This window comes from Lissotriton vulgaris, chromosome 1_1 (genome assembly GCF_964263255.1).
Source record: "Lissotriton vulgaris chromosome 1_1, aLisVul1.2, whole genome shotgun sequence".
Classification (NCBI taxonomy): domain Eukaryota; kingdom Metazoa; phylum Chordata; class Amphibia; order Caudata; family Salamandridae; genus Lissotriton; species Lissotriton vulgaris.
Window position 1 is genome coordinate 986,271,093 of NC_141685.1, and position 72,089 is coordinate 986,343,181.

Consider the following 72,089-nt stretch of genomic DNA (forward strand, 5'->3'; position numbering starts at 1 on the left):
GTTGCACCAAAAGTTGAATACTGACTATGTGGGGGCCTTTTGGATTAGTGTTCGATTCTGCTATTTCACAAAGAAGTTTCATCAACACTTGAAGGATAAATAGAATGATGCATGTTTCAAGATCTCATATGAATGATTTCGAAAATGTAAAAAAGAAATAGCACCAAGTACTGCCAGCGCTCAGAAATGGGTTTGACGATCAGAAAGGAAAAGTGCAAAAATGTGGAGGAAGTAACTTACTAAGGGCACACAGTGTCCAAGGATGGTGCCAGGAAAAACAAGCATTGGCCGCGCGGCCGGAAAAGTAATGGCCGTGCGGCCATGAAAGCAAAAGTGATTGCGATCTCGATCAAAGCGAAAGATGTGAGGACAGATGGCGGCTGCGTGCGTGCACGTTCGCGTAAACGCAAGCGCTAGGCCAGCCAGTCGCACTTTGAAAATGCACCTACTCAAGTCTCTCCGAGCAGCGCATGCGCTGGCTCAGCGAGACCTTAAAAGGAAGCAGGAACACATATGTCTTTGGTACTGCTCTTAAAAGAGGATATCAATGATTCTCATGTAATTCTCTTACTGAATGATCCCAGTAGGGGTGTCCCTTGAGTAAAGAAGTGAGTTATGCCTGTCGGGATGAACATGTATGAGTATATTACCTGCTGAACTCAATGTACACGATTGAGGGTGATTGATTGGGCATCTCTCAATTCTAACAATACAATATCTAGAGCATGTTTTAAGTCTGGTTTAGAACCTCAGGTATTCAAAACTAATCATACAAATAATACACACATACTTATACATACAGAGGGGCTTCAGTCAACCCTCTCCATGTACTGGTGTATTTGTCATTCATGTTTTGCTTCCACCCATGACAAACGAAGACACATGCAATTTGTCAGCCCACTTCAGTTTTTGGCTCTGTTTCACTGTGAGTGAAGGTATGTTGTTTGTGTACATTTGCACATCCACCTACAAATGAGCGTGCTCCAGTGCCAGAGCTGGTGGTCCACTCTTTTCCTTTTAGCCTTCCTGTCAGATTTTTCTTTCTCCATTCTAGGCATGGAGACTGATTTAGCACTTGGTGGTCTTTACTCTGCCAATCAGGGTGGCAGAGGACATTACGTCCTCCAACCTGAGGGACAGAAGATGTGCTGGGCCAGCAGTGATCTATGTGAATGCACTGAAAGCTTGCTGTGTGGCTGCCGTCTTTTAGGTGCCAGTGCATCAAACCTTTTGTTTTTCCAAATTTGTCAAAGCAGAAGTTTGTGTATAAAAAACAGCAAACTAATGGCCCCCACAACCTTTTCTGTGTGTTTATTTGGCAGTGTCGACCAGAAAAGAAATTGACATAAGACTGTCCGCAGGCGGTCTAATGTCCTTACTCTGATGGCCCCCTACTCCGACAGTAGACTCTGCGGGACACTATCAGAAAACTGATGGTCTGCCCAACTCAAAATTGAGTGGGTGGTCTAAGGGTTTGGAAGACAGGGTCTCTGTCATGTTCGTCACAAAGTAACCAGTCAGACAAACTCTAAATCATACCCTTAGTTCTTAGGTCTCACCTGAGACAGCAAATGCGCTGTTGCTTATGAGGAATTTGTTAGCTTAAAGTGGGCTTAGAGACAGCCCATTGATTATCATTGGTTGGCTTCATCGTCAATTTTATTTCCATGCTTTTGTTTGGTTAGCACATGCTGGTTTTATTTTCTCTCTGTGTGTTGGTCCCTCCTATGGAGCATGCTTAAGTACTGCTTTTTTTTTTTTTTTTTTAGAGGAAGTACGCCATAATACTGCATCCTGCTGCAAACACTTCACTGTGACAGCAAGTGTATTGTGTTCATTATATTTTTCTTAATTTTATTGTTTTTGTTGTATAAGAGACATCTCATTTTGTGTTGACTTTGCACCCTCCCTCTGACCCTCCATGGCTGTGGCGTTTGCCACTATTTCCGCTACCATACCATACCATAATATATTATACAATGACAGGCAATATGATACCATACTATGCAATGCACATCAGCCCGTACTGTACAACATGGCTGACAAAGTTAATCGATCTCACATGGTGAGATCAATTGGATTTGTCAATTCTTGTTTTTTATTTTTTTATTTTTAGAGTGATAGTCGCTTACTTTTCAGAGCGGCCTCTAGCTCCCAGTGCTGCTGGACCACTGATTTCCTTCTGTTCAGAAGAAACACGGTGACCCGCCTGGGACAGTAAAACAAAGAAATATTATAAACAATAACTTTCAAGAGAGCGGACTGGTGATACAGTTCTAGCAGTCCGTGCCTGTTTTTTTTTTTTTTAAACTTTCTGTGTGTTCAATTTTAGGTTTCACCTCAACAGTGCGCACACACTGTGAGCAAAATCTATTGTTAATAAAACAAGCTTTAAAACGGGCTTAGAGTCCACCTATTATTTACCAATACTTACCATTTGTTGGTTTCCATGTCACTCTTGTTTCCTTGCTTCTCATTGGTTATGCATCCTGCTTCCTTTCCGACTGCTAGTCCCCTTCTTCCTACTTCCCAGGGGTTCTGTCCATAATGTGGAGCATTGGTCTATCATAGCTTCGTGTTTGCGGCCAGAGGCCTTCCACTAGCTACGCGTTGGTCCAGGTACTTTAAAAAAAAAAAGTTTTGGCATACTCTCTAAAGGAGTGAATGGCCCTGTACAATATCCCTCTCCATACCCTTACCTCATGCCCTCCTCCCATTGTCCTTTGTTGCCTCTCTCATCCTCCCCCACCGCTCCCCTGTATTGTTTACACCCTCACACCCTCCTCGCGCTGATGGATGCTGTTTGCTCCCTCCTCCAACGCACCTCTCTGTTGTTGCTTTAACCCCTCGCTTGTTGACGTTGTTTCTGTTCCCTCCCTGCCCACACCCAGCCAGCACTTTTTAGGGCGAGCCTAGCGCATATGCGAGGCTTCTTGTGACGGCTCAAAACTTCTCCATGTGGGTCGGACTCCTCCCACACATCTGATTGGCCTTTGCGTGTGTCTTTCAATAGTGAAAGCACGCAAATGGCCAAAAGTGGGTGCATGTCCCACCTCTTCTTCAAATGTTCACTCCCATAGTGTTTTGCTCTCTTGAACGAGCAGCGGCGCGCAGGCTGGCAGATGCATTCCTCCCTCGTCGTGGATCAGGTTACTAGTTAGCAGCCTGCGCTCCATGTTTGTCCCCTCCCACTCTTCTTTGTTTGTTCTTTGTAGCGCGGTCCGGTTTCAATTTAGGAACCGCGGACCGCGCTTGCTGAAAGTTACAATGTATTCCGACAGTGTGACCTTTACTTTCAGTTCATAAATGGCAAGGAGAGTAAAGACAGAAAAGCAACTTCCCCATACCGGTCCACTTTTTTACCCGTTGCAACATCTATACTGTCTATAAACACCAATTTCATCACATCTCTCAAAGTGGCACACGTTTTGGGGTAAACAAGGCTTTGGCATGTTTACATCGTTTTCAACCCATCATGTGGTTTATCCATCTTTTAATGATTCCTCATATAGTTGTGAGATCTCTTCTAGTTGTGTTTCTTTCATTGTACCTCCCACTGTGGATCCTTATTAAGGTTCTCTTGAAATATGGATGGATGTCTGCCAACAGGGGCGGTTGTTACCACTCTCTTGCTTATCCTACTAGTTTGCGTTCATGCGTTCATACTTGCTTCCTCTTCTTCATTGTTTTGCCTGTTGTTGGTTCCCTCAGTCATTCGTGTTATACTTGTCTTTGTATGCTCTATATTCCTTGTGGACTACCCGTGTCTAAAAGTACCTTGGCTTTTCCACTGTATATGACAAGACAACATTGCTTCCCAGGTGTAGTGGTATTTGTTTCTTCTTCGTTTTTTGAGCAATATCACTGGTTTGCCTGGGGCTAGTTACAATGAGACTCCAGTAAGTTATGATTATTAAGTTATGCTCCATATATCTTGTTTGTGACACTGCGCCGTTCTGTGACCCAGAGAGTCCAGCCCAAGTCTTTCACTCTCTCACTGTCTCTCTCTCTCTCACTGACTCTCTCACTCTCTCACTGACTGACCCTCTGACTCTCACTGACTCTCTCACTGACTGTCTCTCTCTCTCTCTCTCTCTCGTTGACTGTCTCTCTCTCTCTCTCTCTCACTGACTGACTCTCTCTCCCTCTGTCTCACTGACTAACTGACTGATTGACTCTCTCACTGACTGATTGACTCTCACTGACTGACTGACTCACTCACTCTTTCAATCTCACTCTCACTGACTGACTGACTCTCACTCTGCGACTGACTGACTCTCTCACTGACTGACTGATTGACTCTCTCACCGACTGACTGACTGACTGTCTCTCTCACTGACTGACTCTCTCTCTCACTGACTGACTGACTCTCTCTATCGCTAACTGACTGTCTGACTCTCTCTCTCCCACTGACTGACTCACTTACTCTCTCTCACTGACTAACTTTCTCACTCTGTCTCACTGACTGACTAACTCTCTCACTGACTGACTGACTCTCTCTCTCACTGACTGACTGTCTGGCTCTCTCTCTCACTGACTCTCTCTCTCTCTCTCTCTCTCTCTCTCACTGACTGACTCTCTCTCCCTCAGTCTCACTGACTAACTGACTGATTGACTCTCTCACTGACTGATTGACTCTCACTGACTGACTGACTCACTCACTCTTTCAATCTCACTCTCACTGACTCACTCTCCCACTGACTGACTGACTCTCACTCTCCGACTGACTGACTCTCGCAGTGGCTGACGGGTTGTTGACTCTCACACCGACTGACTGAATGTCTCTCTCACTGACTGACTCTCTCTCTCACTGACTGACTGACTCTCTCTATCACTGACTGACTGTCTGACTCTCTCTCTCCCACTGACTGACTCACTAACTCTCTCTCACTGACTTTCTCACTCTGTCTCACTGACTGACTTTCTCACTGACTGACTAACTCTCTCACTGACTGACTCTCTCTCTCACTGACTGACTGACTCTCTCTCTCACTGACTCTCTCTCTCACTGACTGACTCTCTCTCTCTCACTGACTATCTCACTCTGTCTCACTGACTGACTGACTCTCACTCTCTTCCTCACTGACTAACTGACTGACTCTCAATCTCTCTCACTGACTGACTGACTCTTTTACTCTCGCTTATACTACTAGTTTGCATTCATACTTGCTTCCTCTACTTCATTGTTTTGCCTGTTGTCGGTTCCCTCAATTGTTTGTGTTATACTTGTCTCTGACTATGCTCTGTATTCCTTGTGGACTACCCGTGTCTAAATGTACCTTGGCTTTCCCACTGTATATCATGGCCGGACTGGGAACACAAACCGGCCCTGACAAAGTGCTTGGCCGGACCCCAAGGGGGGGTCGGCCAAGCTGTTTGCCACAGCCGGTTTTGTTACAGCGGTCGATATAGGAGCTATGCTGCAAAAACGGCCCTGTAACAAAATCGGCTCCCATGGGCCCAAAACCGACCCCTGACCCTGGCAGCCCACCGGGGAAATGTCCGGTGCCCGATACAGCCAGTCCAGCCATGCTGTAAATGACAGCACATGTAACGGAAACAACGGTTCCAGCGGATAGTTAAGCTAGTCTATAATTATAATAATATGCACAATCACAAAACGGGTTATGGTGGTGTTAGAAAGAAAGAGGGCCTTGCAGACGTTGTATTAACATTAATTCTTTTTATCAGAATTGCAAAACAGCCGCGGGACCAATCGTGCCACGGGAAATGTATTACTCTGTGGAGTAATGCCAAAGGTTAATGATAGCCCAACTCCTTCCCATAGTGATAATTAGGATGCAGTGGCGGCGTGTTAATTACGGTGACAGAGGGGGATTGCAGCGCTATAACTGATACAATGGGTTTGGGCATGGCATTAACTACCTTTACAACCCGTAGTCATGGAACTATAAATGGCTGGGGATGTGGACCGCCACAAGTCTATAATGTGGCAATAATATGGGTGACAAGGCGCGTGCTGGCAGCGGGGGCCGCCATGCAGGAAGGGCGCTCACCTTTGGAATGAATCAGCGAAGTTCTCTCAAATCGATCTGCATTGATATAACGATAAAAGTGCACTATCTGTGATATGCCTTATATATTTTATTCATACAACCTGGGCCACATTTCTAACAATACTTAACTATAGGGAAAAACTTATCTCCTATACATTTCCAAAAAGCACAATTTAGGGAAAAGAAAATTAAAAAGATAAATTGTGCCGGTATTTACAAGAAGATTTATAGAGACAGTAATAGAGTGGGGTTATTATGTAGGTGGGCTACATCGAAGTTAAATCAGTTGTGGGGGGACATTAACAGCCATACCGTGCACCTAGGGCAAATCTTCGAGGGTGTACTGAGACCAATGTGCTATGTTTCCTCTGAGCAGTGTCGCTGGAGAATCATAGTTTGCATCAACCCTGTGAAATTACAAATCCCCGCCATTCTTCGGCGAAATTCAATCCATGAATAATGGAGTTGGTTCTTTCTATCCAACGGCATTCCAAACATTGTAGGATTTGTGTCATAGCCCCACCTCTTAAAGGGATGTTGGCTTTCTCAATGACTTGCCATTTAATCTCATCAGGTGTGTAGTTGGCCTCAGAGAAATGTGAAACCAATGGTGCATTTAAGACTGTACACCGTATCCGGCTTCTGTGTTGCCCGATACGTGCTTTGAAAGGCTGTTGCGTCCGTCCTATATATGGCAGGCTGCACGGGCACCATATACAGTAGACCACATTTCTTGTGTTACAGTTACAAAACGATTGGAGGGTATGTTTTACATTACTGTGTTAAAAAAATCGTATTAGATGTAAAGGGACATGCAACCCAGTTGGCACAGAAAAAATGGCCCTTTATTTCAGGCAGGTTCCACGCTGATTGCAACATATTTGTTTGTTGTGTCATCTTTTCTGTAGAGGAGTGGATAAGGTGGTCTTTAAAATTTTTACCTCTTTTGAACGCAAAGAGAGGTGCTTCAATGGAAGAGTCAATACTTTTTATTATGTGCCAGTTTTTCATGATCAAACTACGGACCTTATTGGAGTGTACTCCAAAGGTTGTCACACCTATAAGTTTGTCCATAGACTTTTTTCTTTGGTCTTTAGCAATTCTTCTCTGGGACAGAATCACGCTCTTTTTAATGATCGTCGGACTATCCTATTGGGGTATCCTCTTGCCACCAATTTGGAATTGAGTATTTCTGCCTCTGCCATGTAATCTTTTTTATATCTACAATTTCTGCATAAACGCAAAAATTGACCGAACGGTAAGCCATCTCGCAGTGCTCTTGGATGCTGGCTTTAGTAAGATAGGAGGGTGTTTCTCTCCGTTGGTTTTCTATGCAAGGACGTAAATAGGGAGCCATTCTCATATTGTATCTTAAGGTCTAAGAAGGCAATACATGTTCTGTGAATGGTGGAGGTGAAAGTCAAATGTGTCTGAATGGTGTTCAAATACCTCACAAATTCGTAAATGTTTGTAGGGGTCCCAGACCAAATGAATTTTTTTTATCAATATATCTTTTCTAACATCTAATGTTGGATAGGTAGGTGTTGTTAGCAGTCAAAAACAAATTTGTTTTCCACATCGTTCATGTAGATATTTGCCAGGTTCAGCGCAAAACAGACCTCATACTAGTGCCAGAACATTGCTGGTAATAGACACAGCTAGATACAAAAAAGTTGAATTGCAAGGCGATACTTAGTAGCGAGATGATAAAAGAAGTGGGTACCTGCAGTAGCCTTGGCCTTGTTTCTAAGAAATCCTCTATTAACTTGATGCTTTCGTTTTGAGGGATGTTGGTATATAGTGAGGAGATATCTAATGTGGCCAGCCAGTCTGAATCTGTGTTGTAAGGTAAGCCATCTACTAAGTTCATCATAAACATAGTGTCTCTAACATATGTTTCTTGTATGGGCACAAACTCTTTTATGAAAAAGTCTATGTACTTGCTGATTGGTTCCAGGACGTACCCGCATCCTGATAGTATCGGTCGCCCTGGGGGATTAGTAGTGCTCTTATGGATTTTAGGTAGAGTATACGATACTGGGGTTCTGGTATTTTCTGCATTTAAAAATTCTAATTCTTTCTGGCTGATATAGCCCTCACCTTTGCCTTCCGTGGTAATTTTCAAGATTTTTGTTTTGATATCAGGTAATGGATTTGTGGTCATTTTTTGTAATGTTTTTCTTCATTAATTTGTTTGTTGATGTCTGTATCGTAATCTTTCCTATCTTGAACCACTATTCCACCCCCTTTATCGGCAGGCTTTAGAGTTATTGAATTGTCGTTTTTTAAGGACTGTAAGGCATATCTCGCTTGAATGGTTATGTTATATGGTACAAAAGAATGGCTGGTTTTAAGACTGTCTAGTTCTCCCAGTATGATTTTCTTAAATGTCAACAGTTCATGTGGCATCATGGTGTTGATGGGGTAAAAAGTGGATGATTCATGTGTCATTGGCTCCTTATTCTTAAAGAGTAGTTTAAGACGTATTTTACGAAAAAACTGAAAAAGTTCAGTTTTTAGATCAAAGAAATGTGTAAGCTCAGTTATGACAAAGGTTACTCAATAATGATATTTCAGGTGATGACAATACATTTTGCAACAAGTTGAAGATAGGAATGGCCGTAGATGTCTCTATGTCCTGACTTAGCATGGTTGAGGGCCCCACTGATAATGTTTCCACCTGGTTTGTCGCTCTCCTGCATATTGGTACCATACTTTCCCTTTGGTTTTCCCACTGCGGTCTAAAAAAGGCTGTCCAAAATGGCATTCTGAGTGTCTGGGACCGGGTTGAGCGTCTGAGTCGTCAAAGCCACCAGATGATTCAGAAAAGGTGATGGGCTGGTTTCGTCTGAATCTGCCTCTGGTGTTCTGTTTATTTTGGGGTCCTGCTGTTGTGTAGTAGTCTTCCCTCAGGTAGGGGTAAGCTCTCTCCTTATTAAAGTTCTTGATATCTTTTGTCACCTTGTCTGCTTTCTTTTTCAGTTCAAATGTATTGAAGTCTTCTATTGTCTTGTGTAGTTTGTCCAGTAGTGTCTTAGCCTCTGCTACACCGTCCCCACCCAGTAACTCTTTTTCTAGATCTGCAATTTCCTGTATTTCTGCTTTTGCGTGTTCTAGGGCCGTTTCCACCCATAACACCATCCAATGGCGTGACCAGGTGTTTGAAATGTGGCTGAAATTACAGCACAACATGCTTCCCAGGTGTAGTGGTATATGTTTCTTTTTCGGTTCTTAAGCAATATTAATGGTTTGCTTGGGGCTAGTTACAATGAGACTCCAAGTCGCACAGAGATTATTAAGTTATGCTCCATATATCTTGTTTTGAACACTGCGCCGTTCTGTGACCCAGAGAGTCCAGCCCAGGTCTTCCACTCTCTCACTGACTGACTCTCTCACCGACTGACTCTCTCTCTCTCACTGACTCTCTCTCACTGACTGACTCTCTCACTCTGTCTCACTGACTGACTGACTGACAGACTCTCTCATTGACTGACTGACTCTCTCTCACTGACTCACTCTCTCAATCTCTCTCTCTCAATGACTGACTCGCTCTCTTACTGACTGACTCTCTCAATCTCTGACTGACTCTCTCAATCTCCGACTAACTGACTCTCTCACTGACTGACTGGCTGACTGACTCTCTCACTGACTGACTGAACTAATCACTGACTGACTCTCTCTCTCACTGACTGTCTGACTCTCTCTCTCTCACTGACTGACTCTCTCACTAACTCTCTTTCTCTCTCACTGACTGACTCTCTCACTCTGTCTCACTGACTGACTGACTCTCTCTCTCACTGACTGACTGACTCTCTGACTGACTAACTCTCTCGCTGACTGACTGACTCTATCACTATCTCTCTCACTGACTGTCTGACTCTCTCTCACTGATTTACTCCCTCTCTCACTGACTGACTCTCTCACTGACTGACTGTCATTCTCATTGACTAACTGAATGACTCTCAATCTCTCTCACTGACTGACTGTTTTACTCTCTGACTGACTTTCACTGACTTTCCCACTGACTGATTGACTCTCTCACTGACTGTCTCAATCTCTCTCTCACTGACTGACTCTCTGACTGACTCTCTCACTCTCACTGACTGGTTGACTCTCTCACTGACTGACTGACTCACTCACTCACACTCTCTCTCACGGACTGACTCTCTCACTCTCTCTCTCACTGACTGACTGAGTCTCTCAATCTTTCTCTCACTGGCTCTCTCTCTCACTAACTGACTGACTCTCTCACTGACTGACTCTCTTACTGCCTGACTGATTCTCTCACTAACTGACTGACTAACTCTCTCTCGCTGACTGACTGACTCTCTCACTGACAGACACTCTCACTCTCTGACTCTCTCTCACACTGACTGACTCTCTAACTGACTGACTCTTTCACTTTCTTTCTCTCACTGACTGACACTCTCTCTCTCCCTGACTGACTCTCTCTCACTGACTGACTGATTATCTCACTCTCTCTATCACTGACTGACTCTCTTGCTCTCTCTCTCTCACTGACTGACTGACTCTCTGACTGACTGACTAACTAACTAACTGACTCTCTCACTGACTGTTATACCAGTACTATTTCCCAACCTTCACCCTCCTGTTATGTATGCCCCCCATAACAAAAAAAAATAACAAGCAGACATTGGGACAGGCAGATAGAAGTTGCCAGCATTGAAAGGAAAAAAAAAACTCAAGACATTATTTATTGTTAATACTTTTTTAATATGGTCATTCAGTTGAACGTAATGCTTTCTTGGTCATATATAAGGTAACAAAAATGCTTCTGACACTTCTTTATTATAACTTTTCAGCATGCTGCAGACTTCTGTACAGCACAGCTTAAAGACATAGGCAAAGTCAATATCTCTGGCTAAACACTTATAAGGTCCCAAAGGCAAGACCTATTTGCTATGCCATTGCTTGTTTAGACATATTGCACAGCAAGTAGGCTGCTGTGCAATATGGCTTAAAGAACAAAATCCACTTTGACAGGGTCCACGCTGGCGGCATCATAGTGCTTTTTAGGTCTCGGCTAGTGTAGGCTACGCACATGCACAATCTCGCTGGCAAGATTTTATGTTTCTTAGTAGTGAGGGTAAACCCTGCTCCTCTTCTCCATTGGCTGGCTCCATAAACGGCGGCCAGCCATTGGAGAACAGGTCCCAGTGACGATCTAAGCCCCGTCTTTTTCGGATTGGGGTCCTGTTTTTTCGTTTCTTTCTCTCAGTGACGTCCCCAGTGAAAAACAGGCCCCCCAGCCTGAAAAGGACGGGGCTTATAGAGTTTACTGCCACCGCATCGCACCACACTTATATCCGCAGCTGCTGCCACCATTTTGCTTGTTCTAATAAGACCTCAAGATCGCTGTCCAGTTCCGGCACAGAATCCTCCCAGGGCCTTCTCAGCTCCTTCTTCGCGTGACCCAGTGACCTCATTATTCCCAGGTGTCTCCCTAAAGCGCCCCGGCAATTTTCTTTCCCTGCGTCTCCCTGCCATAGCTCAGATGCTTGTTTTGCCTTTCCTCTAGTGGGCGAGGCTTCTGCTCGGCTTTGTGCTCTGGCTCCGCTTCATGGCTTCCTCTCGCTGTGCTGTGTGACTTGCTCTGCTAGACAAAAAAACTCCTGAAGCTCCTCTGCCACATGGTACAGCTGCTTAGATGGACTCTCTTGTATCTTCCCGCCTGAATCCCGTTCAGTAGTCGGCGATCGCAACTCCCCACTTTAGCTGGATCCTGCCGGTAACGCGCTTTTGCTCGCCTTCGTCGAGCGGCTGAGCCGGATCACATCCTTTAGAAGTAACCGATGCGGTAAGCCTGGGCCGCGCATGTCCTGCATTCGTGCAAGCCGCGACGGGGTCTGGTGCACACTGTCCCCAATCACAGTTTGCCGACGACTATACTCGAACCTGCGCCCCCAGTTCAAAGGCGGAAGATCTTGCAGGATCTCCATGTCCTCAAGCAGGTCGCTTCGCACTCGTTGCCTGGTTGCCACAGGAAAACTAGTCACAGCTTTGCACGACGTCCAGTCTGTCGGTGACCGCCACTGGCTCCCTCAAGGTCGAGGACCGGTTCCTGCGGGTTCAGAGCTATTTCCTTCTCCGTCCACCACTGTGCTGCCTGGGCTGGTTCGCTTCCTCACCGCCCAGAAGTCCTGCTGTTCGCTTGGCGCCGTACTCCCTCCTTCCCGATGCTCCTTCTGGGTTCTCTATGAGCAGGGTGCAGCGACTCCAATGCGATTCTGGCAGCAACGAGGTGATTCCAATAAGATGAGGGGTCTATGTCCCAACAGGGACCTAACATCCCTTTTTGAACCCCCTGCCACTTGCCTCTCTGTTCTGATTGGGCGGCTAGCTGCTTGTTTGGGGCACCCAATCCGGAGCACCCCCCATCCACTTTTTGTGGGCTTGTGGGGTTCCGCTCCTTGGGAGGCGTTTGACACAGGACTCTATAGGGTCCGGCTTCACATCCCCGGCCAGTGTTTCCATGAGGCACTTCTAATATGGTGTCCAAAATTAACATGTAAAAAGTCTGAACAAGTCAGCAGACACTGCTGATTGCTATTTAAAGCAGTGCCGGACTACGAAAGACGTTTTCTAGGGGTTCTGAGGCAGTCATTTGTTACCATGCGTGCAGGAACTTCTGTCCGTGGTACTGTCTCTTCATGGTGTCCCACAGTACTGGCGCTCTCAGGTGCGTAGCTGAGTGACTCACCTTTAGCATTTCATTTACTCATGCGTCCAGAGCAGTAGTAAGAGTGTCATCAGATGGGACATGTTTTGGATTTGGTATTTGGTGACGCTGGCCAGGTAAAGGTTAGCAATATCCTTCCGCAGTGCTGGACGGACCACGCCCTAGTCCTCTTTTCGGTGGCTCTACCGACGGGCTGCTCTAAAACTAGTAACACAGGAATGGCCAGGACGGGGAGACAATGGTCCAGGCTTCTGAGAGGCGCAAGCCTTCCAAATCTGCTTGCTGAAGTTTTTCAGCTGGCAGACAATGCGGATGAAAGCTATAATGCGCTCACCCAGCAAATTAAGACCACCTTGGATAGGCTGGCTCCGCTAAGAAAAACGCGAGACAGAACAAAAACTGCCATGCCATGGTTTTCGAGGGAACTTCTTCAACTTAAACAGCAGTGCAAACAGACGTAGCGGAGATGGAGGAGACATTATCTGGCATCGGATAAGATTCTCTTCAAACAGGAACTGGCAGCCTACAAAGCACAGATTAAGTGTGCAAAAGCGAGGTTTCTGGAGGAGACTTTACTGTCAGCCTCAAACAAAGCACAAGCTTTGTTTAAAATTGTCAACGAGCTGTCACGACCGGCCTGTGCTACCACCGCCATCCCAGCCTCTCAGCTAATATGCGATTTATTGGCCAAGGCCTTTGAAGTCAAGATCGCGACCATCCTGAGCAACCTAAATCCCACGACACCTGGGGCTGCTCACCCTCCTATATTGGAGTTGGAGGCTGGGAAAGCCAGGATGGAAAGTTTCCCTCTCCCGTCTTTTGCAGAGTTTGGTGTCCTAGCGGATAGTGTATCCTCTGGGTCCCCTCTTGATGTACTTCCGCACAAACTCTGGAAAGTCTTACGAGAAGAGTTGTACCCTCCTTTCCACGCAATTTGTTGCCCAGGGAAATTATCACGCTACAAAAATACCTGGAAGCAAAGATGGTGCCCAGGGGTCTGATAATTTTATTGATGCCTAATAACAATGATGCATCTAATGAACTGTTAGAAGAGTGGGGTGAGCACATACTGCAATCATCATTGGGATTAATTGCTATCCTAATTAAACATATTGACATAGCTTTGGAGAAGCTAAAGGAAGAACTGCAGGAAGTGGAAAAAGACCTAACCGCGCTAAAACTAACATCAGAAATGACGAAATTCAAGGAGAATCTTGAAACAGAAATAGAAAAACATGAGGAAACGGTAATGGACAGGAAACACTCTAAATTCATTAGAGACACGAATGATTATGCGGAAGGCCGCATCTTCTCATTTGCTAGGAAATTTGATGGTTTAAAAGAACAAATGGCTTGGTCAAGTATGTCCAGTTTAGCGTCCTCCACAGTATCCAATGAAAAATTATCCAGAGATGAAAATGAGAACGCCAAAAGGATGCCTTTTTTAGGGGACATGCGCCTCATATTACAACAACGATATTGGGAGCGGAACCGCCCTACTCCACAATTCCAGTCACGGCGAGGAAGGGGAAGAGGAAGACAATGGCCTGGAAAAAATGCCACAGAAGAGGAAAAAGGAGCAAGTGGCGGAACAGAGAGGACAGGAGTGGAGACGCGAACGATGAGGCAGAGACGGAAATAATGGATGAATTACAAGTAATCAACTTATCAGAAAGAGAACTTACAACAACTGAAACATCCTTACTAAAGAGGGGGATACATTTTTGTCCCAAAAGCCATATGAACCTGGCGCAGGTGAGAATTGACTTATACCTGTATATAAGGAAAATCAAATTAGCAAAAGCATTCAGAGAAAAAACGTTGAAAGAGAGAAACACCATACAATCAAAAACAATCGAGGGAAATTTACAACTTAAAGATGCAGAAGGCTTTCTGACTTTAATGAATATAACCCAAGACCCAATGCAAGAAGTGACCATGTCACAGGCTATAACACAATGTGGAGCAGGACTGAGTGGAAAGAAACCGAAATCAAAGTTCTATCCACAACTGACCCCCGGAAACAAGGTGGATCTGTTTCAAGAAGCAGTCATACAGGACTTGTACAAACTGAAATTGAATTATGGTCAAGATAATCTAACGAAAGAGGAACGACTGGCACTAAAACACCTATCGGAAGATGACAAAATAGAAATAAAAGTTGCCGATAAAGGCGGCAACGTGATAATCCAGGATCGTAGTGCATATGCAAAGGAAGCTAATCGACAACTAAGAAATCAGATGCACTACGAAAAATTGAAACACAATCCAACCATGGAGTTAAAGAACACAATTGATGACAAACTGAATTCTTGGAAAACAAAAGGATTGATTGATGATATGCAACAAAAATTCCTTACTGTGACTCACCCTATATTGGCAACTATCTACTTCTTGCCAAAGATTCACAAGGATCAAAAAAACCCACCTGGAAGACCAATAATATCCGCAAAGGGCTCATTGTTGGAGCCAATGGCGGAATATTTCGATCATTTCCTTAAACCCTTTGTATCAAAACTAAACTCCTACATACAGGACACGAGTGATCTACTACGAAGCCTATTAGACACACCGTGGCAGGAATCCTATTGGCTGGTTTCAATGGATGTGATTGGTTTATACACCAACATTGATAATGATATGGGTGTCAAAGCATGCAACTTCTTCCTAAAGGAGAGAAATTTGGAATTTAACAACCACAATCAGATGCTACTAGAAATGCTCACAATCTGTCTAGAACAAAATATTTTCACATTCGGAGGCGAAATCTTCAAACAACGGAGTGGGACGGCTATTGGTTTTTCCTTTAGTCCATCTTATGCGTGTCTTACGATGGGATGGTGGGAGCAGGAAATAGCGTGGAACTCAACATATGAAACATCTGTAAACAAAGTTGTGAGTTGGAAGAGATTCATCGATGATTTATTGATAATCTGGGATGGAACAGAATCAGAATTCCAGGAATACTTTCAAATAATGAACAACAGTGTGAAAAATCTTAAATCCACCTATAATATGAGCAAGGAAAGAATCATATTCCTGGACACAGAAATTTATGTCAAAAATCAGCAGATACATACAACTCTCCACCGCAAATCAACATCAACGAATGCCACACTTGAAGCCACCAGCTTCCACCAGAAAACATTACTCAACAGCATTCCGTACGGAGAATTCTTGAGAATCCGTCGGATATGCAGTGAAGAAGATGAGTGGAACAAGAATAGCAGAAAGACAATGGAAAGATTCATAAAAAGGAAATACCCACAACAAACAGTCAGAAACAGTCTCATAAAAACCAATACAAAAACAAGAGAGGAATGTTTGAAGAGGAAAAACAAAGAGGATGACACGGAGACGGACAAAATCCGCCTAATCATGGACTTTTCACAAGAAAGTGAAAAAATAGGTAAAATCCTCCGAAAGAATTGGAAATTGTTACAACTGGACAACACTGTCAAGGAGTTCATGGGAACGCACCCTACAATAACATATAGGCGTGCAAAAAACTTGAAGGATCACCTAATACACAGCCATTTCCAGAAAAAACGACAGGATGATTGGCTGAAAACCAAGGGATTCATGAAATGTCATGGCTGCAGAATGTGCCAGATAGCCAAACAAACAAAGGAAATCACGCTGGCTAACAAAAAGAAATGGCAAATCAGACAATGCATAACGTGCAAAACACCATTTACTGTATACGTAGTGGAATGCCCGTGCCCCATGCAATACGTGGGAAGTACAACTGTGGAACTAAAAAATCGCATTTTACAGCACATGAGGGCCACAATTCATAAGGACCGCTCAAATGCCATAGCCAAACATATGGAACTATCACACCAGGGTGATTGGCAAAAACTGAGATTTTATGGCATACAAACAATAACCAAAGGTGAGCGGGGAGGTGATCGAGCGAAAAAATTGAGGCAAGCTGAATCTAGATTTATTATTAACCTGAGGACCCTGCACCCGAATGGGTTGAACCAATCGGAGGAATTATATGTGCACCTTTGAAAAGACAATTGAATCAGAACTGTATGCACAATGTATAGTGACAATTACCAGTATTAGTCAGCCTATTGGAAGGCAGTACAAAGATTCAGATATAAGCCTATTGAAAGGCGCATGAGTTAATGCACCGAACATTTACTTATATATTTTAAATTGTTGATTGGTTTGCACTTTCATTAATAACTTTTTGTTAAAACAATCGGTAAAACTACAAGGACCAGAATCCTTAGTAGAACATGTGACAGGAAATACCCATTTTTGAAAAAAATGTGAAGAAAAAAATGTGTTTAAATGTAGGAGGGTGGGGCAAACCCGGTGATCGTGAGCAAGGTGGAGTGACACCGAAACGCGTAGATCAATGCGCCTGTTGCCCTTTGAAAAGAAAGAAATAAAAAGGATTGCTGTTTAAATCCAAGTTGGCTGTGCGACCCGTTGTTTTCCCTGTCGGGAAAAAAGTTGTTGTGATAATTAGCGGCTTGGTTCTGCCGCAGGATACCGCACATGCGAGAGCGCTGCAAAAACTCCCGCGAAGGAACCGCTCTGGAGGTGATATATATATATATATTTATATATATATACAGCTTCACTGTCAATAAATGACCGGACCAGCGCTCGCGTTAGGTTAAATCTATTATAGATTTATTGCGCAAAAGTAAACAGACGCATTTCAGCCTTCGCTTTCGTCAGTACATACACATATATATATATTCCTCGAAATGCTCTGATAGGAGCCAGACCACAGATAACTTATCGACGGCCTAGATCCTTAAGAGATAGGTTGGTCCCTAGCTATCCTAGAGAAGACACACAAACACAGTGGTTATGAATGCCAAATGGCTTTACCACTTGTGGTATGTGTAAAGCAGACCGGAATGGTAGGAACTGTAAGGAATATACTACAGGCACCAAACAGAAACGACCAATAAGACACATTATCAACTGCAATAGCGATTTTACTGTCTACGTGCTGGAGTGCCCTTGTGGCCTCCAGTACGTAGGCAGTACCAAACTCCCACTTAAGCTAAGGATACTGCAACATATGCGTGCCATCGCAAATTGCGATCATAACTATCCGATGGCATGCCATTACACAGAATGTCACAACAGCATCTTACAGTTTTTGGTGTGGATAGAATACCAAAACATATAAGGGGTGGGGACCGAGAGAAGCAACTCAGGATCCTTGAATCCAGGTTTATCCTGGATCTGGATTGTAAAGTACTGAAAGGACTTAACAGTGGGGAAGAACGTGCTAGGCATATAGGCCTATAAAGAACTGCGGTACTCGCTCTAGTCAATAAACAGTATTGGGAATCTCCTGAACAGAAGTATGTTAGGATTTTTCTCTCTCACCTTGCCAAATTGAATGTGGATCTCGCTTTCCTGCAAAAGGCTCATTTATCTGAAGCGGAATCTGTTAGGCTTAAAAGAGGTTGGGTGGGGGAGGTATGTTTTGCTCCTGGAGATGGAAAACGTAATGGTGTCGTTATTCTTATCCGTAAATCTCTTACTTACTCCTTGTTGGCTACTGAATCGGATTCTGATGCTAAGTGGCTGTATGTAAAGCTTTCCTTGAGGGGTGTTCCACTCTCCCTTCTTAATGTTTAAGCCCCCACAAGCGGTGACCCAATTTGTTGACGCGAGATGGCTACTCGCATCACTAATTTCGTTGATGATAATTTCATTATGGCAGGGGACTGTAGCCAGCCTCTTGATCCATTTTTGGATTGAAACTCCAAAGCTTCCTTCGTCCCAAACAAGCCTCATAAACTCTTTACCCATGCAGTGTCACAGCATAAACTTATTGATGCTTGGCGTCTGTGTAATCCAACGGCCAAAGAGTTCACCTTTTATTCTCCCTCTCACCATTCCCAATCACGCATTGATTACATTTTTGTATCCCATCAACTGGAGCATCTGCACCACCACCACCACCACCACCACCACCACCACCACCAAGAGGACCACCACAACACCACCAGTGGTGGAGATGAAGAAGAGGAGGAGGAGGAGGAGGGGAGTAGGACATTCCTACCAAAAGACAATACCCCATATAGGCCAAAGTAGCACATTGTATGGGAGTTTTTTTCCATCCCGGAGGGCAAGAAGAAAGTGAATGCGCCAAAGGTGACTTGCCAAATCTGTGGCATTGAACTTTCAAGGGGGAACCCTAATAAAAAATACTCATTTTGCAATAACACCATGATTCGGCACATGCAGCGCAGGCATCCCAACAACTATGCTGCGGCAGAGGTGAGAGAACTGGCCAGCAACCCTCCCCAATCTTCACCCAGCACCTCCAAACGAAAGCAACCCACTCCTTCGGGACCAGAGACAAGGGAGATGGTCCCAAACATACAACCACAGTTTGGGGAATACAAGATCTCTTGTATATTTTGTGGTAAGACCATCACCTATGGTGAGCAAAGCATAAAGCTCATCAACCGTGCTGGTGACAACCACAATTGCCCCAAATTATTATTTTTTTTTTTTGCTCCCGTTGAGCCGTTTACACTTCCTTGTTTTTTTGTTTCTCCCCATAAAAATAACAAAAAAATATAAAACAGTTCATAAAAGACCAAAAAAGTACAAAATGTTCAAAAAAACATAAAAAAAATATAAAACAACAAAAAGAAGAAAAAAAAACAGTTATTTTTAGAACTACCTCCAATTTATAAAAAAAGGCTACATTTTTTAAAAACTCTGTCATTCTTTTTTCCCCAAGGTACGCTCCCCGGTCCGCTCCCCGGTGCGCCTACCGGGCGCTCCCCCCGCGCAAATCCCGCGGGGCCCTTTTATAGCCCCCACATCAAACCTGGGGGTCAGGGGGGTCTACTCTGCCCCCTTATGGTCATTTCCCCCTTTGTTTTTGCCACCTCTTGTGTCTCGATCCTACCGAGACACAAGATGGAGTCCGCTCCGGACTGTTTGGAATGTTGAAAGACACCCGAGAGCCAATCAGCTTTCCGCGCGCGAACTCGCGTAGCGCGCTGGTTAGCGCCCCGGTGCGCGCTTATATATATATATATTTTTTTACCCTAAATTACTCAAAATCCACTGGAGGAGATATCTTGAGACATAGCAAAGGCACATCGGGCTACCAGTCCCTATAATTTTGCCAAGTTTCTTGGAAATCCATTCAGCCGTTCGGGCTAAAAGTGAGGTCGACCGCCCTATGGAAATTAACATGGGGAAAACACGTTTTGGGACCCCCTTTTTTCTCGGCCCCCGCTTGACAAATCCCCCCCCAAACTTTCAGGGAAGGACCGGAGCGCCGCAAGGCAAATTTGAGGAAATTTTCAGGCAGATTCCTCAACCGGCGCCAAAGTTATTCACAATAGAATGTTGCGATTTCCCTATTGAAAATAATCCTAACTATACCTACCTACTGGCGACCGCCAGTAGGTAATATATATATGTATAAATATATATATATATTCCAACACAAGACCCAGTTGTTCAGAAATAATTCACTGGTGCCGTGGCCACAATTTTTCAAACGGTGTTTATTTAGGCATACGGGCAAACCCGACGCGTTTCGCAGTTAACCTCACTGCTTTGTCACTGGTAATCAAATAAAGTGCAATTCACATTTTTAAAGGTACAGGGTCCAATTGACGTCAATTTCATAAACATAGTAAAAATACTCTCGTTTTTACTTCCATGCTTTTTGTTGAACTTTCCAAAATCACCTTATATTGTACATCATATTGAATTTGTAAAACACCCAGTTACAAGTGAAAAACCAAAGGCATCAAAGGCATCAATAATAACAATCTTGCCCAAGTGGGCTATTCATCCTTAAGTCTCTATCTAGAAGTGGCTTGGCTTTGCCGAAAAACCTATGTCGTGATATATATATATATATATATATATTACCTACTGGCGGTCGCCAGTAGGTATATATAGTTAGGATTTTTTTCCTATGGGATTTCTGAAAATTCTATGTCGAATAACTTTGGCGTTTGTCGACGGAATTGGCTGAAATTTCCAGGAAAATGGCACATTGTGTTTCTGAGCAGCCCCTGAAAATTTGGAGGGGTTTCGTCAAGGGGGGGCCGAGAAAAAAGGGGGGTCCCAAAACGCGTTTTTCCCATTCATTTTTCCATAGGGCGGTTGGAATCACTTTTAGCTCGAACGGCTGAATGCATTTACACGAAACTTGGCAAAATTGTAGATATGGTTTGCCCGACGTGCCTTTGCTATGTCTCAATATATGTGCTCCAGTGGATTTTGAGAAATTAACGTTTTAAAAAACAGATATATCTGTGACAGCGCTCCGGTTAGCGCCCCGGTTCGCGTACCTGACGCATAACGGAACTTCGCAAAGCGAAGCAGATTGGCTGTCTGGTGTCTGTCAACATTCTAAACAGTCCGGAACGGCCGCCATCTTGTCTTTCGGTAGGATCGAGAGACAAGAGGTGAAGAAAAACGAAGGGGCAAATTAATGAAAGGGGGCAAGACCCCTCCTGACCCCCTAGGATTGATGAGGGGGCTAATAAAGGGTCTAGCAGGGCAAAAAAATAAATAAAACATTTTTTGCGATTTTTCGCGGTAGAGGCGCGACCCGGTGCGCGAACCAGGTAGCTAACCGGTAGCGTAACGGGAGTCCGCCATCTTGTGTTATGGTCGAATTTAATCACAAGATGGAGGAAAAACAATGTGGGAAAAGAGTGTAAGGGGGCACGGGAGACGTATCCTGACTCCCTAGGTTTTCTGAGGGTGGTTGAGGAGGCCCATATATGCGAAAGAAATTTTTTTTTTTAACATTTTCGGGTGGTTAGCGTCCGGTTCGCGTACCGGGAAGCGAACCGGGAAGCTCACCAAAGAGAAAAAAGAATGACAAAGTTTAAAAAACTTATGGAAATTTTTATAAATGGGAGGTAGTTCTGAAAAGAACTGTTTTTTTATTTTTGTAGTTTTATATGTTTTTTTAATTTTCTGAACGTTTTTTGATTTTTTTGTTTTTTGTGTTAAAAAAAGGCAACAAACTTAAAACAGAGAATTATAAATGGCTCAACAGGAGCAAAAAAAAAGAAATTAATTATTGTTTTTTCTTACTGCAATTATGTTTCTCTATTCTATTGTTGATTGTGGTGATATTTTTTTCACCAAAACAAAGTATTGCCCCACAAAAAATACAAATTAATTTCAAATCTCCAAAATGTTCTTGTATGTTGAGGACCATGTTGTCTCCTTCAGGTCTGGATTGAGTAGCTTGTCCAGTGGAGGTGCTGGGTAAAGGATTTGAAAGGTTTTGGGCAAGTTCAGTATTTTGAGCCTGTGCCAAGCAGGTCACTTCCTCCTCCTCCTCCTCTTCCTCATTCTCCTCTTCTTGACCACAAAAGTACTGTGGTGGTGGTCCTTGCTGTGGTGGAGGTGGTGGTGGTGGTGGTGCACCAGCTGAAGGAACAACACTAGCCATTGTTCAAGTCCAAAATGGCTCTTCCTCTCTCTTCTCCAAAATAGGTCTTCCTCTCTCAAAGTAGAAAGTAAGAATGAGGAAAAAAGGAGGGTACTTTCATCATTTGGAAAAAAAAAATTTCTGAACCAATGAAAAGTGTTATTTTCAGGTCACATGTCTCGTCGCGCTTACTTTAGGCTCTCCGGGTCGTGCCTCGGAACTCTTCCTGGTACGCGAACGCAGTGCGTCATAGGATGCATCACGCTACTTCGCGATACGTCACTCTTGCGCGACGCGTCACGATGTTGTGTTCGATCGCGGCAGTTGCGCTAACGGAACGTTTCCCGGTGCGCCGACCGGGTCGCAGTACCAAATTGAGCTAACGGGAAGCTACCCGGTGCGCTGACCGGTAGCGAAACAAAAAAAAATTATTAAAAAGAAATTATATTAAAAACATATAAAATATTTTTTTCCCTTAAAATAAGAATACATTTTACAGCTTACATCATTCATGACATGGTCAGTGACATCACTGATGACATTACTGATGACATCATCCAGTGACTGTATGTTTCTGTAAAGTTAAAATATGTCTTAATATTGAAGAATGAGTGGATGTATAAGTGTCTGGATGAAGGATTTAGTAGGTGCATGACTGACTGTATGAGAGAGTGATTAAATGTGTCTCACTGAGTGCATGGGTTAGTGACTAAACTGTTTTAATTTGTGCATCATTATATCTGTTGTTCTGTAAACTGCTGCATGTGTTGATCAGTAGCTATATGAGTAACTATATGGGTTATTGATTGGTTGCCCAAGTATTTGTATGGGAGAGTGAGTGTGTGTGTATGGGTGGCTGGGAGGTGTGTGACTCTGTGCATAGATGTGTGAACAGTTGATTCACTAGATGTATGGGTTCAAAACTGCATGTGGAAACAGCTGTATGGGTGGTTGACTGTGTGCATGAGTGTATTGGTGAGTGAATGAATATCTCAGTGCTACATGTCAAAGTACGTACATATGTAAAACACAGTACATGTGAGAGTTGACATATATAAATTACTGTGTATAAGAGCCAGTGAATGTGTAAGTGGCTGCATGGATCATTGAAAACGTGTATCAGCGATTGTATAAGAGAGTAAATATGTGTTAGAATATGTTTGAATAAGTAAGGTGTGTATAACTGTATAGTTGAGGAAATGGAGGTGTGATTGATTTTTTGCATGACTGACTAGGTGTGTGAGTAACTCCATGGATGAGTGACAATCTGTGAGTGTCTGTTTACACTGAGTGTATCTAAGGTTATATTAGTGTCTGAAGAGGTTCATCATATTATCACTGGAATTATGTCATCAGTGATGTTGTCAGTGATGTCATTTGAGTTGTCAACAGTGATGTCATCAGTGATGTCACTGACCATGTCATGAATGATGTAATATGTGACATCATCAGCAGTGGATTGCGGGTGCGCGATATATAGTTAGTGCAACTAACTATATATGCGAATTTCAATGGTTTTGTGAGAGTAAAATAAGGTTTTGTAAATGCTAATCCCTAACTATATATGGTCTATAACCTATGGTTTTTTCAGTGAATATATATATATATAGATATATATATATATATATATATATATATATATATACATATATATATATATATATATGTATATATATATGTATATATATATATATATTTTCAAAGGAGAAAGGCGCAGGCGATTGCTCGTGCGAGTGGAGTGGCGCGATATATATATATATATATATATATATATATATATATATATATATATATATATATATATATATATATATATATGAACCGGAACTCGTAATATTCTCCAGCTTAGACGCGGAATGACGGGTGTAGACCAACTTTTGTGCCAGCATTATTTATTTCTGCATGAAGTCAAGACGCGTTTAGGCCGTATATATATTGAGAGCAAGTTTCATTTGGATGTTTAGTGGCCCGCTCTGGGCACGAAGCTGTCCACCTGCTGACGCTTTATGTCCAGTTGTTCTACTAAACAGAACAACACTTGGGAACAAAGTCACCTTGTTCATTTGGGCATGAGAAAAGCAGCAGAAGCGGCGTGACCTGTAATGTGCATTATTCACCTAGGAAAGCACAGAGACAGCTGCGAGCAAGCCCCCAACTACATTTACCAGAATGCTTGATGCCACACGCCCTTTTGGGCGGTACTGTGAACATTGAAAATGAATGTGGGATACAAGGCAGTTGTACCTTTCCTTCTGCGCCTGCCATTGAAGAAGAGAGAAATGTCTCCGAAACGCGTCTGGCGAAAGGCTGTAAGAGACTTACCAAATTCAGTGCGCTGTGCCTCTGCTGTTGCCGATTTGAATAAAAGAAGGTTTAATCTGAACTTCGTGTGCGGCGCTACACCTTCAGAGCAAGTTTCATTTGGATGTTTAGTGGCCTGCTCCGGCCACGAAGCTGCCCCCCTGCTGACAGTTCAGGACTGGTTGTTCTACTAAACAGAACAACACTTGGGAACGAAGTTACCTTGTTCATTTGGGCATGAGAAAAGCAGCAGAAGCGGCATAACCTGTAATGTGCATTATTCACCTAGGAAAGCACAGAGACAGCTGCGAGCAAGCCCCCAACTACATTTACCAGAATGCTTGACGCCACACGCCCTGTTGGGCGGTACTGTGAACATTTAAAATTAATGTGGGATACAAGGTAGCTGTACCTTTCCTTCTGCGCCTGCCAGTGAAGAAGGGAGAAATGTCCCCGGAAACGCGTCTGGCGAAAGGCTGTAAGAGACTTACCAAATTCAGTGCGCTGTGCCTCTGCTATTGCCGATTTGAATAAAAGAAGGTTTAATCTGAACTTCGTGTGCGGCGCTTCACCTTGAGAGCAAGTTTCATTTGGATATATATTTATATATATATATGTGTCTCTGCAAATCCTGACCGCCAGTCGAACCGCGGAATGCGCCAGGACCTCTGCACCCAATCCAAAATCCTCAATGAAGTGTCAAAGCCACATTAGCGAACAGTTCCATCCGTTTATTACCCAGGTGAAAATGCCGGACCAGTGTCCTCCATATATATATATATATATATATATATATATATATATATATATATATATATATATATATATATATATATATATATAATATCAAAGTTCCAATTTTAAATGGGCCATCACTCGCTGGAGAGTTTAATCCTCTTTTAGATTTCTTTTTGACAATCGATTTTTTAAAGTTTATTACAACAAGATACATTCATTGGTTGCAGTTCAATTGAGGTCCGAAAAAGAAAATAACAGTACACACAGTTGACACGAAGCAAAACTGTCCTTCAGGGTGAGAATGGCAGAGCATAGACATAGCAGAATTGCACATAAAGGAGGGTGAAATAAAGATACGATGAACAGGTAAATAGGCAGATCCTCCAGGGGGAAGTATATTAAACCATTTACCCCATACTTTATTAAACAAATCCGGGCACCCCGAGCTTCGAACAAGGCTTCCTCCTGGATCCCGCACCAGTCCACTCCCCTCCTCCACTCCTTTAGCGTGGGCGCCTTGGCCTGGGACCAGTGTGCCGCAATGTCTCTCTTGGCCACTGCCACAGCTGTCCCCAGTAGGCGCTTATCTGCCCCAGAACCATCCAGGCCATCAAACACCCCAAGCAACAAACATATGGGGTCGTGAGGAACCTCCCAGCCCAATGCGGTTGTGAGCTCTCTTTCCACCCCCTCCCAGAATGGCGCCAAGGCCGGACAGCACCATATCATGTGATATAAGTCAGCTGTGGCAGATGTACATTGTGTGTATGCCGGGGAGGGCTTCAGCCGGGCCTGGAATAGCCGTGTCGGGGTGAGATAAGCCGTGTGTAAAAAATAGACCTGGACCAGACGAAGCTTGGAGGATGTGGTCAGGGTTTTATGTGCCATAAGGGCATCCCTCCAGTCCGCCTCCTCTAGGGGGCCCACCCAACTCTCCCATCGACCCCTGAGCTGGTCTAGAGAAGCAGGGCCATTATTCACTAAGGATCGGTAGATACGGGACACTCCTCCCCTCCCGAGATTTCCCATCATCACTTGGGCTTCTAACGGGCTGAACTCTGGAAGAGAGACAGAGGGTCAATCAATCAATCAATCAAAGACATTTATAGAGCGCACTACATACCTGTAGGGTCTCAAGGCGCTGGGGGTAGGGGGGTGCCGCTACTGCTCGAACAGCCAGGTCTTCAGCTTCTTCCTGAAGGAGAGGTGGTCTTGGGTCAGGCGCAGGTCGGTCGGGAGGGAGTTCCAGGTCTTGGCGGCTAGGTAGGAGAAGGACCTTCCTCCTGTCGTCGCTCTTCGGATGCGGGGGACGGCGGCGAGGGCGTGGTTGGCTGATCGGAGGTGGCGTTTGGGAGCGTAGAAGTTGATTCGGTTGTTGAGGTAGCTCGGGCCTTGGTCGTGTACGGCTTTGTGTGCGTGGGTGAGGAGGCGGAAGGTGATTCTTTTGTTGACGGGGAGCCATTGTAGGTCTCTCAGATGTCCGGAGATGTGGCTGGTTCGTGGGATGTCGAGGATGAGTCTGGCAGAGGCGTTCTGGATCCGCTGGAGTCTCTTCTGGAGCTTGGCGGTGGTACCGGCGTAGAGGGCGTTGCCGTAGTCCAGTCGGCTGGTGACGAGGGCCTGGGTGATGGTCTTCCTGGTCTTGGTGGGGATCCACCAGAAGATCTTCCGTAGCATGCGTAGGATGTTGAAGCACGCCGAGGAGACGTTGTTGACTTGCCTGGTCATGGAGAGGGAGGAGTCCAGGATGAAGCCCAGGTTGCGTGCATGGTCTGTCGGTTTGGGTGCGGTGCCCAGGGCGGGAGGCCACCAGGAGTCGTCCCAGGCGGAGGGAGAGGAGCCCAGGATGAGGACCTCCGTCTTGTCTGAGTTCAGTTTCAGGCGGCTGGTCGTCATCCACTCGGCTACCTCTTTCATTCCTTCGTGCAGGTTGGCTCTGGCGGCGGCGGGGTCGTTGGTCAGGGAGAGGATCAGCTGGGTGTCGTTGGCGTAGGACATTATGCTGAGGTTGTGTTGGCGTGCGATGGCCGCGAGGGGGCTCATGTAGACGTTGAAGAGGGTGGGGCTCAGCGAGGATCCTTGAGGGACGCCGCAGATGACTTCGGTGGCCTCTGACTTGTACGGTGGTAGGCGGACTCTCTGTGTTCTTCCGTCCAGGAAGGAGATGATCCATTCCAGAGCCTTCTCCTGGATTCCGACGTTGCTGAGGCGCTGTACTAGGGTGCGGTGGCAGACAGTGTCGAATGCCGCGGAGAGGTCTAGGAGGATGAGGGCCGCTGTTTCACCGTTGTCCATCAGGGCTCGGATGTCATCGGTGGCGGCGATGAGGGCGGTCTCGGTGCTGTGGTTGGCTCGGAAGCCAGACTGTGAGGGGTCGAGGGATCCATTTGTCTCAAGGAAGGCAGCCAGCTGCTTGTTGACGGTCTTCTCGATGACTTTGGATGGAAACGGGAGGAGCGAGATGGGGCGGTAATTCTTGAGTTCGGTGGGGTCCGCTGTGGGTTTCTTGAGTAGAGCGCTGAGTTCGGCGTGCTTCCAGCTCTCAGGGAAGGTGGCGGTGTCGAAGGATGTGTTGGTGATGTCTCGCAGGTGGGGTGCGAAGACAGCGTCGGCCTTGTTGAAGACGTGGTGAGGGCAGGGGTCGGTCGGCGATCCGGAGTGGATGGTGTTCATCGTGCGGATGGTGTCTTCGGTGCTGATCGGAGTCCAGGCGTGGAGGGTGGTGGTGGGGGGTGGTTGTTCGGTCGTGGTGTGCGTTGGTTGGTTGTTGAAGCTGTTGTGTATGTCCGCGATCTTGTTGTGGAAGTATGAGGCGAGGGAGTTGCAGAGGTCTTGCGATGGGGTGATGTCGTTGTTTCCTGCGCTGGGGTTGGAGAGCTCTTTCACGATGTTGAAGAGTTCCTTGCAGTTGTGTGTGTTGTTGTCCAGACGGTCCTTGAATGCAGTTTTCTTGGCGGCGCGGATCAGCTGGTGGTGCTTCCGGGTGGCAAGCTTGAAGGTGGTCCTGTTGTCCGGTGTAGGTTCCCTTCTCCAGACTTTCTCGAGGGCTCAGCAGTTCTTCTTGGAGCTCTTGAGTTCGTCGGTGAACCATGGGGCTTTCTTGCTGCCGGGTCTGCTGGGCGGGGTCCTCAGCGGGGCGAGCTCGTCCGCGCAGTTGCTGATCCACTTTGTGAGGTTGTCGGCGGCCTGGCTGGGGTTCGCTGAGCTGGCAGGAGGGTGTTGGCTCAGGGAGGTGGCGAGCTGGTCGGCTGTGATCTTGTTCCAGCTTCTGCGGGCAGCCTGTTGCTGGTGGTGGTGGGTCGTCGTTCTTCTGAAGGTGAAGTGAACGCAGCTGTGGTCCGTCCATTGAAGCTCTGTGGCGTGGCTGAAGTCGATGTCTGTGCTGGATGAGAAGACTGCGTCGAGTGTGTGTCCGGCGAGGTGGGTGGGGGTGGACACCAGCTGCTTGAGTCCAAGATTGGCGAGGTTGTCGAGCAGGGTCTGGTGTTGCGGTCGTTGTTGTTCTCCAGGTGGAAGTTGAGGTCCCCCAGGAGGATGTAGTCAGCGGAGGGGAGGGCATGCGGGCTGACGAAGTCGGCGATGTCCTCGCTGAATTGGGTGCGTGGTCCCGGAGGTCGGTAGATGAGGGTGCCTCTGAGGGTGGTCTTCGGGTCGGTGTGGATCTGGAAGTGCAGGTGTTCGGCGGTGGTCAGGGTGTTGTCGGTGCTGGTCGTGATGCGGATGGTGTTCCTGTGGATGATGGCGATGCCTCCTCCCATCTGGTTGGCGGTGCGATCCCTCCGGGTGATCTTGTAGCCCTCTGGGATGGCGATGGCGATGTCGGGAGCTGAAGAGGCGTTCATCCAGGTCTCTGTGAGGAAGGCGACGTCAGGGGCTGTGGCGTCTAGGAGGTTCCAGAGTTCGATGGCGTGTCTGTGGACGGAGCGGGTGTTGAGCAGGATGCACTTGAGGTGGGTGCTGCTGGTGTTCGACTTGGCGGGTGCTGGTGCGAGGCAGGTCCGGATGCAGGTGAACTTGCAGGCGTCGCAGCTGAAGGGTCCGTGGGTGCGTCGTGGTGTGGCTCGGTAGCATCCTGGGGGTCGACCGGCGTTGAGTGCGCTGAGGGTGGCGGCGGTGTACGTCAGGCGGGTCGGTCGGGGTCCTCGTGGGCCAGGGGTCTTGGCGCTGGGCGCGGTCCGGTCGCGGACAGGCGCAGACGGGCTTACCTTTGGCGCGCCTTCGGCGCACAATCGGCGCGCCCGCTGCGCGTGACCGCTGCGCGTTCGCACGGTCGTCATATATGGCGAAGTGCGCGGGGGCGGAGCAGCTGGGAGGCGGGAGCGGGGAGGGTACAGAAGGGAAAAAGGGGCGGGGTAAGCGGCGGTGGCGGGAAGCGGGGAGGGTGTACGAAGGGTGGCAACACTACAGGGCAAACAGGAAGGAAAACGCAACCACAATGACAAAGTTACACTAAAGCAGAACAGGCACTAAGGAAGGACAAAACAAAAAACACCAACAAAACCAAACAAACAGGCGAGCACGGACCACGCCGCTCGGAGGAGGGGGCGTGGTCACGCGGCGGCAGCGAGGCAGGCAAACGAGGCAGGCAAGGCCAGGGGGCACACGCAGCAGCTGGTGGCCGTGCGGCGCGGGGGTGTCCTACAACTAGGACACACTCACCTGCGTCGCACGGTCGCCATATATGGCCAAGTGCGCGGGGGGCGGAGCAGCTGGGAGGCGGGAGCGGGGAGGGTACAGAAGGGAAAAAGGGGCGGGGTAAGCGGCGGTGGCGGGAAGCGGGGAGGGTGTACGAAGGGTGGCAACACTACAGGGCAAACAGGAAGGAAAACGCAACCACAATGACAAAGTTACACTAAAGCAGAACAGGCACTAAGGAAGGACAAAACAAAAAACACCAACAAAACCAAACAAACAGGCGAGCACGGACCACGCCGCTCGGAGGAGGGGGCGTGGTCACGCGGCGGCAGCGAGGCAGGCAAACGAGGCAGGCAAGGCCAGGGGGCACACGCAGCAGCTGGTGGCCGTGCGGCGCGGGGGTGTCCTACAACTAGGACACACTCACCTGCGTCGCACGGTCGCCATATATGGCCAAGTGCGCGGGGGGGCGGAGCAGCTGGGAGGCGGGAGCGGGGAGGGTACAGAAGGGAAAAAGGGGCGGGGTAAGCGGCGGTGGCGGGAAGCGGGGAGGGTGTACGAAGGGTGGCAACACTACAGGGCAAACAGGAAGGAAAACGCAACCACAATGACAAAGTTACACTAAAGCAGAACAGGCACTAAGGAAGGACAAAACAAAAAACACCAACAAAACCAAACAAACAGGCGAGCACGGACCACGCCGCTCGGAGGAGGGGGCGTGGTCACGCGGCGGCAGCGAGGCAGGCAAACGAGGCAGGCAAGGCCAGGGGGCACACGCAGCAGCTGGTGGCCGTGCGGCGCGGGGGTGTCCTACAACTAGGACACACTCACCTGCGTCGCACGGTTGCCATATATGGCCAAGTGCACGGGGGGCGGAGCAGCTGGGAGGCGGGAGCGGGGAGGGTACAGAAGGGAAAAAGGGGCGGGGTAAGCGGCGGTGGCGGGAAGCGGGGAGGGTGTACGAAGGGTGGCAACACTACAGGGCAAACAGGAAGGAAAACGCAACCACAATGACAAAGTTACACTAAAGCAGAACAGGCACTAAGGAAGGACAAAACAAAAAACACCAACAAAACCAAACAAACAGGCGAGCACGGACCACGCCGCTCGGAGGAGGGGGTGTGGTCACGCGGCGGCAGCGAGGCAGGCAAACGAGGCAGGCAAGGCCAGGGGGCACACGCAGCAGCTGGTGGCCGTGCGGCGCGGGGGTGTCCTACAACTAGGGTGAGACACGGGTATGGAGGGCCTGTCTGAGCTGCAGGTATTTATAGTGTTGGGAGTGTGCAAGGGTGTGTCGGTGCCTCAGATCCGCAAAGGAGCGGATGTGATTCCCCCACCCAAACATCACCGAGTACTGAGATTCTGACAAGGTCCCACCGTCGGAACCTCTGCAAGGACGAGACCTCTTGCATCCAGGACCCGTTCCATAATGGCGTCTGCCGAGTTAGTTTCCGATCCCACCACACATGGCAGAGGGCCGTACGCCAGGCCAGAAAAACCATCCTGGTGACCAGGGGCAAGGCCAGCGGGGCTGGGCTGAGGTACAAATAGCCCTGGATCTGTGTAAAGTTCGACGCACCGAGTTCCACCCGATATGCAGGGTCGGACGAGCCGCCCGTATACCAATCATGGATGACAGTGAGCTTCGTGGCTAGGTAGTAGAGGTCAAGGTTGGTTACCCCCATGCCTCCATCAAAGGGGGGATACTACAGTGCACCAGAGATAGGCATGGCCTACCCCCTCCCCAGAGAAACCGGGTGAGGACACTGGCCAGTTCGCGGAACCAGCTACTCGACAGGTGGACAGTAATGTTTAGCATTATGTAAATAGAACGAGGGAGGACCATCATTTTGAACAACGCACTCCTTCCATAAGGGTTGAAGGGGAGAGTCTGCCACCTCTTGAGATCCGCCTTCATGTGGGCAACCAAAGGCGTGATGTTTAAAGCCCACTCAAGTTCTGGCAGCAGAGCTATCCAAACGCCGAGGTTCTTGACCGAGTGCCTTCTAAGGGGGATGTCCGACTGCCAGTCAAAACAGTCCCGGGAAGGGTGTTGGGGCACTAGGGATGACTTCGCCGGGTTAAGGCGGAGTCCTGAATACCCGTTCAAATGCGGCAAGGGTCGCCAGGCACCTGGGGCCAGAACTATCAGGGTCAGCCAAATGTAGCAAAACGTCATCCGCGTATAGGGCTATCTTGTCTACTTGACTTGAGTCCCAGGCCCATCCCCGGATAAGTGGGTCCTGCCCAATGAGAGCCGCCAGGGGCTCCATCGCCAGCGCAAATAAGAGTGGCAAGAGCAGACACCCCTGGCGTGTACCCCTTCGGATCGGAAAGGCCCCGGACAGCTCTCCATTGATGAGTACTCGGGCTCTGGGGCTAGCGTAGAGAACACTGATCAGATGGCGGAACGAGGGACCAAAACCCATCCTGTCCAGCACATCATGCAGATATTCCCAGTTCACCGTATGAAAGTTCTTCTCGAAGTCTAAGAAGAGTAGTGCCAAGTATGGGGTGAGGCGGCCACGGTGAGCCAGAGCAAAATGGAGCCGGCGAATGCAATGGCGGGTGCCTCTGGCAGGCATAAACCCACATTGGTCGGGGTGGACAAGATCTTGCAGAAGGGGTCGTAGCCTTTGAGCCAAGACAGTGGCGAAAATCTTAATCTCTGTATTAATCAGAGAAATCGGATGGTAGTCTTCACAGCTCAGGGAGGGCGGTTGTGTCTTTGGAATGACCACTATCGTAGCAACATCCGACTCGGGAGGGAATGCCCCTACCTCCGCCACATGGCGGAAAAGATCCGCCAAATGGGGGGCCAGGACATCCCGAAAGGTTGCGTAGTACTCTTGAGGAAACCCATAGGGACAAGGCGTCTTCCCGGGATGCAAGAGTGAGATAGCGTCCTGGACTTCCTCCAGGGTGAAAGGATGGTCTAGAGCCTCCGCTGCCTCTATGGAGAGGCCCGGGAGTCGGGTATCTGTCTCGTCCAACAAGTCATCTAGGGAAGCACCTGGGGGATGGGTGGTGTAAAGGGTCTCATAGTAATCCGCGAAGGTTTGAGCAATGGCTGAAGACGTCACCCGGAGAGCCCCAGTATGGGAACGGATTTCAGGGATAATACGGTGGACTTTGGGTTAAGACACTAGATTGTGGAGGAGCTTACCATTCTTGTCCCCCCACACGTAAATACAGGCGACCGATGAACGCCAAAGCATCTTGGCAGATTCCAATGACACCCGACGGATCTCCTCATGCACCACAGTCAGCTGTCGGGAGGAATCCCCCGTGCCGCCCCTGAGCAAAGCCGTCTCGAGCAGCTCCGCCCGGGATTCTAGGTGAGCAAGCTGGGCCATCCGCTCCGACCGCTTCGCGTGGACCAATCCCCCGGCCACCCCCGGATAACGGCCTTGCTCACCTCCCACAGTGACCCTGTGAGGGGACCGAGCCTGTATTAGTGGAGAAAAAATTACACAGCTCCTGGTCAAGGGACTCCACCGACGTCGTATCCTGTAAGAACCAGGAGTTAAGTCGCCAGACCACCCACGGACCCCTCAGGGGGGTCCTGAGGCGGAGTGAGATGGGAGAGTGATCTGAGATCCACCTTGGCAGTATCACGGCCGCAGACACTAGCTGGCAGTCCGTTGCCAGCATCAGCATAAGATCGATTCGGAGTGAGTATGGTGGGCGGCTGGCGTGTGGGTATATTGTTCTGTACATGGGTTCCATATTCTCTAGACATCACACAGACCCAAGGTCGAGGACCAGCTTGAGAGAATCTTCGTAGAGGAGACACCGGTTCCAGATGGCGGCCCGGTCGTATCCTGCAGGGGCTGCAGAACTGCGTTGAAGTCCCCCCTACTACCATAAGGCCCTGTGGGAGGGAGGAGATCACTTGAGTAAGACCCCGGAGTGTAGGGGGTAGGAGCGGGGGGAATGTAGAGGCAGAGAAGGCTCAGGGGGCACCCTTCAATGGTTCCTGAGACCACCACATATCGACCCTGTGTATCCGACTCAACGTTAACAAGGGTAAAAGAAAGCCCTTTCCTCAGCAAGATGGCCACCCCTTGGGAGCCCCATGCAAACCCAGAGTGCCAGACCCTATAAAAGCCATATCGAGCTAGGAAGTTGCATTGTGTACCCAAGAGGTGGGTCTCTTGGAGCAATAAAATGTCCGGCCCAAGGCGGTGAGCAGCGTGGAGGACCGCTGTACGCTTGATCGGGTCCAGGTGGCCATTGACATTCCAAGAAAGGATGTGGAAAGGTCTAGTAAGGATAGAGGTCATCTAAGGGAAGAAACTACGGAGGGCCGGATAACTACATGGATCCCTACCCATCCAGGGGGGAACACCTCCCTACCCCCGGGCCCAGGATCGGAGTCGCGGTATTTGATGGTCAGCCCATCAATCTTGGGAATCGGGGAAAGGAGGTAGGTAACTGCGAGTAGGAACCCCCAGTGGCGTCCTGTAGGTGGCCAAAAATATAAAAAACAGGAAGGACGTGATCTGAATGCCCATTGGGAAGTAATCAGAGGATCGGAAATGGCAAGATGAACTGTAACCAGCATCCCGTAGGTGGCTAAACAAAACAAACTGTCAAGGGACAACGGTCCCCTGTCCCACCCAACCGCCCCAACTCCCCCACCCTACACTTCTGAAGCGGAAGCATCTGTCGCCCAAAAACCCAACTATTCACCACACCGCAAAAGGTGATATGCTACTCTAAAACGGTTAGCTACAGTCAAGCAAGAACATGGCTGAGTCGGACCCCCTCCATATGTATGGATACATGCCCACAGTAGGAAGTATGGTTGGACAGCAAGAAACATAAGATGGATCAAGTCTAGGATAACAGTGTAAATGTAGTCCTTGGCTAATTCGGCTATCAGAGCCAAGGGAAAACCCCGGTCACGGGGTCAGGAGTAAGTTCTCCCCTTCAGGTCCAGAGTGGTTGGGCAAAGGCATACCAATAGGAATCCTGATCACACCCCCTCCTCCCCACCAGAGCCACGAATTACAGGGCTTCCAGATAGATCCGAGTCCGACATGGCCCGTCGCCGGGTAGCCGCCGGCCCAGGGGCACTGCACATGTTGATAAGGGAGGACACCACAGCAGGGGAGGAAGCCCTCTGGCTCAGGGCCTGACTCAGGGAGTGCCGGGATTGCGTCCCCGGCGACCGAGAGCTCCGCCCCCGACGGGTGCCCCAACGTCTGGATCCAGTTTGGCGTTGTTACACCTTGGGCGCCTCCCAGCCGGATTGGCCCATAGGTTTCAGGACAGGTGCCGGGGTTGCCCCCGGAAGGAGGGGCATTTCCTCCGTAAGCCAGGTCCATGCCGCCTGTGGGGTGTCAAAGAAAAAGGTTTTGTCCTGAAAATCACCTTAAGGCGGGCCGGGAAGAGGAGTTCGTAACAAAGTCCCATGGTTCGGAGTTTCTGCTTGACCTCGTGGTAGGACCGGCGCTGTGACTGAACCTCCCTAGAGTAATCCGGAAAAAACCAGGATCCTGGAATTTTGGAAGTGCACTGGACCCTGCATCCTGGCGGCCTCTAGGATCGCGTCCTTATCCCGGAAGTTAAGGACCCGCAGGATGATGGGACGGGCGGGGTCTCCAAGAGGGGGTTTAGGAGCAAGGGAATGGTGGGCTCGCCCTATCGTGAACCAGGGGGAGAATTTCTCCTTGGGGATCCAGGACTTGACCCACGCCTCGATGAAGGTATCAGTGCGTCCTTGCTCCACTCCCTCCGGAAAACCAAGGAGGCATAAGTTGTTTCTCCAAGCTCTATTTTCCGCGTCCTCTGCCCTACGGTGTAACTCCGTAGTCTGTACCTGTAGACGCGTCACCTGGGATTTAAGAACGCCCACGTCGTCCTCCACCGTGGAAATGCGGGACTCTGGTTCAGTAATCTGGGCCGTGGCATTACGGAGGTCCTGCCGGTTCAACCACACGTCCACCTGCACTTCCCCGATCTTGGCCTCCACCGACGCCTGTGATACACTGATCGCCTGTAGGATAGCTGAAAGGTCTCCCCCGGCTGCTTCAGGCGCCTCCGCCGACCTAACCGCCGGGTCCCGATCAGACTTGGTGAACTGGTCCATTGTAGTTTGAGTGGAGGGTCCAGGGACCTGAGAGGTGCGGTTTTTGCCCATGCTCCCGGAGGTTCAAGTGTGGGCGATCGGCCCGGGGCGGAGGGGGGGCACACAGCTGTGCTCCAGCTGTGGTCCCACTGCCAGGTGTGGCAGTCGATAACCCTCCCACTCCACAGATAAAGGAAGGCGGGTGTCACGAGGATTCTATACCGTGCCAGGTGTCGTCGGCTCCCCAAGTGACTCCAGCAGGCCCAGGGCCTCAGGGGCCCCCACTGGCTAAAAGAGCCTGAGTCTCCATGCGAAAGGAGTTCAGGCACCCACACGCGCCACCCGACTCAGTGGCTGATCTGCCTCCCACCAAGCCAGGGCGCTCCTCTCAACACACAGGCAGCAAGAAGGCAGGGGGGGGACCCGTCAGCCCGTAGGTCGAGGCCGGCCAGGAGACCCAGCGGGCCCTCAGAGTCGGGCACTCCCCCACCCCAGGACCTCGCTGTGCACAGGCAGCCTCCTTCAATGCAGGTCTCGTTATCCGCCGCCCCACAGCTCCAGCGCAGGGGAAGAACGTCCACAGACTCCGCTGACAGCCCCTCCGTCGCCCCGCTCCTCCACCCCCTTCACCTTGCAGGACGGCAACGGCTGCGGATCCAAGGCAGGCTGATGGGGGGAGGGCGCTCCAGTCGGGGACTACCACAAGGGTGCAGTGGGCCCACACCAGCAGCAAGGCAACTCTAGAAGCGGCCCGACCGGCCCTTCAACATCACCACAGGCAGGCCGATGGGGGATGGAGGGGCGCCCCGACAGGGGACTGCCCCAAGGGCGCAATGGGGCCCGCACCAGCAGTACAGCGACTTCGGGCGTCAGTGGCAGGCCGTTCGGCCACCAGCACCACCACACCTCGCCCACCACAGCCTCATGCACCGGAGCTCGATGCAGCGCGGCTCGACACAGCTGCCGAAGGGCGCGGGGGAGAGGAGGCCCACAGCGCGTTCCCCCCGCCTCCTCACCTCCTCCAGCGCACCAGCTGCCAGCACCTCGACCGCCTCCTTGCTGGATCCACGCAGAGGGACAGGCCACAATCCGATCCCGCAGCAGGATGCCAGGTCTACTCCTCAGCCGCCGGCGAGCACAGACGCGACGCCATTCCTCCCCCGCCCGGGGTTACAGGCACCCTGAAATGAAATGAAATGAAATTTGGGACTTCTATAGCGCATGGCTGCCCGTGAGCGTCCCAGCGCTGAGATTGCAAAACCTCTAGGGTTAGAAGCAGGGGGGTAGGAAAGAAAGTTATTGCGGGAAGAGGTGTGTCTTGAGAAGCTTCCGGAATTTCATATAGTTGGGCTCGGAGCGAAGATGAGATGGCAGAGCATTCCAGGTGGTTGCAGCTGTAACCGAGAAGCGACGTCCTCCAGTACGAGCTTTTTTGGTTCTGTGGACTGTGGCCAGATGACCTTGGGCTGAGCGTAGGGGCCTGTTGGGTCTATATGGGAAGATCATGGTCTTTAGCATTGGGGGCCCTTGATTTTGCATAGCTTTATGAGTGGTACAAAGGGCCTTAAATTTGACCCTTTCGCGGATCGGCAACCAATGTAGTGCCTTAAGGGCGGGTTTGGCTGAGGCTCTGCAGGAGGTCCCTGTGAGGATCCTTGCAGCGGCATTTTGTGTTCTTTGAAGAATATTGATGGTAGATTCTGGGGCAGCCAAAAAGAGAGCGTTGCAGTAGTCTAGTCTTGACAAGACTAGACCTTGGATGAGCATTTTTTGTGAGGGTACCGGGAGTAATGGGAGGATCTTTCTGGTGGAACGCAGTAAACCCACACACGTACCAGCTGTTTTTTTTGCTTGCGTTTTCAGAGAGAGGTCCTGTTCAAGCCAAAAACCCAGACTTTTGAGTTCAGTCTTGGGTTGTGGGAGGGGTCCTAGGCATGCTGGCCACATAGCAGAGGGAAGAGATGACATTTTGTTTCCCAGCAGCATGAGCTCAGTTTTCGAGCCATTGAGCTTGAGCCTTGAGGTGGACATCCAAGCATGAATTCCTTCTAAACAGTCATGGAGGTTTTTGAGTTTGTCCTCTTCCAGTGAGAATGATACGATCATTTGGGTGTTGTCAGCGTATGTGACGGCTTTTATCCCAAAGGGGGAAACCACGTCTTCCAGGGGGGCCATGTATGTGTTAAAAAGTGTAGGGCTCAATGAAGAGCCCTGGGGGACCCCACACTGGAGAGGAAGGATATCGGATCGCATATTCCCTTTGCAGACCTGAAATGTTCTGCCTTTTAGAAACGATGAGAGCCAGCTAAGTGCTGTGCCCCTCACTCCCAAACTGAAGAGGCGCTGAATCAGAGTTTTATGATCCACCGTATCGAATGCAGCGCTTAGATCCAGGAGGATCAGTAGAACCGATCCTCCCGAATCCAAGATGCATCTGGCCTCCTCGACCACTTTCAGGAGGGCTGTCTCAGTCCCCTGACCTGGACGGAAACCTGTCTGTGTGGGACGAAGGAGATTGTTGGTTTCAAGGAAGGCTGACAGTTGCTGGTTGACCACCTTCTCTGCAATCTTACTTAAGCCTGGTAGGAGAGAGATTGGGCGGAGGTTGGTCAGATCTGCGGGGTCCATGCCTGTTTTTTTCTGTAATGCCTTGACAATGGCGTGTTTCCAGTTGGGGGGGACCACTCCTTGACTAAGAGAGGCATTGATAAGGCTGGTGGCCAAATGAGAGATGGTAGGTCCGACTTGTTTGAGGATGCGGATGGGTGCTGGGTCGTTGGGGGAGCCACTTTTCAAGTCTGAGAGGGCTTTCAGAAAGTCCTCATTGGACAGCTGGTTGAAGCTGTCAAGAATTGGGCTGGTGATGGGGGCTGGTAGAGCAGCCAGCGGGTTGTTATCAGCTTTAGGTGGGAGTGAATGCAAAATATTAGAGATTTTATTTTGAAAGAAACAAGCTACTTGGTTGCATCTGGCAACTGTGGGGTGCTGATTTGAGGGGGAATGGGTATTTTGAGGAGCTCTTTGACTATTTTGTAAGTCTCTCGGGATGAATTGGAGGCAGCTTTGATTTTTTTATCAAAGAAGGAAGCTTGAGCTGCTTTTCGCGCAGCTTTGTATGTCCTCATCGCTAATTTGTATTCTTCCTTGATGAGAGGGTCCCATTTTTTCCTCCATTTACGCTCATGAATTTTGCAGATTTTTCTTAAGTTCCTGAGTTCTTGTGAGTACCATGGTGATTTAAAGGTGGTACTTTTTTTCTTTAGATCTTTCTTGGGGGCGACTATATCCAGAGTGGAGGTAAGCCAACTGGTAAAGTTATCGTCAGCTATCACGGGGTCAGGGTCTGCTAGAGGAGTGGAGCGTGTTAACTCCTGTGTCCAGCATTCAAAAGATATTCTGGACCATAGTCTATCACATTCTCTTGGGATTGGCATATGACCAGTATTTATGATGGTTTGCCAAATAAAAGGGATGAGAAAGTGATCGGACCATGGGAGGGGGAGTGAGGGTCGAGCTTCAATTGTTGAAAGATTGGCGAAGAGAGGGTCCAAAAGGTGTCCCTTGGTATGAGTTGCCTCTGAGTTAATCAGGTGAAGGTCAAGTACTTTTAGTTCTGAAATGAGGTCCCCAGCAGTTTCGTTTGTACTGTCCTCGAAATGTAAATTTAAATCACCAAGAAGGATGAAATTAGGGGTCAAGGTACAGGAGGAGGTAGTGGTTTCCAGTAGTGAGCTAACAAAGTTACCTGGGCTGCCAGGTGGACGGTATATCAGGATACCTGAAAGGGATTTGTTGGGGGTTAATTGGAGTGAAAAGTGGACACTTTCGCAGTCCTCGATTCCTCCTTCTTGTAGCCTGCATATGAAGGAATTTCTGTAGACAATCGCTAGGCCGCCTCCTATTCCCTTTATTCTATTCTGGTGCTGTATGAGGTATTCCTGGGGTAGCATGCTAACAATGTCAGCTTCTGAGTGAGGCGTCAGCCAAGTTTCCGTGAGAAATAAAATATCTAATTTTAAATCTTGGATCAGTAATTTAATCTCTAGTGCGTGCTTAGAAGCCGATCGGCAGTTCAGTAGAGCAAGGCTGACGCTGTTGGCTGACTGGGGAGTGCATATCTCAGGGGACTCACCATGGGGTGTGAGTGGAGGGATGGGAGTGGGGGGTGAGGCTTCCGAGCAGAATTGTAAAAGATAGTCACGTGAATGTCTGATTCGGTACCCGTGCGAAACGGGCATAGTGGGTGGCCCTGTGCCCGGCCTGGCCCGGACGGGCCCAGACGGGCTTGCCTCTGGCGCGCCTCCGGCGCGCCATCGGCGCGCCCGCTGCGCGGACGGGAAGATGGCTCCATTTTATAGTGGATTGGGCCCAAATCGCCCAGCCACTAGAGCGCTGTCCAGGCCCCGTTTCAAGATGGCGGCCGTGGATTCTTGCCTCGAGGAAATAGGTAGTGGGACCGGTAGGCTAGAGAATGGCTTTGCGCATTGGAATCAAATCTCCAATGTGAGCGCTTCAATTCTATCGTCAGGGGCGGTTTTGCAGGGTAGTTAACAGAAAATACACAATTTACACAATAAAAGCAATAAGGCAATTTATTTTAAAAAAGCGCTATGCTGAGATAAAGTGCAGTGCTTTAAAATAACAATTTAATCTGTTGTAAACAAGGTTAACCTCCCGGCTTCCGCCTCAGGAGTGTAGTGCAATCAATCTAAAGAGATCGCGCTGCTAGGCTCTTTTGTAGGGGGTTGGGCCCAAATCGCCCAGCCACTAGAGCGCTGTCCAGGCCCCGTTTCAAGATGGCGGCCGTGGATTCTTGTCTCGAGGAAATAGGTAGTGGGACCGGTAGGCTAGAGAATGGCTTTGCGCATTGGAATCAAATCTCCAATGTGAGCGCTTCAATTCTATCGTCAGGGGCGGTTTTGCAGGGTAGTTAACAGAAAATACACAATTTACCCTCTGTTGACGAGTCCCGCCACTCGCTCCGGAGCCGATCCAGCAACTCCATAGGCTCCAGGGCGGGAGGGCACCCCTCAGTCTCCAGCCGCTGCTCAGCCGCACACCACAAGGATAGGTCGGCGCCCGCGGCGGAGTGCAGGGAAGCCGGGGGAAGGGGCGGCGAGGCGGGGACCCAGGCTGAGGGAGCTACAGGGCCGCCATCTTAGGGTAGAAGAGGCCGTTAGGTGCCAAGAGCCCGCAGGAGATCACAGGCATCAGATCGGCCCGCGAGGGGTCAGAGCGCTGCAGGTCGGGTGCAGGAATCATTCCAAGGACTCTGGGGCACCAATGTTCGCCAGCAGTGGGCTAAGATGAGGTGGATGACGGAAGGGGTCCGGAGCCTTCTTAGAGTGCGACCGCCATCTTGACGCCTCAAGCCACGCTCCCCTTCCAGATTTATTGGCTCTTTATTTAACAAAAGTATTTTGGAGGTTCGCCTTCATCATTGAAGAAGACGGACTGCCAAAAAACGTTTGTTGTGTAAAGTGCAGATAAATACGTAAGAGGATTAAACACTCCCATGAGTACTGGTCTGTTTGAAATTTGAGCCTTGAAATATATGCTAGCCTGCCCACACACGACGGTGCACCCGCTAGTGAGTGCAGAGTAACCCTGGGTGGTGAACTTCGCTCCGCTCACGGAGTTTGCGGAGTTTCCTTCACTCTGCGTTAAGCGGAGATCACTGAGTTCCGAAAAACTCCACTTCGCGTTCCGTAGCGCAGTTTTTTACCTAGTTTGCGATCGTCAACATCAAGTTGGCGAGCGCGAGCTTGGAAAATCAACATCCTGGCGAGATTTCTCAGTGCAGGGTGCATCAGGTTTCTCATGCAAGTGGTCGCAAATACTCTTGACAGCTCGCGTTGAGAAACTGCCCGTTCACGTTGTGAAAGCTGGTGCTCTAGTCAAAATCTACTTGAGCGGCACAAAAGGAATGCAGGGACCGCTTGCACTGTGCATGGTGCCATTTGCAATGATTGCACAGTGCGGACAAGCATCCGGCAGTGTGCAAGCACTGCAAACAGCCTTTTTCTATCATACTCCCCCTCTCGCGTTGCTCTGCGGAATGCGGCTGAGATTTGTTTGCAGTTCGCATAGTGCCGTGTAGTGCAACTCTGCAAACTCCGCACAGGGTTAGTGCAGAGGCATTATCCAGGAAATAAAGCAAAGATATATCAAACAATGTTGGTATCAAAAATACTTCATAATAAAAGCAGCATTCCCTGTAAGCACCAGAAAATAGTGGCCAAAAATTATTACAACATGCAAAAATTGTGCAAATTGATAGCCACTTGTTTCCAAATGGTTTAAAAAATGTAAAAAAAAGTAGCAATACTCCACAAGAATTGACAACAAATATAACTGGAAATTAGGAAACCCTTCCAATGATGTACATGGTAAATAAACAATGTCTGCTTTTTAATTAACCTCATCCGTGCGGTGCAGATTTACCGCCGGTGCTGGGCCCTAATGAAAATGGGTGTGGTCACGACGGAACGGTTCCGTCATGAGCACAGCTCGACCGATGCTCATGACGGAACCGTTCCGTCATGAGCATCGAAGGGGTTAAAGTGTACAGAAAAGTGATGCATGGAATGTTTGAATTCATCTCATTCATTGGTAATTACTCGGGCCGCATCCCAATCCATAATTATTTTCCATACCATGCCACTTCAGTTTGGATCCAACCGTACGCAAATCACTCTTGCCTCTGCTCCAATGAGAACAGGCTAAGTTCTCCCTTATCGGAACCAAGCAACCTAGGACTGGTTTTGCCCTGTTTAGAGCTCATAAAATAGGTATAGCTTTATTCCTGTAACACAGTGTATACCCAGACGTGGTTTCAGTGACACTGTGCCACTGGAACAAAGCTTTACTTGAATTCGAAAGCTTGTGGGCATTCCCATATTGAGGAACGATGACCTTTCTGCATTTTACTTAAGGATAATCCTGCTTCTTTTGTTTGTTGGAATTTCCCACACACCAGGATTCTCAACTCATCTTCCAACCTCTCCAGATTCTGTGTGTGTGACATCATCAGACATTGCCAAGGAGCAGAAATAGAAACATAACAAGCAGATGGTTGCTGATAGTGTCATAAGGGCTCCATTAGTGCTGCCTAGGAAACTGAGGCTAAGAGTTCTAGATCACTGGTGCAGTGGTCACTTTCCTTGGAGACTTGGAAGGAGGCGGTTGGAGCTGTGTTAGTTATGAGAGCTGCAATTTCTTTAAACACTGACATTTATTAGTGAGCTTGAATACTGCTACAGCTGGTAAGGTCATTTATGTGTTAGAATGCTTGACTGAGGTTCTTATTTAGAGGTTTGTGGATGGGATACTCAGTCAAAATGTGACAGATACTTCTTCCCCTATGTTACAAGTGCTTTAGATTATAATACACTTGGAATTTGATGGATGGGATATCTGTGATGTTTTGAATCTAAAACATTATGTTAATTTTAAACTTAAATAGAATATAGACATTGTGCTACCTCCAAAGGCCTGTGTATTTTCAGAATCCATGCGCACTTACATAAACACACACACATACTGGGGACAAATGATGAAACTTTACGTTAAAGTTCTGTTTATGCATTAGGGGAATAGACGTGAGGTAATGTGGTTTTAGGTTAGAGGTTTAGGGGATAATAGTTAAGATTTTGAGGTACAGATTTAAGTGTTAAGGGTTTTGGGCATAATGTTAAGAAGTGAAAAGGTTAGGAGTTAGGGTCATGACGGTTATAGGTGCTAGGGTTTAACATTGTAAGACATACGGTATTAGGATTGACACTTTTGGGTATAGGGTTAATGGATTAGGGTAATAGAGATTAACACATTGAGTATAAGGTATAGGGTTTAAGGGTATGAGGTAAGTATTTCAGGAATCTTTTTAAGATTATGGTGAAGAGGGTTACAATTGTGGATTTACGATTAAAGAAACCCTGCTGTTACATTTCTTAAATAATATAGAGGAACATGTTTTACATATGAGGTATGCTAATGAGTATTTCTAGATATTATATTAATCTGAATGAAAAATATGCAGGTTTACTTTTCATATTAACATTGCACTCAATTTATTTCAATGGAACACACATGACTTTCCAGGCATCTATTTCTCAGTAAACAATGTGAATTATCTAGGTACACAAACACATACACTCAAACACACACCTCTTGAGTATGTAGTTTGATTGTTATCTACAATAATTCCTATGACAATCATAGATGTCTCTCCGATCCTCTTCTTTTTTAGCTTTAAACTAAGTACCCATAGAATTGTGTTCACTAAGCACCAGTTTAGATGATTTCTCATTTCAAAAAAAGTATATTATGTATGTTTGCATGTTTAATTTTTTTGTGATTGGTTGTGTTTGCTTGTGTATTTTCAAAACATCTATAAAGGTGGTAATTGAGCTTGAAGTGTTGTAATTGTTAGGGGCTGAAGTCTGTACATATTACGACATACCTAATTTATGAAATTCTTTCATTGTCAAACATTTACTTAGTGGTTCACAGTTGATGTTTTGAAGTGAAAACTACTTTTGTTGATTTATTGTCCTCAAAATTTTACAGGCATCTCTAGTTTTTGCTTAGCTATTTTGTTTTCTGGTAAGTTGTGTTTGCTGCTGCACTGTTGGGCTGGTATTGTTGTTATTAAACTCTGCTCTTCCTTCTGTCTGTTCATGTGAGTCTTGTGTTTGAGGGCTGTCAGGCTGTACACCTGTGTTATGAACTTGGGTATTGGTAAGGTATAGGAGAAAAACGTACAGGCTGTGGGGAAAAGAAGAAGGATTATTTGTGTTCTGTTCAAACACTATTTACCATCTAGAGATATCTCATATGTGTTGACATTAAGGCTGGGCTTGTCGACCTATCAATTAGAACAAGCATTTGCAATGCAATAGGTCTTGCATTAGGAAAGTTTGAGTTATTGGTATTGTAAATGACAATTTTTTTTAATTTATGTTTTGTTTTTGAAAATAGCGAAATTAATAGCTTTGTCATTTACAATGACAATAGTTATAACTTTTGCAAATGTGACACCTATAGCATTTGTAATGCAATATGTGTTGTATTTACGTGACTTACATGTGTTGATATTACAAATAACAATGGTTTTTAATTTTTTTTTCAATAATTAATACTTAAATGAAAGTTATTGTAACTTATAATGGCAATAGCTTAAAATGTTGTAAATCACTTTTGTGAAGATTATGTTCAGTGCATTTTATTGTGACGAAAATCCAAGAACAGAAGTGAAGTATTAACATCTTTTTGTTACAATTGTAATAAAGCTTGAAACATTGAGCGAACATATTTGAACCAGGTGTTGTTGAATGGTTGCACAGATTCATGCTGTGGTGGCGCTGAGTGATGTTGTGATGGCGACCGTGTGATGCTGTGGCGTTTAGTGATGCTGTGGTAGTGCATAGTGATGTTGTGGTGCCCATGAGTGATGCTGTGGTGGTGCGGAGTGATGCTGTATGCTATGCTATGTTTTGTTTTGCTAACCAATGTTTTGTTTTGTCATGCTATGCTATGTTTTGCTATCCTATGCTTTGATTTGTTATGCTATGCTGTGTTTTTTTATGCTATGCTATGTTTTGTTATGCTATGCTATGTTTTGCTATGCAATGCTTTGTTATGCTATGCTATGTTTTGTTATGCTATGCTATGTTTTGTTGTGTTTTATTTCGCTATGCTTTGTTTTGCTATGCTATGTTTCGTTATACTATGCTATGCATTTTTTTTGTGTTTGGTAAGCTATGTTTTGCTATGCTATTATATGTTTTGTTTTGCTATGCTATGTTTTGTTGTGTTTTGTTAAGCTATGCTATGTTTTGTTGTGTTTTGCTATGTTTTGTTATGCTATGTGTTGTTGGGTTTTGTTATACTATGTTTTGTTATGTTATGCTATGTTTTGTTATGCTATGCTATGTTTTGTTTTGCTATCCTATGCTTTGTTTTGTTATGCTATGCTATGTTTAGTTTTGCTATCCTATGCTTTGTTTTGTTATGCTATGCTATGTTTAATTTTGCTATCCTCTGCTTTCTTTTGTTATGCTATGCTATGTTTTGTTGTGTTTTGTTATGTTTTGTTATGCTATGTTTTGTTATGCTATGCTACGTTTTGTTGTGTTTTATTGTACTATGCTTTGTTTTGCTATGCTATGTTCTGTTATGCTATGTTTTGTTATGCTATGCTATGCTATGCTTTGTTATGCTATGTTTTGTTATGCTATGCTAAGCTTTGTTTCGTTATGCTATGCTATGTTGTGCTTTGTTATGCCATGCTATGTTTTGTTGCGTTTTGTTATGCTATGCTATGTTTTGCTATGCTTTGCAATGCTATGTTCTGTTATGTATGCTATGTTTTGTGGTGTTTTGTTATGCTATGCTATGTATTGTTTTCCTAACCAATGTTTTGTTTTGTCATGCTATGCTATGTTTTGCTATCCTATGCTTTGATTTGTTATGCTATGCTGTGTTTTTTTATGCTATGCTATGTTTTGTTATGCTATGCTATGTTTTGCTATGCAATGCTATGTTTTGTTGTGTTTTATTACGCTATGCTTTGTTTTGCTATGCTATGTTTCGTTATACTATGCTACGCAGTTTTTTTGTGTTTGGTAAGCTATGTTTTGCTATGCTATTATATGTTTTGTTTTGCTATGCTATGCTTTGTTGTGTTTTGTTAAGCTATGCTATGTTTTGTTGTGTTTAGCCATGTTTTGTTATGCTATGTGTTGTTGTGTTTTGTTATACTATGTTTTGTTATGTTATGCTATGTTTTGTTATGCTATGCTATGCTATGTTTTGTTTTGCTATCCTATGCTTTGTTTTGTTATGCTATGCTATGTTTAGTTTTGCTATCCTATGCTTTTTTTTGTTCTGCTATGCTATGTTTAGTTTTGCTATCCTCTGCTTTCTTTTGTCATGCAATGCTATGTTTTGTTGTGTTTTGTTATGTTTTGTTATGCTATGTTTTGTTATGCTATGCTACGTTTTGTTGTGTTTTATTATACTATGCTTTGTTTTGCTATGCTATGTTCTGTTATGCTATGTTTTGTTATGCTATGCTATGCTATGCTTTGTTATGCTATGTTTTGTTATGCTATGCTAAGCTTTGTTTTGTTATGCTATGCTATGTTGTGTTTTTTATGCTATGCTATGTTTTGTTGCGTTTTGTTATGCTATGCTATGCTATGTTTTGTTATGTATGCTATGTTTTGTGGTGTTCTGTTATGCTATGGAATGTTTTGTTGTGTTTTGCTATGTTTTGTTGTGTTGTGCTTTGCTATGTTTTGGTATGCTATGTTTTGTTATGCTATGCTATGTTTTGTTGTGTTTTGCTATGCTATGTTTTGTTTTGCTATCCTATGATTTGTTTTGTTATGCTATGCTATGTTTTATTATGCTGTGCTGGTGAGGGTGTGTGTGAAGGTGAGTGAGGGTGAGGTGGTGTGATGGTGGGGGTGTGTGAGGGTGAGAGTGTGTGAGGGTGAGGGTGTGTGAGGTTGAGGGTGTGTGAGTGAGGGTGTGTGAGGGTGATGGGGTGTGAGGGTGAGGGTGTGAGGGGGTGTGAGGGTGAGGGGGTGAGGTTGTGTGAGGGTGAGGGTGTGAGAGTGAGTTAGGGTGTGTGAGGGTGAGAGGGGGTGAGGTGGTGTGAGGATATGTGAGGGTGAGGGGGTGAGGGTGAGGGGGTGTGAGGGTGAGTGAGGGTGTGTGAGGGTGAGGGGGTGAGGGTGTGACGGTGAGGGGGTGTGAGGTTGAGTGAGGGTGTGTGAGGGTGAGTGAGGGTGTGTGAGGGTGTGTGCAGGTGTGTGAGGGTGAGGGTGTGTGAGGGTTAGAGTGTGTGAGGGTGAGGGGCGTGAGGTGGTGTGAGGGTGAGGGCATGTGAGGGTGAGGGGGTGTGAGGGTGAGGGAGTGTGGGGGTGTAAAGGTGATTGTGAGGGTAAGGGGGAGTGAGGGTGAGGGGGTGTGAGGGTGAGGGTGTGTGTGAGGGTGAGGGGTGCGAGGGTATGGGGTGTGAGGGTTAGGGGGTGAGGGTGAGGCGGTGAGGGTGTGGGATTGTGAGGGTGAGCATGTGGGGTTCTGAGGGTGAGGGGGTGTGAGGGAGTGAGGGTGAGGGTGTAAGGATGAGGGGTGTGAGGGTGAGGGAGGGTGAGGGTAACAGGGATGAGGGGGTGTGAGGGTGTGGGGGTGTGAGGGTAAGGATGTGTGAGGGTGAGGGAGTGTGAGAGGGTGAGTGAGGGAGTTTGAGGGTGAGGGTCTGGGGGAGTGAGGGTGAGGGTGTGCGAGGGTGAGAGGGTGTGTGAGGGTGAGTGAAGGTGAGGGTGTGTGATGGTGAGGGTGTGTGAGGGTAAGGGTGTCTGAGGGTGTGTGAGGGTGAGGGGGTGTGAGGGTGAGGGAGGGAGAGGGTGACAGAGGTTAGGGTGAGGGAGGGTGAGGGGATATGGGCGTGAGAGGGTGTGTGAGGGTGAGGGTGTGTGAGGGTGAGGGTGTGTGAGGGTTAGGATGAGGGGGTGTGAGGGTGAGGGGGTGAGGGGGTGTGAGGGTGAGGGTGAGGGTGGGGGGGTGTGAGGGTGAGGGGGTGTTGGGGTGTGATGGGGTGAGGGTGAGAGGGTTGTGAGGGTAAGGGTGTGTGGGTGTGAGGGTCAGTGAGGGTGTGTGAGGGTGGGTGAGGGTGAGTGATGGTGTGTGAGGGTGTGTGAGGGTGAGAGGGTGTGAGGGTGTGTGAAGGTGTAGGGGTGTGAGGGGGTGGGGTGAGGAGGTGTATGAGGGTGAGGGGTGAGGATGAGGGTGAGGGGGTGTGAGTGTGAGGGTGTGAGGGGTGTGAGGGTTGAGGGTGAGTGAGGGTGAGAGTGTTATGAGGGTGAGGGTGTGAGTGGGTGAGGGTGTAAGGGTGAGCGAGGGTGTGTGAGGGTGGGTCAGGGTGAGTGATGGTGTGTGAGGGTGAGAGGGGGTGAGGGTGAGGAGGTGTATGAGGGTGAGGGGTTGAGCATGAGGGGGTGTGAGGGTGAGGGTGAGGGGGTGTGAGTGTGAGGGTGTGTGGGGGGTGTGAGGGGTTTCAATATCTCTTGGTCTGCCTTACAACCTGCAGAAATATTACTATTTAGTGGGCTGGTAATATGAGTTCTAAATGTTAAAAGCAGCAACAGATTTAGTTGGTGTTCGACCTGGCCCTCTAAGCCAGGTCACCCCAGATGTTTACCTTCCTTCGCTGAACACAGCTATGTTGGCTTTTAGGACTCTGTGCACATTCCTCCTGCTAATCACTGGTAAACTGAGTGTGCTTTCCTTTTAAAACAGGGTAACATTGGCCTACACCTGACTGGTACATTTAATTTACTTGTAAAACCCTAGTACATGGTACTAAATGTACCCACTGCCTGTAAATTAAATGCTATTAGTGGGCTGTAGCACTCATTGTGCCCCCCCTGTCCCCCACTAAGGTAGCACTGCAAAACATATCTTACGTCTGCCACTAAATCTGTAGTATAATTTTAAACTAAACTGCCATTCCAACCAGGCACAATCAGCCTTTTGCTAGGCCTAAGCATTCCTGTTTAATACTTATAAGTCACCCCTAAGGCAAGCCCTAATGGCGCATAGGGCAGAGTGCAATTTATTTAAAAAGTAGCAAAGGTTTACCTCAGTTTTACATGCCCTGACAATGAGAATATCTTAAAGGCATGACTCACTGTCTCCCCTTTGTCACCCTAAACAGTTTTGAGAAAATATATGAAAGAGTGAAGTTTAGACAAAGGGGACATCCCTCACCTGCAGACTGGCACTGAAAATTTAAGTGGTACCTTCAAAACCTCTCATCAGAACACTCCTTGACCTGTGGAAGATTAAGAAGAAGAACTGCCCTGCTATTTGAAGATGGAAGATTGGACCTGCTTGACTTGAGCTCAGGCTCCATGGAAATGACTCCAAGAGTTAGTTGACTGACCTCCTGTTTGGGCTACAGGGACAAGGCAACCTTCCAGGGGCCTCCCTGCAACTGCAAAGCTGACCAGCACCAACTGGGCCTGCCTGAGCCCTACTACCGGCCTCTGCTGGAGTGAACTCTGATCCTTAATAGGTTCCCATCCAAGTCATGGACCCTTGGCTAGCATCAGAGTGTTCCCTCCTTATCTGAAACCACAAGTCCTGAGTCCCAGGTGAAGATTCTGAAGTTTTTACCCACTCTGCGACTTTGAATGGACTCCTCATGTCACACGACACCCATCTGCAATGCCTGCCAACTTGAATCTCCTGCGACGACTTTCTCTTCATGTCCGCTCCTAGATCCAGCACCACGCAAAGAAACGATGGATGGAATGCTGAATGAATCAAACAATGACCCCCCACTCAAGAGATCTGGTTTAAATTCATCATTATTTTTCTCCCCATGCCATCTCAGTTAGACACAGCAATATGCAAAACAGCCTTGACCCTGCTTTTCATGGAAACAGTCCAGTCGAATGGCCAAGCTAGGCCATGCTTGTAGCAGAAACAAGCATCCTAGTATCGGCTTAGGGGTATCACCCCTCGTCAGCCAGGCTAGCTTCAATCCAGTGGCACAGTGTGCAAGGGACCCATGCCTGGGCATACCCATCCTACTTATGGAGAAAAGTGCTATGCAAACAAATGATGGCTGGAAGGCTGAATTAATCTAAATCCATTGTTCCTTTGCTCACCATGCCACTCAGCTTAGACCCAGCCATTTACAAATCAGTCTTAATCCTGCTCCTCATGGAAACAGTCCAGCCTGAACTTGCTAAATTTAGTGCAATTCCGTTCAGGAGTTCAGGCTGTAGCCTTGTCTAAAGTTTCCTATGGAAATGAACATGGAGAAAATGGATTTTGGGACCCCCCCGTTTGACGATTCACCCCAAACCTTTCAAGACAGTAGCTGAACGGAGCACCTCATTCGTTTTGAAAATTATGCGAAGATTCATCTAAGGGCCCCAAAGATATTGTAAAAAAAAACTATTTTTTTAGCCCCAGCATGCGTCTGCCTGGTTGGTTTGAGTGCAGGACACCTGAACATCGTTAGGCTGAGGAGGGGCGAGAGACCACCTGATGGGGAGTGGCCACAATATTTAAATCTGTGCGTTTGGCCCCCCTGGAAGAAGGAGCCCTTGAAACCGGCACTGAAGAAGCCATTTGAAGGCTGAAACGCATCTGCCTAAGCGTTTCATGGACCTCAGATACTTGTGCAAAACAAGAGCTATTAAAGCCTTTTTAATCCCTGGAGCTGAGTCGTCCCTTTTTCCCTCCCTGGGATAAAGCTTTGGTGTCTATGTTTCGCCAGGAAGCAGGGCGCTGGTTGACGACTGCCCTCTCGGTCTGGAGCAACGCTGAGAGCCTGTGATTTCTGGTAGCTGCATGAAACTGCAACGCGTCCCCCCCACACTTTGGGGGAGAGGAGACAACACTGTTTGCCTGAGAAGGAGACATAGGAAGGCAAAATCATTCCAAGTACATCTGGCGGCGTTGAGATCCTTAGCCAACCAGTTGGAACTTCACATGTTGTTAGGAGATGCCCCGTCACTGAATGGGCTTCCTCTGAGGACTCCCAGCCCCAGCATGCATCTGCCTGGTTGGTTTGAGCGCAGGACACCTGAACATCGTTGGGTTGAGTCGGTGGGAGAGACCACCTGATGGGGAGTGGCCATGATATTTAAATCAATGTCTTTGGCCCCCCCTGGAAGAAGGAGCCATTGAAACCGGCACTGAAGAAGCCATTTGAAGGGCTGAAACGCGTCTCCCTATGCGTTTCATGGACCTCGCATGCGCAAAACAATAGCTATTAAAGCCTTTTTAATCCCCAGAGCTGTGTCTTCCCTTTTTTCCCCTACCTGAGTGAAAGTTTTGGTGTCAATATTTCTCCAGCAAGCAGGTGCTGGCTGACGACCGCCCTCGGTCTGGAGCAACGCTGAGAGCCAACACTGGTAGCTGCATGAAGCTGCAACGTGTCGCCCCCATACTTTGGGAGAGAGGAGACAACACTGTTTGCCTGAGAAGGGAACATAGGAAGGCAAAATCATTCCAAGTACATCTGGCGGCGTTGAGATCCTTAGCCAACCAGTTGGGACTTCACATGTTAGGAGATGCCCCCGTCACTGAATGGGCTTCCTCTGAGGACTCCAAGCCCCAGCATGCATCTGCCTGGTTGGTTTGAGAGCAGGACACATGAACATCGTTGGTCTGGTCAGGGGTATGAGACCATGTGATGGGGAGTGGTCACGATATTTAAATCCATGCGTTTGGTCCCCCTGGAAGAAGGAGCAATTGAAACCGGCACCGATGAAGCCATTTAAAGGCTGAAACGTGTCTGCCTAAGCGTTTCATGCACCTCACTTGCTCACACAAAACAAGTACTCTAAAAGCCTTTATAATCCCCAGAGCTGTGTCGTCCCTTCTTCCCTCCCTGGGAGAAAGTTTTGGTGTCTATGTTTCGCCAGCAATCAGGCGCTGGCTGACAACCGCCCTCTCGGTCTGGAGCAACGCTGAGAGCCTGTGAACTATGGTAGCTGAGTGAAACTACAACTCATCGCCCCACATACTTTGGGAGAGAGGAGGCAACACTGTTTGTCTGAGAAAGGGACATAGGAAGGCAAAACCATTCCAGGTACCTGTGGCGTCGTTGGGAACCTTAGCCAACCAGTTGGGACTTCACATGTTGTTAGGAGATGCCCCGTCACTGAATGGGTTTCCTCTGAGGACTCCCAGCCCCAGCATGCAACTGCCTGGTTGGTTTGAGCACAGGACACCTGAACATCGCTGGGCTGAGGAGGGACAAGGGACCACCTGGTGGGGAGTGGCCACGATATTTAAATCTGTGAATTTGGCCCCCCTGGAAGAAGGAGCCATTGAAACCGGCACTGATGAAGCCATTTGAAGGCTGAAACGTATTGCCTAAGCATTTCATGGACCTCACTTACTTGCGCCAAACAAGAGCTATTAAAGCCTTTTTAATCCCCGGAGCGGTGTCGTCCATTTTTCCCTACCTGGGAGAAAGTTTTGGTGTCTATGTTTTGCCAGCAAGCAGGCGCTGGCTGACGACCTCCCTCTCAGTCTGGAACAATGCTGAGAACCTGTGAACTCTGGTAGCTCGATGAAGCTGCAACGCATGGCCCCCCATTGCCTGAGAAGGGTACATAGGAAGGCATAATCATTCCTGCGACCTCTGGCGGCTTTGGGATCCCTAGCCAACCAGTTGGGACTTCACATGTTGTTAGGAGATGCCCAGTCACGGAAAGGGCTTCTTCTGAGTACTCCCAGCCCCAGCATGCATCTGCCTGGTTGGTTTGAGCGCAGGACACCTGAACATCGTTAGGCTGAGGAGGGGCGAGAGACCACCTGGTGGGGAGTGGCCACAATATTTAAATCTGTGCGTTTGGCCCCCCTGGAAGAAGGAGCCATTAAAACCAGCACTGATGAAGCCATGTGAAGGCTGAAACGCGTCTCCCTAAGCGTTTCTTGAACCTCACTTTTCCTGCACTCAGCGTTACGCGGAGATAACTGAGTTCCAAAAAACTCCACTTCGCATTGTGTAGCAGAGTTTTTTACCTCGTTAGCGATCGTCAACATCAAGTTGGCGAGCGCGAGCTTGGAAAATCAACATCCCGGCAAGATTTCTCAATGCAGGGGGAAACAGGTTTCTCTTGCAAGTGGTCGCGAATGCTTGTGACAGCTCGCGTTGAGAAACTGCCTGTTTCCGTTAAGAAAGCTGGCGCTCGAGTAAAAATCTACTTGAGCGGCACAAAAGGAAAGCAGGGACCACTTGCACTGTGCATGGTGCCGTTCGCAATGATTGCACAGTGCGGACAAGCATCCGGTACTGTCCAATCCCTACAAACAACATTTTCCTATCATACTCCGCCACTCGTATAGCTCTGCGTGGTGCGGCGGAGATTTGTTTGCAGTTCGCATAGTGCCGCATAGTGCAACTCCGCAAACTCCGTCCAGGTTTAGTGCAGAGGCATTAGGCAGGAAATAAAGCAAAGATATATCAAACAATGTTGCTATCATAATACTTCATAATAAAAGCAACAGAAAATAGTGGCCAAAAATTATTACAACATGCAAAAAGTGTGCAAATTGCACACTGCACGCTTGGTTATTACAACCATTTTCAAATGGTTTAAAACATTGAAAAAAAATAGCAATACTCCACAAGAATTGACAACAAATATAACTGTAAATTAGGAAACCCTTCCCATGATGTACATGGTTAATAAACAATGTATGCTTTTTCATTAAAGTGTACAGAAAAGTGATGCATGGAATGTTTGAATTAATCTCATTCATTGGTAATTACTCGGGCCACATCCAAATCCATCATTATTTTCCATACCATGCCACTTAAGTTTGGATCCAACCTTATGCAAATCACTCTTGACTCTGCTCTAATGAGAACAGGCTAAGTTCTCCCAAGCAACCCAGGAGTGGTTTTACCCTGGTTAGGGCTCATCAAATAGGTATAGCTTTGTTCCTGTGACACAGTGTATGTCCAGACGTGGTTTCAGTGACACTGTGCCACTGGAACAAAGCTTTACTTGAATTCGAAAGCTTGTGGGCATACCCATATTGAGGAACGATGACCTTTACTGCATTTTACTTAAGGATAATCCTGCTTCTTTTGTTTGTTGGAATTTCCCACACACCAGGATTCTCAACTCATCTTCCAACCTCTCCAGATTCTGTGTGTGTGACATCATCAGACATTGCCAAGGAGCAGAAATAGAAACATAACAAGCAGATGGTTGCTGATAGTGTCATAAGGGCTCCATTAGTGCTGCCTAGGAAACTGAGGCTGAGAGTTCTAGATCTCTGGTGCAGTGGTCACTTTCCTTGGAGACTTGGAAGGAGGCGGTTGGAGCTGTGTTAGCTTATGAGAGCTGCAATTTCTTTAAACACTGACATTTATTAGTGAGCTTGAATACTGCTACAGCTGGTAAGGTCATTTATGTGTTAGAGTGCTTGACTGTGGGTCTTATTTAGAGGTTTGTGGATGAATACTCAGTCAAAATGTGACAGCTACTCCTTCCCCTATGTTACAAGTGCTTTAGATTATAATACACTTGGAATTTGATGGATGGGATATCTGTGATGTTTTGAATCTAAAACATTATGTTAATTTTAATTTTAAACTTAAATAGAATATAGACATTGTTCTACCTCCAAAGGCCTGTGTATTCTCAGAATCCATGCGCACTTACATAAACACACACAAATACTGGGGACAAATGATGAAACTTTACGTTAAAGTTCTGTTTATGCATTAGGGGAATAGACGTGAGGTAATGTGGTTTTAGGTTAGAGGTTTAGGGGATAGTAGTTAAGATTTTGAGGTACAGATTTAAGTGTTAAGGGTTTTGGGCATAATGTTGAGGAGTGAAAAGGTTAGGAGTTAGGGTTATGACGGTTATAGGTGCTAGGGTTTAATATTGCGAGACATATGGTATTAGAATTGACACTTTTGGGTGTAGGGTTAATGGATTAGGGGAATAGAGATTAACACATTGAGTATAAGGTATAGGGTTTAAGGGTATGAGGTAAGTATTTCAGGAATCTTTTTAAGGTTATGGTGAAGAGGGTTAAAATTGTGGATTTAGGATTAAAGAAACCCTGCTGTTACATTTCTTTAATAATATAGAGGAACATGTTTTTCATATGAGGTATGCTAATGAGTATTTCTAGAAATTATATTAATCTGCATGAAAAATATGCAGGTTTAATTTTCATAGTAACATTGCACTCAATTTATTTCAATGGAACACACATGACTTTCCAGGCATCTATTTCTCAGTAAACAATGTGAATTATCTAGGTACACAAACACATACACTCAAACACGCACCTCTTGAGTATGTAGTTTGATTGTTATCTATAATAATTCCTATGACAATCATAGATGTCTCTCCGATCCTCTTCTTTTTTAGCTTTAAACTAAGTACCCATAGAATTGTGTTCACTAAGCACCAGTTTAGATGATTTCTCATTTCAAAAAAAGTATATTATTTATGTTTGCATGTTTAATTTTTTTGTGATTGATTGTGTTTGCTTGTGTATTTTCAAAACATCTATAAAGGTGGTAATTGAGCTTGAAGTGTTTTGATTGTTAGGGGCTGAAGTCTGTACATATTACGACATACCTAATTTATGGAATTCTTTCATTGTCAAACATTTCCTTAGTGGTTCACAGTTGATGTTTTGAAGTGAAAACTACTTTTGTTGATTTATTGTCCTCAAAATTTTACAGGCATCTCTAGTTTTTGCTTAGCTATTTTGTTTTCTGGTAAGTTGTGTTTGCTGCTGCACTGTTGGGCTGGTATTGTTGTTATTAAACTCTGCTCTTCCTTCTGTCTGTTCATGTGAGTCTTGTGTTTGAGGGCTGTCAGGCTGTACACCTGTGTTATGAACTTGGGTATTGGTAAGGTATAGGAGAAAAACGTACAGGCTGTGGGGAAAAGAAGAAGGATTATTTGTGTTCTGTTCAAACACTATTTACCATCTAGAGATATCTCATATGTGTTGACATTAAGGCTGGGCTTGTCGACCTATCAATTAGAACAAGCATTTGCAATGCAATAGGTCTCGCATTAGGAAAGTTTGAGCTATTGGTATTGTAAAAGACAATTTTTTTAATTTATGTTTTGTTTTTGAAAATAGCGAAATTAATAGCTTTGTCATTTACAATGACAATAGTTATAACTTTTGCAAATGTGACACCTATAGCATTTGTAATGCAATATGTGTTGTATTTACGTGATTTACATGTGTTGATATTACAAATAACAATGGCTTTTAATTTTTTTTCAATAATTAATACTTAAATGAAAGTAATTGTAACTTATAATGGCAATAGCTTAAAATGTTGTAAATAACTTTTGTGAAGATTATGTTCAGTGCATTTTATTGTGACGAAAATCCAAGAACAGAAGTGAAATATTAACATCTTTTTGTTACAATTGTAATAAAGCTTGAAACACTGAGCGAACATATTTGAACCAGGTGTTATTGAATGGTTGCACAGATTCATGCTGTGGTGGCGCTGAGTGATGTTGTGATGGCGAACGTGTGATGCTGTGGCGTTCAATGATGCTGTGGTAGCGCATAGTGATGTTGTGGTGCCCATGAGTGATGCTGTGGTGGTGCGGAGTGATGCTGTATGCTATGTTTTGTTTTGCTATCCAATGTTTTGTTTTGTCATGCTATGCTATGTTTTGCTGTCCTATGCTTTGATTTGTTATGCTATGCTGTGTTTTTTATGCTATGCTATGTTTTGTTATGCTATTCTATGTTTTGCTATGCAATGCTTTGTTATGCTATGCTATGTTTTGTTATGCTATGCTATGTTTTGTTGTGTTTTATTACGCTATGCTTTGTTTTGCTATGCTATGTTTCGTTATAATATGCTATGCCGTTTGTTTTGTGTTTGGTAAGCTATGTTTTGCTATGCTATTATATGTTTTGTTTTGCTATGCTATGTTTTGTTGTGTTTTGTTAAGCTATGCTATGTTTTGTTGTGTTTTGCTATCCTATGCTTTGTTTTGTTATGCTATGTTTAGTTTTGCTATCCTATGCTTTGTTTTGTTATGCTATGCTATGTTTAGTTTTGCTATCCTCTGCTTTCTTTTGTTATGCTATGCTGTTTTGTTGTGTTTTGTTATGTTTTGTTATGCTATGTTTTGTTATGCTATGCTACGTTTTGTTGTGTTTTATTATACTATGCTTTGTTTTGCTATGCTATGTTCTGTTATGCTATGTTTTGTTATGCTATGCTATGCTATGCTTTGCTATGCTATGTTTTGTTATGCTATGCTAAGCTTTGTTTTGTTATGCTAAGCTATGTTGTGTTTTGTTATGCTATTCTATGTTTTGTTGCGTTTTGTTATGCTATGCTATGTTTTGCTATGCTTTTCAATGCTATGTTTTGTTATGTATGCTATGTTTTGTGGTGTTTTGTTATGCTATGGAATGTTTTGTTGTGTTTTGTTGTTATGCTATGTTTTGTTCTGCTATGTTTTGTTGTGTTTTTTATGCTATGCTATGTTTTGTTATACTATGCTATGTTTTGTTGTGTTTTGCTATGCTATGTTTTGGTATGCTATGTTTTGTTATGCTATGCTATGTTTTGTTGTGTTTTGCTATGCTATGTTTTGTTTTGTTATGCTATGTTTTGTTTTGCTATCCTATGATTTGCTTTGTTATGCTATGCTATGTTTTGTTATGCTGTGCTGGTGAGGGTGTGTGTGAAGGTGAGTGAGGGTGAGGGGGTGCGATGGTGGGGGTGTGTGAGGGTGAGAGTGTGTGAGGGTGAGGGTGTGTGAGGTTGAGGGTGTGTGAGTGAGGGTGTGTGAGGGTGATGGGGTGTGAGGGTGAGGGTGTGAGAGTGAGGGGGTGTAAGGGTGAGGGGTGAGGTTGTGTGAGGGTGAGGGTGTGAGAGTGAGGTAGGGTGTGTGAGGGTGAGGGGGGTGAGGGTGTGAGTGTGAGGGGGTGTGATGGTGAGTGAGGGTGTCTGAGGGTGAGTGAGGGTGTGTGAGGGTGTGTGCAGGTGTGTGAGGGTGAGGGTGTGTGAGGGTGAGAGTGTGTGAGGGTGAGGGGCGTGAGGTGGTGTGAGGGTGAGGGGATGTGAGGGTGAGGGGGTGTAAAGGTGAGTGTGAGGGGGAGTGAGGGTGAGGGGGTGTGAGGGTGAGGGTGTGTGTGAGGGTGAGGGGTGCGAGGATGTGGGGTGTGAGGGTTAGGGGGGTGAGGGTGAGGGTGTGGGATTGTGAGGGTGAGCATGTGGGGTTCTGAGGGTGAGGGGGTGTGAGGGTGTGAGGGTGAGGATGTGAGGGTGAGGGGGTGTGAGGGTGAGGAGGTGTGAGGGTGAGGGAGGGTGAGGGTAACAGGGATGAGGGCGTGTGAGGGGGTGTGAGGGTAAGGATGTGTGAGGGTGAGGGTGTGTGAGGGTGTGTAAGGGTGTGTGAGGGTGAGGCCGTGAGGGGTGTGAGGGGGTGTGAGGGTGTCAAGGTGAGGAGGTGTGAGGGTGAGAGGGTGTGTGAGGGTGAGAGGGTGAGTGAGGGAGTTTGAGGGTGAGAGTCTGGGGTTGTGAGGCTGAGGGTGAGAGGGTGTGTGAGGGTGAGTGAAGGTGAGGGTGTGTGGTGAGGGTGTGTGAGGGTGAGGGTGTCTGAGGGTGTGTGAGGGTGAGGGGGTGTGAGGGTGAGGGAGGGAGAGGGTGACATGGGCTAGGGTGTGTGAGGGTGAGGGTGTGTGAGGGTGAGTGTGTATGAGGGTGAGGGGGTGTGATGGTGATAAGGGCTTTGAGGGTGTGTGAGGGTGAGGGGGTGTGAGGATGAGAGGGTGTGTGAGGGTGAGAGTGTGTGTGAGGGTGAGAGGGTTAGTAAGGGTGTTTGAGGGTGAGGGTGTGGGTGTGTGAGGGTGAGGGTGAGGGTGTGTGAGGGTGAGGGGCTGTGAGGGGGTGTGAGGGTGAGGGGGTGTGAGGGTGAGGGGGTGTGAGGATTTGAGGGAGGGTGAGGGGATGTGGGCTGAGAGGGTGTGTGAGGGTGAGGGTGTGTGAGGGTGAGGGTGTGTGAGGGTTAGGATGAGGGGGTGTGAGGGTGAGGGGGTGAGGGGGTGGGAGGGTGAGGGTGAGGGGGTGTGAGGGTGAGGGGGTGTTGGGGTGTGATAGGGTGAGAGGGTTGTGAGGGTAAGGGTGTGTGGGTGTGAGGGTCAGTGAGGGTGTGTGAGGGTGAGTGACGGTGGGTGAGGGTGAGTGACGGTGTGTGAGGGTGTGTGAGGGTGAGAGGGTGTGAGGGTCTGTGAAGGTGTAGGGGTGTGAGGGGTTGGGGTGAGGAGGTGTATGGGGGTGAGGGGTGAGGGTGGAATCACTGACAGAATTTCGACTACAGAAATATCGACCTACAAGAATATCGAGTCAACAATATCGAGGGCAAAAATATCGACATCCTATCTACAACATGGTAAGTACAAAAATATCGAAAAAAATATATCGATGTCAAAAATATCGATGTTAAAAATATCGTTTTATTTTTAATATATAAATGTAAAATTAAGTCTATAAGACTAATAAATAAAATAAACATATTTAAAAGTATCTAATAATGTTTAAAAGTAATAAATAATACATATATATTAAGAATACATTAATTAAATATATACAGTAAATATGTAATATATATGCACTGAACAATAAGTATTAATAATTATTTTACGAATTTATAAATTAATGAAATATATTCTAATTTACTAACACATTTACAAACATAAAAGAGTAACATAAATAAAATGTAAGTAATATAAAAAATAAAATAAACATTTGATATTTTAACAATTAATTAAATAAAACGTTGGATAGCGTAAGGGTAAACATTTCTATTCCTACTCCAGAGAGTGCAACAGTAGGGAAAACTGACCCTGAACTCAAAAAACACCCCTTTACCCAAGAACTGAAACTGACCCAGAACCCTAAAAATACCCCTTTACCCAAAAACTGAACACTGACCCTGAACCCAAAAAATACCCCTTTACCCAAAAACTGAAAACTGACCACGAACCCAAAAAATACACCTTTACCCAAGAACTGAAAACTGACCCTGAACCCTAAAAATACCCCTTTACCCAAAAACTGAAAACTGACCCTGAACCCTAAAAATAACCCTTTACCCAAAAACTGAAAACTAACCCTAAACCCTCAAAATACCCCTTTACCCAAAAACTGAAAATTCCCCTTTTACCCGAGAACTGAAAACTGACCCAGAACCCTAAAAATACCCATTTACCCAAAAACTGAAAACTGACCCTGAACCCTAAAAATAACCCTTTACCCAAAAACTGAAAACTGACCCTAAACCCTCAAAATAACCCTTTACCCAAAAACTGAAAACTGACCCTGAACACTAAAAATACCCCTTTACCCAAAAACCCCAAACTGACCCTGAACCCTAAAAATACTCCTTTACCCAAACGTAATTAATATTATTTAATTAGCAATTAATTATTAATGAACAATAACAAATAAAGTAAATATATTAGCACATTAGCTGTAATTAATATAATTTATTAATTAATATTATTTTCCCCCAATTAATTAATTAACAGTAACTAAAAATTATATATAAATAAATAACTCTAATTAATGTAACTAATTAATATTATTTAATTACCAATTAATTATTAATTTTAAATATGTACAAAATTATAATAATTAATTAACTAATTATATTAATTATTTCCCAATAAATTAAATATAAATTTTTAAAAACATATATTAATTAATTAATTATTATTAAATTACTCCCCACCCCATTCCCCTATAAACCCACATCCCGCTACAGAAAATATATATCAAATAATCAATTAATTTTTTTCCCAATTAATCAATATTAATTAGCAATTAATTATAATTAATTAATTAATCCTACTAATTATTAATCAACTTACCATAATTAAATTACTTCCCACCCTATTCCACTATAAACCCACAACCCGCTACAGAACATATATATCAAATAATAAATTAATTAAAATTATTTTCCTATTATTTTCACATAATTACCAATTAATTATAATTTATTAATAAATCCTACTAATTACTAATCAATTTACCATAATTAAATTACTTCCCACCCTATTCCCCTATAAACCCACAACCCGCTCCGGTACAAAAACATAAAATGTACTTATAAATGTATTTATTATTATATTAAAATTATACACATATAATAGTAATTATTTTAAATACTTAAATTAAACATATAACACATACATAAGAAAAAAACTATACAATAATACAAATATCGATATTAGTGTCATCGAAATTAGTAACATCGATATATATGCTATCGATATTACTAACTTCGATATTACTTACATCGATATTAAGTATTTCGATATTACTTACCTTGGGTAGATATTCTGTCCTACGATATTCTTGCCTTCGATATTATGCACCTTCGATATTTCAGACTCGATATTATGGTAGGTCGATATTTCCTACTCGATATTTTGACTGTGTACCGTGAGGGTGAGGTGAGGGGGTGTGAGTGTGAGGGTGTGTGGGGGTGTGAGGATTGAGGGTGAGTGAGGGTGAGAGGGTTGTGAGGGTGAGGGTGTGAGTGGGTGAGGGTGTAAGGGTGAGCGAGGGTGTGTGAGGGTGGGTCAGGGTGAGTGATGGTGTGTGAGGGTGTGTGAGGGTGAGAGGGTGTGAGGGTGTGTGAAGGTGTAGGGGTGTGAGGGGGTGAGGGTGAGGAGGTGTATGAGGGTGAGGGGGTGAGCGTGAGGGGGTGTGAGGGTGAGGGTGAGGGGGTGTGAGTGTGAGGGTGTGTGTGGGGGGGTGTGAGGGGTTTCAATATCTCTTGGTCTGCCTTACAACCTGCAGAAATATTACTATTTAGTGGGCTGGTAATATGAGTTCTAAATGTTAAAAGCAGCAACAGATTTAGTTGGTGTTCGACCTGGCCCTCTAAGCCAGGTCACCCCAGATGTTTACCTTCCTTCGCTGAACACAACTATGTTGGCTTTTAGGACTCTGTGCACATTCCTCCTGCTAATCACTGGTAAACTGAGTGTGCTTTCCTTTTAAAACAGGGTAACATTGGCCTACACCTGACTGGTACATTTAATTTACTTGTAAAACCCTAGTACATGGTACTAAATGTACCCACTGCCTGTAAATTAAATGCTATTAGTGGGCTGTAGCACTCATTGTGCCCCCTGTCCCCCACTAAGGTAGCACTGCAAAACATATCTTACGTCTGCCACTAAATCTGTAGTATAATTTTAAACTACACTGCCATTCCAACCAGGCACAATAAGCCTTTTGCTAGGCCTAAGCATTCCTGTTTAATACTTATAAGTCACCCCTAAGGCAAGCCCTAATGGCGCATAGGGCAGAGTGCAATTTATTTAAAAAGTAGCAAAGGTTTACCTCAGTTTTACATGCCCTGACAATGAGAATATCTTAAAGGCATGACTCACTGTCTCCCCTTTGTTACCCTAAACAGTTGTGAGCAAATATAGGAAAGAGTGAAGTTTAGACAAAGGGGACATCCCTCACCTGCAGACTGGCACTGAAAATGTAAGTGGTACCTTCAAAACCTCTCATCAGAACACTCCTTGAGCTGTGGAAGATTAGGAAGAAGAACTGCCCTGCTATTTGAAGATGGAAGATTGGACCTGCTTGATTTGAGTTTAGGCTCCATGGAAATGACTCCAAGAGTCATTTATTGACCTCCTGTTTGGGCTACAGGGACAAGGCAACATTCCAGGGGCCTCCCTGCAACTGCAAAGCTGACCAGCACCAACTGGGCCTGCCTGAGCCCTACTGCCGGCCTCTGCTGGAGTGAACTCTGATCCCCAATAGGTTCCCATCCAGGTCATGGACCCTTGGCTAGCATCAGAGTGTTCCCTCCTTATCTGAAACCACAAGTCCTGAGTCCCAGGTGAAGATTCTGAAGTTTTTACCCACTCTGCGACTTTGAATGGACTCCTCATGTCACACGACACCCATCTGCAATGCCTGCCAACTTGAATCTCCTGCGACGACTTTCTCTTCATGTCCGCTCCTAGATCCAGCACCACGCAAAGAAACGATGGATGGAATGCTGAATGAATCAAACATTGACCCCCACTCAAGAGATCTGGTTTAAATTCATCATTATTTTGCTCCCCATGCCATCTCAGTTAGACACAGCAATATGCAAAACAGTCTTGACCCTGCTTTTCATGGGAACAGTCCAGTTGAATGGCCAAGCCAGGCCATGCTTGTAGCAGAAACAAGCATCCTAGTATCGGCTTAGGGGTATCACCCCTCGTCAGCCAGGCTAGCTTCAATCCAGTGGCACAGTGTGCAAGGGACCCATGCCTGGGCATACCCATCCTACTTATGGAGAAAAGTGCTATGCAAACAAATGATGGCTGGAAGGCTGAATTAATCTAAATCCATTGTTCCTTTGCTCACCATGCCACTCAGCTTAGACCCAGCCATATACAAATCAGTCTTGATCCTGCTCCTCATGGAAACAGTCCAGCCTGAACTTGCTAAATTTAGTGCAATTCCGTTCAGGAGTTCAGGCTGTAGTCTTGTCTAAAGTTTCCTATGGAAATGAACATGGAGAAAATGGATATTGGGACCCCCCCACTTGACGATTCACCCCACTATTTACCATCTAGAGATATCTCATATGTGTTGACATTAAGGCTGGGCTTGTCGACCTATCAATTAGAACAAGCATTTGCAATGCAATAGGTCTCGCATTAGGAAAGTTTGAGCTATTGGTATTGTAAAAGACAATTTTTTTAATTTATGTTTTGTTTTTGAAAATAGCGAAAATAATAGCTTTGTAATTTACAATGACAATAGTTATAACTTTTGCAAATGTGACACCTATAGCATTTGTAATGCAATATGTGTTGTATTTACGTGATTTACATGTGTTGATATTACAAATAACAATGGCTTTTAATTTTTTTTCAATAATTAATACTTAAATGAAAGTAATTGTAACTTATAATGGCAATAGCTTAAAATGTTGTAAATAACTTTTGTGAAGATTATGTTCAGTGCATTTTATTGTGACGAAAATCCAAGAACAGAAGTGAAATATTAACATCTTTTTGTTACAATTGTAATAAAGCTTGAAACACTGAGCGAACATATTTGAACCAGGTGTTGTTGAATGGTTGCACAGATTCATGCTGTGGTGGCGCTGAGTGATGTTGTGATGGCGAACGTGTGATGCTGTGGCGTTCAATGATGCTGTGGTAGCGCATAGTGATGTTGTGGTGCCCATGAGTGATGCTGTGGTGGTGCGGAGTGATGCTGTATGCTATGTTTTGTTTTGCTATCCAATGTTTTGTTTTGTCATGCTATGCTATGTTTTGCTGTCCTATGCTTTGATTTGTTATGCTATGCTGTGTTTTTTATGCTATGCTATGTTTTGTTATGCTATTCTATGTTTTGCTATGCAATGCTTTGTTATGCTATGCTATGTTTTGTTATGCTATGCTATGTTTTGTTGTGTTTTATTACGCTATGCTTTGTTTTGCTATGCTATGTTTCGTTATAATATGCTATGCCGTTTGTTTTGTGTTTGGTAAGCTATGTTTTGCTATGCTATTATATGTTTTGTTTTGCTATGCTATGTTTTGTTGTGTTTTGTTAAGCTATGCTATGTTTTGTTGTGTTTTGCTATCCTATGCTTTGTTTTGTTATGCTATGTTTAGTTTTGCTATCCTATGCTTTGTTTTGTTATGCTATGCTATGTTTAGTTTTGCTATCCTCTGCTTTCTTTTGTTATGCTATGCTGTTTTGTTGTGTTTTGTTATGTTTTGTTATGCTATGTTTTGTTATGCTATGCTACGTTTTGTTGTGTTTTATTATACTATGCTTTGTTTTGCTATGCTATGTTCTGTTATACTATGTTTTGTTATGCTATGCTATGCTATGCTTTGCTATGCTATGTTTTGTTATGCTATGCTAAGCTTTGTTTTGTTATGCTAAGCTATGTTGTGTTTTGTTATGCTATTCTATGTTTTGTTGCGTTTTGTTATGCTATGCTATGTTTTGCTATGCTTTTCAATGCTATGTTTTGTTATGTATGCTATGTTTTGTGGTGTTTTGTTATGCTATGGAATGTTTTGTTGTGTTTTGTTGTTATGCTATGTTTTGTTCTGCTATGTTTTGTTGTGTTTTTTATGCTATGCTATGTTTTGTTATACTATGCTATGTTTTGTTGTGTTTTGCTATGCTATGTTTTGGTATGCTATGTTTTGTTATGCTATGCTATGTTTTGTTGTGTTTTGCTATGCTATGTTTTGTTTTGTTATGCTATGTTTTGTTTTGCTATCCTATGATTTGCTTTGTTATGCTATGCTATGTTTTGTTATGCTGTGCTGGTGAGGGTGTGTGTGAAGGTGAGTGAGGGTGAGGGGGTGCGATGGTGGGGGTGTGTGAGGGTGAGAGTGTGTGAGGGTGAGGGTGTGTGAGGTTGAGGGTGTGTGAGTGAGGGTGTGTGAGGGTGATGGGGTGTGAGGGTGAGGGTGTGAGAGTGAGGGGGTGTAAGGGTGAGGGGTGAGGTTGTGTGAGGGTGAGGGTGTGAGAGTGAGGTAGGGTGTGTGAGGGTGAGGGGGGTGAGGGTGTGAGTGTGAGGGGGTGTGATGGTGAGTGAGGGTGTCTGAGGGTGAGTGAGGGTGTGTGAGGGTGTGTGCAGGTGTGTGAGGGTGAGGGTGTGTGAGGGTGAGAGTGTGTGAGGGTGAGGGGCGTGAGGTGGTGTGAGGGTGAGGGGATGTGAGGGTGAGGGGGTGTAAAGGTGAGTGTGAGGGGGAGTGAGGGTGAGGGGGTGTGAGGGTGAGGGTGTGTGTGAGGGTGAGGGGTGCGAGGATGTGGGGTGTGAGGGTTAGGGGGGTGAGGGTGAGGGTGTGGGATTGTGAGGGTGAGCATGTGGGGTTCTGAGGGTGAGGGGGTGTGAGGGTGTGAGGGTGAGGATGTGAGGGTGAGGGGGTGTGAGGGTGAGGAGGTGTGAGGGTGAGGGAGGGTGAGGGTAACAGGGATGAGGGCGTGTGAGGGGGTGTGAGGGTAAGGATGTGTGAGGGTGAGGGTGTGTGAGGGTGTGTAAGGGTGTGTGAGGGTGAGGCCGTGAGGGGTGTGAGGGGGTGTGAGGGTGTCAAGGTGAGGAGGTGTGAGGGTGAGAGGGTGTGTGAGGGTGAGAGGGTGAGTGAGGGAGTTTGAGGGTGAGAGTCTGGGGTTGTGAGGGTGAGGGTGAGAGGGTGTGTGAGGGTGAGTGAAGGTGAGGGTGTGTGGTGAGGGTGTGTGAGGGTGAGGGTGTCTGAGGGTGTGTGAGGGTGAGGGGGTGTGAGGGTGAGGGAGGGAGAGGGTGACATGGGCTAGGGTGTGTGAGGGTGAGGGTGTGTGAGGGTGAGTGTGTATGAGGGTGAGGGGGTGTGATGGTGATAAGGGCTTTGAGGGTGTGTGAGGGTGAGGGGGTGTGAGGATGAGAGGGTGTGTGAGGGTGAGAGTGTGTGTGAGGGTGAGAGGGTTAGTAAGGGTGTTTGAGGGTGAGGGTGTGGGTGTGTGAGGGTGAGGGTGAGGGTGTGTGAGGGTGAGGGGCTGTGAGGGGGTGTGAGGGTGAGGGGGTGTGAGGGTGAGGGGGTGTGAGGATTTGAGGGAGGGTGAGGGGATGTGGGCTGAGAGGGTGTGTGAGGGTGAGGGTGTGTGAGGGTGAGGGTGTGTGAGGGTTAGGATGAGGGGGTGTGAGGGTGAGGGGGTGAGGGGGTGGGAGGGTGAGGGTGAGGGGGTGTGAGGGTGAGGGGGTGTTGGGGTGTGATAGGGTGAGAGGGTTGTGAGGGTAAGGGTGTGTGGGTGTGAGGGTCAGTGAGGGTGTGTGAGGGTGAGTGACGGTGGGTGAGGGTGAGTGACGGTGTGTGAGGGTGTGTGAGGGTGAGAGGGTGTGAGGGTCTGTGAAGGTGTAGGGGTGTGAGGGGTTGGGGTGAGGAGGTGTATGGGGGTGAGGGGTGAGGGTGGAATCACTGACAGAATTTCGACTACAGAAATATCGACCTACAAGAATATCGAGTCAACAATATCGAGGGCAAAAATATCGACATCCTATCTACAACATGGTAAGTACAAAAATATCGAAAAAATATATCGATGTCAAAAATATCGATGTTAAAAATATCGTTTTTTTTTTAATATATAAATGTAAAATTAAGTCTATAAGACTAATAAATAAAATAAACATATTTAAAAGTATCTAATAATGTTTAAAAGTAATAAATAATACATATATATTAAGAATACATTAATTAAATATATACAGTAAATATGTAATATATATGCACTGAACAATAAGTATTAATAATTATTTTACGAATTTATAAATTAATGAAATATATTCTAATTTACTAACACATTTACAAACATAAAAGAGTAACATAAATAAAATGTAAGTAATATAAAAAATAAAATAAACATTTGATATTTTAACAATTAATTAAATAAAACGTTGGATAGCGTAAGGGTAAAAATTTCTATTCCTACTCCAGAGAGTGCAACAGTAGGGAAAACTGACCCTGAACTCAAAAAACACCCCTTTACCCAAGAACTGAAACTGACCCAGAACCCTAAAAATACCCCTTTACCCAAAAACTGAACACTGACCCTGAACCCAAAAAATACCCCTTTACCCAAAAACTGAAAACTGACCCTGAACCCAAAAAATACACCTTTACCCAAGAACTGAAAACTGACCCTGAACCCTAAAAATACCCCTTTACCCAAAAACTGAAAACTGACCCTGAACCCTAAAAATAACCCTTTACCCAAAAACTGAAAACTAACCCTAAACCCTCAAAATACCCCTTTACCCAAAAACTGAAAACTGACCCTGAACCCTAAAAATACCCCTTTACCCGAGAACTGAAAACTGACCCAGAACCCTAAAAATACCCATTTACCCAAAAACTGAAAACTGACCCTGAACCCTAAAAATAACCCTTTACCCAAAAACTGAAAACTGACCCTAAACCCTCAAAATAACCCTTTACCCAAAAACTGAAAACTGACCCTGAACACTAAAAATACCCCTTTACCCAAAAACCCAAAACTGACCCTGAACCCTAAAAATACTCCTTTACCCAAACGTAATTAATATTATTTAATTAGCAATTAATTATTAATGAACAATAACAAATAAAGTAAATATATTAGCACATTAGCTGTAATTAATATAATTTATTAATTAATATTATTTTCCCCCAATTAATTAATTAACAGTAACTAAAAATTATATATAAATAAATAACTCTAATTAATGTAACTAATTAATATTATTTAATTACCAATTAATTATTAATTTTAAATATGTACAAAATTATAATAATTAATTAACTAATTATATTAATTATTTCCCAATAAATTAAATATAAATTTTTAAAAACATATATTAATTAATTAATTATTATTAAATTACTCCCCACCCCATTCCCCTATAAACCCACATCCCGCTACAGAAAATATATATCAAATAATCAATTAATTTTTTTCCCAATTAATCAATATTAATTAGCAATTAATTATAATTAATTAATTAATCCTACTAATTATTAATCAACTTACCATAATTAAATTACTTCCCACCCTATTCCACTATAAACCCACAACCCGCTACAGAACATATATATCAAATAATAAATTAATTAAAATTATTTTCCTATTATTTTCACATAATTACCAATTAATTATAATTTATTAATAAATCCTACTAATTACTAATCAATTTACCATAATTAAATTACTTCCCACCCTATTCCCCTATAAACCCACAACCCGCTCCGGTACAAAAACATAAAATGTACTTATAAATGTATTTATTATTATATTAAAATTATACACATATAATAGTAATTATTTTAAATACTTAAATTAAACATATAACACATACATAAGAAAAAAACTATACAATAATACAAATATCGATATTAGTGTCATCGAAATTAGTAACATCGATATATATGCTATCGATATTACTAACTTCGATATTACTTACATCGATATTAAGTATTTCGATATTACTTACCTTGGGTAGATATTCTGTCCTACGATATTCTTGCCTTCGATATTATGCACCTTCGATATTTCAGACTCGATATTATGGTAGGTCGATATTTCCTACTCAATATTTTGACTGTGTACCGTGAGGGTGAGGTGAGGGGGTGTGAGTGTGAGGGTGTGTGGGGGTGTGAGGATTGAGGGTGAGTGAGGGTGAGAGGGTTGTGAGGGTGAGGGTGTGAGTGGGTGAGGGTGTAAGGGTGAGCGAGGGTGTGTGAGGGTGGGTCAGGGTGAGTGATGGTGTGTGAGGGTGTGTGAGGGTGAGAGGGTGTGAGGGTGTGTGAAGGTGTAGGGGTGTGAGGGGGTGAGGGTGAGGAGGTGTATGAGGGTGAGGGGGTGAGCGTGAGGGGGTGTGAGGGTGAGGGTGAGGGGGTGTGAGTGTGAGGGTGTGTGTGGGGGGGTGTGAGGGGTTTCAATATCTCTTGGTCTGCCTTACAACCTGCAGAAATATTACTATTTAGTGGGCTGGTAATATGAGTTCTAAATGTTAAAAGCAGCAACAGATTTAGTTGGTGTTCGACCTGGCCCTCTAAGCCAGGTCACCCCAGATGTTTACCTTCCTTCGCTGAACACAACTATGTTGGCTTTTAGGACTCTGTGCACATTCCTCCTGCTAATCACTGGTAAACTGAGTGTGCTTTCCTTTTAAAACAGGGTAACATTGGCCTACACCTGACTGGTACATTTAATTTACTTGTAAAACCCTAGTACATGGTACTAAATGTACCCACTGCCTGTAAATTAAATGCTATTAGTGGGCTGTAGCACTCATTGTGCCCCCTGTCCCCCACTAAGGTAGCACTGCAAAACATATCTTACGTCTGCCACTAAATCTGTAGTATAATTTTAAACTACACTGCCATTCCAACCAGGCACAATAAGCCTTTTGCTAGGCCTAAGCATTCCTGTTTAATACTTATAAGTCACCCCTAAGGCAAGCCCTAATGGCGCATAGGGCAGAGTGCAATTTATTTAAAAAGTAGCAAAGGTTTACCTCAGTTTTACATGCCCTGACAATTAGAATATCTTAAAGGCATGACTCACTGTCTCCCCTTTGTTACCCTAAACAGTTGTGAGCAAATATAGGAAAGAGTGAAGTTTAGACAAAGGGGACATCCCTCACCTGCAGACTGGCACTGAAAATGTAAGTGGTACCTTCAAAACCTCTCATCAGAACACTCCTTGAGCTGTGGAAGATTAGGAAGAAGAACTGCCCTGCTATTTGAAGATGGAAGATTGGACCTGCTTGATTTGAGTTTAGGCTCCATGGAAATGACTCCAAGAGTCATTTATTGACCTCCTGTTTGGGCTACAGGGACAAGGCAACATTCCAGGGGCCTCCCTGCAACTGCAAAGCTGACCAGCACCAACTGGGCCTGCCTGAGCCCTACTGCCGGCCTCTGCTGGAGTGAACTCTGATCCCCAATAGGTTCCCATCCAGGTCATGGACCCTTGGCTAGCATCAGAGTGTTCCCTCCTTATCTGAAACCACAAGTCCTGAGTCCCAGGTGAAGATTCTGAAGTTTTTACCCACTCTGCGACTTTGAATGGACTCCTCATGTCACACGACACCCATCTGCAATGCCTGCCAACTTGAATCTCCTGCGACGACTTTCTCTTCATGTCCGCTCCTAGATCCAGCACCACGCAAAGAAACGATGGATGGAATGCTGAATGAATCAAACATTGACCCCCACTCAAGAGATCTGGTTTAAATTCATCATTATTTTGCTCCCCATGCCATCTCAGTTAGACACAGCAATATGCAAAACAGTCTTGACCCTGCTTTTCATGGGAACAGTCCAGTTGAATGGCCAAGCCAGGCCATGCTTGTAGCAGAAACAAGCATCCTAGTATCGGCTTAGGGGTATCACCCCTCGTCAGCCAGGCTAGCTTCAATCCAGTGGCACAGTGTGCAAGGGACCCATGCCTGGGCATACCCATCCTACTTATGGAGAAAAGTGCTATGCAAACAAATGATGGCTGGAAGGCTGAATTAATCTAAATCCATTGTTCCTTTGCTCACCATGCCACTCAGCTTAGACCCAGCCATATACAAATCAGTCTTGATCCTGCTCCTCATGGAAACAGTCCAGCCTGAACTTGCTAAATTTAGTGCAATTCCGTTCAGGAGTTCAGGCTGTAGTCTTGTCTAAAGTTTCCTATGGAAATGAACATGGAGAAAATGGATATTGGGACCCCCCCACTTGACGATTCACCCCAAACATTTCAAGACAGTAGCTGAACGGAGCACCTCATTAGTTTTGAAAATTATGCGAAGATTCATCAAAGGGCCCCAAAGATATTGTAAAAAAAAAAACGATTTTTTTAGCCCCAGCATGCAACTGCCTGGTTGGTTTGAGCACAGGACACCTGAACATCATTGGGCTGAGGAGGGGCAAGGGACCACCTATTGGGGAGTGGCCACGATATTTAAATCTGTGAATTTGGCCCCCCTGGAAGAAGGAGCCATTGAAACCGGCACTGATGAAGCCATTTGAAGGCTGAAACGCGTTTGCCTAAGCTTTTCATGGACCTCACTTACTTGCGCCAAACAAGAGCTAATAAAGCCTTTTTAATCCCCGGAGCGGTGTCGT